Raw genomic sequence first — 72,089 nt, forward strand, 5'->3', positions numbered from 1 at the left:
CGCCTCCTACTCTGCCTTGGATAATGTGGAAACGCTCTTTTTGAATATTCCTTCAGGCCACGGGAGGCGAGGCACTACCGGATGAAAGGAAGAAGGCCTTGCTACTGAGTAACATAGCCTTCTTCGAAGGAGAGTGTTTGTATTACGAACTTGCGTGTTTGTATTAGGAACTTGCGTGTTTCTATTACGAATTACGAGTGACTTCAACCAATGAAGACATCCTGCGTATTTTCGACAACGAGTACAATGAAAGTACCAGCTCTCTGGTATATCGAGTGACCTTCCGTGACCCAAGACCAGGAGAAATCTCCGAGGCCTTGGTCACTGCGCTACAAAGGTTGGTCCCTGCTTGTGTGTTCGGTGCTTGGCATGACTAGTCCCCCCGAGGCCAACTACTACAAGGTGTCGTGGCTACAAGTATCCATGAAAAGCTGTTGTACTGAAGGACATTTATTAACGCCAAACAAGGCCGTAGAAATTGGAAGGATTGTTGAAAAAGTTTACAAAGAACTTAAAGAGTTCGCCCGTATATCGCGCCTCAACATAGCGTCAAGATTACGTCGCTAACCATCCCCTTCATTGCCCGGGTGCTCAAGATTGCAGTCTTCGCCAATCTTCATCCTAAACTAGACGGGATAAAATTGCGTCTAACAACATGGCGAGAAACCGCGATCTTGAGAAGCCTGCAAACAAGGTGTCCAGCAAGAATTTCGCATGGTCAGTCAAGACTCTACTGTCCATTGCTACCAATGCAAATCAAGTAACCCATTAGCATCTGATCCAGTCTAACCGTCTAACTGCGTTACCTGGCACGCGTGCGAAAAAGTGGTACATTACGCTATAGCTTGCAGTTCATGCAAACAAACGCATAGAGTAATCCTTGGCACTACCTCTGCGCGTTTCCTTTTGAGCTGAAGCAGAATCAACAAGTAAAGTTTCTTCCGTGTGAACAATTGAAGCACCAAATTCCCGTCCGCAAATTATTTATAATGAAGTCCTTTTTCCGAACACTTCGCTCTAATTACTCAATCATACCGGAGGTACAGTATCCTTGATGATGTGAGCTATGCACGAAGAACGTTCAGGGGTTTCCCATTCTCTCTTTCGAGCGTCCGCCTAAAGAATTACTCTCAACAAGAAATAATACATTCAACACAATTCTTCTTTGGTCGTCAGCTACCGCTATAAGGCTGCAGTAATGATACTACCCCTCAGGAACCAGGATAGTTTCCTTTGCGACTTTGACGGCATTCAAGCACTGGGCATCGACATTCAAACTGTCAGTAATTCCAGCTCACCTTAGCGTGCAGTCATCGTATCTACCCCACAATGCTCGAACGGAATTATCTCGTCTGTTCTCAACCCAACTGGGATTTTTGAAGGGCTTCACCCATAGCATTCGTCTACGAGGTTCAGGACAACCAGCCTCAGCGAAACTACGTCCTCCAGCTCTGGCTCTCCGTCAGAAAGTCTGCACTGAACAGGAATGAGCTGATATCATCGAATGTGTGTAGACGCCCGAGTGAATTTCCCGCTCGTCTGGGTTCGGAAGAAGGACATTTCCGTTCGACTTTGTGTCGATCTCCGGCAACTGAAGCCACCCCCCCCTCGTGGTCAAAGTTTCTCCGCTATCGAGGACCGATGAACTGCTGCATAGACTGGCTGATGCTACTGTCTTCAGTAAGTTTGACATACAGTCCGCACGTTACCAGATGTTATTTTCTGAGAAAAGCCGTGAGATTTCTACTGTCAGCACACATGACCGTATTTTCATTTCAAGCGTTTGTATTTCGGATGGCCATCTGCGCCTTCCGCTTTGGAGCAGATCGTGTCACCAGTTTTATAGAACTGTGCAGCTACCTTTTCCTACCTTGATGATGTTCTTTTTTGTAGTCGCACTTTGTGACCACCATAGAAATTTGCAAACTATCCTCTCGATAATAAGCAATGCAGGTATGTAGTTGAATCCCAAGTGTGTATTCAGTGTCCCAGAACTAAATAAGAATTTCTGCAAATGGCCTTTCGCCGATGGATAACGAAATCCAAGCAATTGTGGAGGCGCTACAGCCAAATGACAAAAAGGCTCTGAAATCATTTCTAGGTCTAATAGGATAATGCAAAATTTATCCTGCAGCATGCTGACTGGTAGGGTGGTTGCGTGCTCCTTCGAGTTCCCCTACAGGCCCTGATGGGCAGGGCGCCATATTCGCAAGTTTTGCTATGCGGTTACTTGTCCTTCTATCACAATCTTGACGGCTGCAGTAGAGATTCTATCATGCTCATATCATACTTTTTATGGCTGCCTTATAGCCACTAACAATCATCCTTGAACCGTTTGTTTTTCTTATTGCTAGATCAATGTCTGCCTCAGTTGTCCTTGTGTTTTTAACGGTGCATCAAGCGACAGGTGATCTGCTCTAATGACCGCTGCCACAGTGCGTGTAGCCTTACAGGGCAACAGCTGTGTCTTTGCGTCTGACTCCATGAAATATGAGGTGCATGTTCTTGAGCAGCGGAGGAATTTGGATCCTGTCCCTAGTTGGGCTAGGCACGTTATCTGTCCACTTTGAACACGCCGAGGTTGCGAACCCCGGTGGCTCTGCTGATTTTTCTTTCAGTTTTGCTTCTCAAAAATATTTGATGTGGGAAGCTGTCCATGAGCTCATCCAGGTTTTTTGGGAAGCCTCGCCTTCGAAGCTTTACCGTCGACGCTTTCGGCAGAGGACCTAGTGCGGTTTTGATCGCTTTCCTTATTAGGATTTCAAATTTGCTCTGCTCTGATTGGCGCAGTTTGAGATAAGGGGCAAAGTTTAGCAAACGACGTACGACGAAAGTCTGGAGAGATCTCAAAAGATTAGCCTCTTTCATTGTCGCATTCTTCCTTTTTTAAGATAACACGGAAAGAATAATAATTAATAATATTTGGGGTTTTACGTGCCAAAACCACTTTCTGATTATGAGGCACGCCGTAGTGGAGGACTCCGGAAATTTTGACCACCTGGGGTTCTTTAACGTGCACCTAAATCTAAGCACACGGGTGTTTTCGCATTTCGCCCCCATCGAAATGCGGCCGCCGTGGCCGGGATTCGATCCCGCGACCTCGTGCTCAGCAGCCCAACACCATAGCCACTGAGCAACCACGGCGGGTATAACACGGAAAGAGGCCACTGATTTCAACCCAATCGGATCGAGATATTTTCTATAATATCTATAGTCCTTTGAAGCGTGCTTTCAATTGGTCCGTCAATACAGCTGTCCTCCCACAACGTCAAATTGTCTACGTATATCGTGTTTCGCAGGTAAGTGATTCCGTCCAGCTGTCCTGGAAGCCCGATCATCGCTACATTAAACAGGGTCAGAAAGGAGAAAGAAGGACTCTTGCGGCATCCCTCTTTTTCGAAGTTTAACGTTTTCGAGCGACCGCCCGCCCAGGCTAATTGTGGCAGCCCAATAAGAACCAAACATTCATTAATTGTGGAAGCCTGATTTGAGAGAAAGTCTCTTACGTATTTATATGTCTTGACACCTACGTTTAGCGCGCTAAGGTTCTCGGGTATGGCCGCGTGTTTGATATTATCAAAAGCATTGGAGGCCTCAAGTCTCACAGTGACCCTACTACCAATTTTTTGCTGATTACCTAGTGCTTCAGCGGCAGCAGGACATCGAATACCGACAGGATTGATCTCTAGCGTATCATGTTACCAGGGTAAAGGTTTTGATCTTCCATGACTCTAATCAGTCTAGTCTGGAATACTTGCGCAACGAATCTTACTAAACAGGATGTCATGGAGATGGTTCCGAGATGCTGAAAGCTCAGCTTCTTCCATGGCTTCAAAATAAAGACAAGGTTCACAGTTTTCCACGATTGCAGTATCTCTCCACTGTCGTAGCATCCTTGCGTACAGATTCCAAGATTATATGGTCCTATTTTATATGCGACATTATACCACCCGGCAGCCATTTTTGTTTTGAGCCATTTGATTTCAGCCCTCACTTCCCCGATCGTGATGGGTCTGACCAGGACTGGGTCTTCTGACCCCGCGTAATGAGGGAGGCTCAACTCCAGCACGGCTGATATATTGTCCCTAACCTCGTGTAACAGTTCCCATCTCATCTTTACATCTTCACATCACACCACATCGTTAACGCATTTTATTGTAAGTGGTTGTTTCATGCACCTTGCTATTCTTATGTTGACCGGGTGACTTTTGTCCACGTCTTTTTATCACAAGAGTTGTATGTACTATTGACGTGCTCTCTTGACTTGATCGGACAGATCGGCGGGTATCATATGCGCTATAGGCGTGCTCTGTTGACAAGATCGCGCAGATCGGTGGGCATTTAAGCAGGTTGTTCTTCAAAAATAAAACCAGTTCTTAGAAAGCCCTCGCCCTTGTGTTGCTCCTATTCTGCGTGCCTGTTTGTTTGCGCGCAAACGTTTTAACATGAACAGTTCCTTCGTCGCATCTTCATATTTGTGCAAGAGCTTTTGAAGCTGCTGTCGCGCCTCAGACTTTGTTTTCTCTGGATATAATTGATGTCGCAGTAACTGCCATGTTGTGGCACTGCCAATTTTCCTATCCATTTGATCAGAAATATTACTCCAATTTTGCTTGGATAGCATGCTCCTGAGTTTCTTTTGTTGAACGAAGCAAGTTGCTTTTACAGATTCCTGTCAGCTCTTTTCTGGCTGATATTTTGCTCCATACTTCTTTTTATTCCATAAGCCCACGAGTTGTCTATCAACAACTTCCTGTTTTCCTTCAAATGAAATCGTTTAAGCAGCGGTCTGAATAGATTAAATAACGCCGTTGCTCAAATCTTTATTATCACTTATGATGTCCCGTCCCAATCCGAAATTTTTAAAGGCATTCCAATTTGTATGCCCAACTCTTCACTTATTGATAAACAGTGGGCTATTGTCAACTATGATCTCTAAAAACATATGGTCACTACCTAGGTCTTCTCCGGTGTTCCACAATGTGGCAGTGATACCACTACCGACCAAGGTTAGATCTTGTGTCGTATCCTCGGATAAGCTACACCCCTTCCTCGTCAGCCACATCGAGTCCGCTATGAGGATCAGCCCATGTTGTTGAATTTTGTCGCACAGGCCTCTGCTTTTAACCTGCATGTATGTATAACCCCATGCCAGATGGTACGCATTAGCATCGCCCACTATCAAAAGTGGACTTTGTTTTCTAGCCTTTGTTTTCTTGAAAAGATAACCGAAGTTACATTTGCACTGCTTAAGGAAAGTGTAGACGTTCAGTATAGGAAAAGATTCCTGTCTTTATGTTTAAGAGGGATGACTTCGACCATAACATGATCGATCTGCGCATTCCCAGTCTCGCGCTCCAGCGTTGAAATGTTTCTCTTTGCAGAGTGAGACACTTGTGTACTGTTACCCGACCGGGGAAAAATTTTGTATCTCGCTAATTTTGCATTTTACCGCACTCCTGCGCCGCAGTAACCACCGGTAGAACACTATTGGTTAAGAAAGACTGCAAAACCACCCTTTTACACAAGAAATACCTGCAGTTCAGTTGCCAAACCGTGATATTACAATGGTGCAAAGTCACCTCGCTGGAGTTGTTGCACTTTTCGCAGAGCCATTGCATCTACCGTGCCGACTGCAAATTCAACCTTTATTTGCTCGATAACGGTGACTACTTGTCTCATCTGCTCAAGTACCGTTTGAAGCCTTCCACGGAAATACTTTGTTTCAACCTCAAGCGCTACGATTTTGCTCCGTAATTATCCTCGACTTTTGTTTGCTTAGCCCTCTTCTATAAGGGTGGATGATTAGTAAGCAATGGTGTTTTAGGTTCCGGCTCATGTTTACCGGCTAGTTGTTTCTTAATCACATCAAGTTGTTTGCGTATTTCCTCATTTTGCTCTTGTGAAATCCTGTTTTGCCCTTTAATAGCAATAATCTTTCCTGCATCATGGGAGACCTTAGCAACCCAGTCCACCTTTGGTTAGTGGACTTTGGCTTCATTGGGCGCCACCACCACTGCCCTGGGGTTCTTTTCGGGGAGGTCCTTGCTGCTCCAGCGATAGCAGGCTTTCGAAGGATTCCGAACACCCTGTCGACTTGCGACGATTCTTGGATTAACTCGGCGATCGATCTGGAAACCAGTCTTTCGAAATAAGAAAATCGGAAAACGAAATTCGAAGTCCGAAAACCATTTCGAAATTCGAAATCCGAAAACCAGTGCTACACCGCTGGTTTTCCGCGTCGACGTTACGTCGCCATTCTTGCTCTCGCGCTTTCTCTACCAGATTCATTTCCTACTATCGCTTCTTGAAAATGTAAGGTGTTCGCAAAAGTGCCTTGCACCTCTTGTTTCCGGTTATATTATCCTTACTATCGCCACCTCTGGTCACGCACGGGGTCTTTTGTCATCGGAAAGTCGCTCCAGATCCTCTGTACTTTGCATGCCGACTGTCGCACACGTCGGATGCAGGTCCCAGCTCAGCACACCTGTTACACACTTCATATCTTTTTTCTTTAGACAAAGCACTACACAGGCGCCCCGAAACAGATCATAGACCTCGGCACATAGTCCCCAGCAAAAGCGATGATCACCGCGTTGGAGTTGCAGATCCTCCGCAAACCAAGAATGGGATGATTCTTTCGGTATGAGAAAGCCATTTCCAGTTCCTTCTCAGGGAGCCTAAGATCGATGCCACAGCTTCCGCGCCGCCTTTTGTGTCGACATTCCGCCCGCGTTTCCGTCCAGCTTTATGAACTTCAGCCCCAACATTTTCTTCTCATCGTCCCCGTTGCGTGTGTCACATGCTTGTCGCTCAGAACCATCTTATCCTCCTCCGGACATTTTAGTCACGCAATGGCCTCCACCATCATGACTGCTCCCCCAACTGCTGGCGCCGACAGCTTGGTTACGGTCAATCCTTCGTTGCGCGTGATAATAATATTGTGATCCGCGTTCGCAAGACTTGGGAAGCGCGACGCCATTAACCGCTCCGTGAGCTTTTTTCCCACCGCTTTATACTAGAATCCTCTACTGACGCCATAGTTGTTGCCGTTATAGCTGGCTGGCGGCACCTTGCTTTCTTCCACGCTTCCGCCGCTGAGGGCCGCGATCTTGGCGTTCGGGTTGTTGGCGCTCCTGAAAGTCCGCGACACGTTTAGATACCTTCGCAACCTCGTCTGATTTTTTTTTAATACAGGCGCATTGACATCCGTACCGTTAACACATATTTCCATCGTCATTGTGCCACCACAGAACCCATACGAGCCGACGCGAGGGGGGGGGGTGCCTCAGCCGCCGCTCCAGGCGCCCCAGCGGTACTCCTAACGTTACAATCGGTGAGGCGCGCGGCCCGGCCTAGCACACTATACACTATAAGATCCTTTAAAATCCAATTATAGTCTTGACAATGGTATCGAATAGAAAACATACACGGCAGCTTATCAGCAGTCCATTATAAAGGTATCCACAGGATCGTTTATCACGTCCGGAACACACACTTCACCACAAAAGGTGTCATTCCAAAGTGCCGACGGAACAGATGTCCGCTCCCTCCAGCCCACTAGCCGATGAATATAGGATCTAGCCGGCAGACACCCGCTGGGATTCCCCGGTCGTTGCTGGCTGCTTCCATGTCGGAATCGGGAAGCCAAGCCTCTTGGCTCTTTCACGGGCCCTCTGGATGGCCGTGGACTGGATATTCAGTTCGGTACTTGATATGGCCTCGTCTCAGTCCTGTTCGCTGGTGAGTCTCGTATCAGGTAAGGAAGGACACTGCCAGACCAAATGAGCTAGAGTGCTAAACAACTCCCTACAATCCGGGCACTGCGGATCAGTTTCTGTGGTGATCCTTCTTAGGAACCTCGCGAGGGATAGGACCTCATCTGAACCATCCTAAGCACGATTGCTTGAGATCTACATAGTTGCGGGTGCTGAGGCGGGAAGCGCCCACGGTCCTTTCTATAGTGACAGACGACCTCATGGGAGGTGAGTAATGGGTCACTGTGGACGATCTCCTCCGGATCTAATGAAGCCTCATCGCCGTCGCGGCGATGGAGTTCTCACGCACGGCGGTGAGCAATCTCATTGTGGTTCGGGCGGACTAGCGCACGTTCACCTGCTACTCGACACAGGGGGAGGGCGAACGGGGACCTAAAATTTTGATGAGCGATGATGATGACATAGAATTGGGATGACCGAACGATAAAACCACTTTCAACATTATCTGTATAAACATTCAGAAATGACATCCACGAAGGCACCACCGGCTTACGCCTCTTATCTGTGGTCACTAGTTGAAACGAAGCCTCAAATAAAGGCGCTAAGACCAAGCTGGTGCGTGGGCTTCGCATATTCCAGCAGGAAAGGGACCAAGCGCAAGCTCCGCAAACTATAAAGAGCTGCGATAAATGGCTCAAGTAGGGCGAACACCTGCAGGGCCCTTTTAGCTGCTGGATTCAGGAGAGCGCAGGGAATCACGTACTTTGACTACACCAGGTGCTTCAGCGTTTTCTGAATGCTTTCCTTCTTATTACACCCCTCTCCACGTTTTCCTGTTGTGTCGCCGTTTTTTGTGGCCCTGTCATTGGCTTCTTAGCCCAGAGGACCACTAACCGCCTGACGTCATGACTGTGGGTCTGCATGACAGAAAAGGTAATTCCGAGTCAATATGAGGCAGCGGAGACGAATATTGAATTCACTGTACGTGTGGGTACAGTGCTCGATGCAAGAAAAGGCAGAGGTTTTCGTGGAGACTGCACTCCTCTATGCAGTTCTTCTGAAGTGGCTTGGAGGCGCTACTTTCGCGAGCATTCTTCAGTTTTGTTAACAGATTGAGCAGTCGCTCTACGGCAAGATTTGTGTCATGCGATTTTTCGAACAATACGTACTTCTTGTTGCAACTTAGAGCGTTCCTTGCAGATGACTATGCGAGAGCCGGGAACGCTGGGGTATTCATATGAAGACGGATTACAGTCGGCGGTATCATGTTTTACGCCTCATCGCGGGGACGTCGCCTTAGTTCTTTACACAGCGTCACGTGGCACATCTTAAGACACTTTGGGCACGGAAGAGGCGTTGGAACGAGTAGTCGTACACAGCCTACCACGTAGCCCACTTTTACAGATGCTGTTAATGTTGAAAAAGAACATATTAACTTGATCCACCGGGAGTTCCGCACGCGATGAATCTCAGCAAAATGAAGCGAACAGCGTTTACCGTATTTATAATCACTCATACAACATAGCGAACAGCTTATGTTACCATAAACAACAAAACTCAAAACAAGCGCCCGAATCACATAACTAATTATAACGCACTCCTGCGCCTACATGCATTACGAAGCACGCAGTGCTGCCCGCAAGCTTTCCCCGGAAAATATTGCGTTGCGCAAGATTCTACGGTGACGACAGCAGCAGCCTGTAGCGTACAATGCAGGAAGTGACGTAAGTACACTTTCGTATGTAAGAGAAGAACCCACCAAGCAACTGATTTGTTTTATGTAAGGGCTATGGGAAGGCCATATCTAGTAAGTACTGCTGACGAGCAGCGTGAATACGAGGCGCGGCAAATCTCGCTTCTCCCTAGTACACGCTTTGTAGGTGTGCGATGTTGAGGGGCAAACTGAGTCGCAGGCCGTCGAAATGCCTTAGGTTAATAAATAGGTAAAGTACTTGTGAACGTTGGCAGGTAAATTGGTACTTGTACTATATATCGTTTACAGCTTCGCTGTCGAACGAACATCAGGGGAAGGAGCGGAGACATTTTTTTTTATTTAGCGGCGGTAACGCATGATATAGGAAGATGGGAAAACAATAGTGTGCGTGCGCTTATTCTTTTTTTAGCGTTTCTTCACTCATATTCTTTCGCATATTTTCGTCATTGAGTACGTCATTGAGACACTGAGTTAAGCAAAATATGCACATGAATGTCTATTTTTTATTGTAAAAACCCCAGGTGCACTCCCAGTTAGGGCTCCATCGTGGAGGTAGAGCACCAGCACAAAGGTCATAACGCTCATTCACGAATGCACGAAAAAAAAGTACATGCATGCATTCAAGCGAAGTTACCCGTACAGATCAGTTATATTGTTGTTAAGTAGGCTGTTAGGCAGGCAGGCAAGCACAGAAAACTAAAAAAAAAAGAAATACTGAATGACTTTTATGACGAAACAAAAATAAAAGGAAAGTCACAGTTTCGCCCAAAAGGCGCAGCATCGATTGCGATAGCAAATTAGAAGACCGCTATACGAAGTCATGATAGTACCAATATCGGCCGTATGAGCCGCCAAATATTCCCTTACCAAGTAAATTAGCCTAGGTGGGGGTCACACCCGCAAAAGTAAACATGAACACATCTTACTCGACGACCTCAGAAACTCTCTGTCGAAACTCTGAAGGAGTCGCTACAGCATCTGCCAACGAATTCAACTTCTGGCGGCCTTTCACCTCAGCAGAACTGAGCGGCGAAAACATCGCAGAAAGAGCTATGAGCACTTGCCGTGCAGTCTGACCCCATCGTCGACCACCTTCAAGTTAGGGCCCAGGCGGCCGCGCCATACAAACCAGCTTCTAGTGTAGAACGCCCCATCCCCCCTCCTTTCTTTCCTTCGGTGCCTTGGGCCCAACCGAAAGCACCACGCTTCCTTCCCACTATCCTACCTTGCGCACGCGAAACTGAGCCGCCATCTTGGGCTCATTCTCGCACGCTTTCATTGGTAAATAGAGCACACGGCGCGCGACGATGATGATGTCGTCCTCAGATTTTATACGGAACATCACAGTGACGCAGATGGTGAAGGCGTCGACAACGGCCGAAAAGCACCTGGAGTGTACATGTAATTCTTATCGCAACCAAAAAAGGAAACGAATCACCTTCTCAAACAGGTTCGAACTATGGCTCTACATAATGTACGACTCACTCATGACGCAAGCGGAGTGATACGTTTGATTTGCGGTGGACCGTTTCCATACTTTTCACGGCCTTGCACGCTATCGATGAAACGTTGTTTCGATGACGCAGCGGGTCCAAAAAAGAAGCTCGCGCGGCAGCTGCTGCATGAAGCGTTTCGCCACGTTTGCGCGCACCGGCACGGCGTGCACCTTTTGAGACCACGCGGCGGCGTGGCGCAGCGACATGGGACTGATTGGTTTCATAGAAGTATGAAATATAAGTCATTCTAGGGCACATGCCTCAAGCATAACGGTTTTTGATGGTGGCAATGTATGTTGCCGATGTACGTCGATGTTGAATGCTATACGCAATAACGGCCACAGTAACCACGTGTTGTTCCGCGAGAATTTCTTTCTTAACAATGAGATATTGGCATAACAGACCTTGATGGAGCGTATTTTTTAATGGTATTTTTTGCTTTGCAGCCTGCGGGTGCAAATCCAGCCAGGCACTTGGACAATTGATGCAAGGCTGGTATCATTACAATAATGAGAAAGGCCGATGTGAGCCAGTTGCATGGAATCAAAACTGCAACGGATTTAGAACAGCATGGGAGTGCAAGACCTTTTGTGAAGAATGAAGCGGAAGCATTGCGTATGTATGGAGTATGCATCCCCTAACTATCCATCTAACGAAGCATGGCTGCAGTGGGCGTATTATTTCCGGTTTCGCAATATATTTTGGCGAACGGCCACCAAATAAATTGTTAGAGGAGCTTTTCTCTGACTATCGATATATTGACAAAGCCAAGATGACCGTTGATGAATCATGCGCAGTGCCTCTGTGACGGTAATCCTCGGTCATTCTCTAAAGTGCCTCAAAAATCTCCGACCTCCTTCGCTGCATTGTCTCTAACTATGCAGAATTGTGATGGGGAAGTATGGTTTACGTAACATTTTGTGCAAAATGTAGAGAGATGGCCGCATATATTTCGAAACACTGTCGAAAGGCATGGTCAATTATATTGCATTACTAAAACATTTTAAACTACCGGGTTACACAATAAGGGATGTTAAGAAAGGCCTGAGCAGACTCGCTCTATGGATGAACACGACAAGCATGACAGGAACCGACGTGGTCGTAGTGGTAGTCACGGGAGTTACAAGTAAGGTCGGGGCACGCTATCGCTAAAGTGTCACTTGTGTCATCCGCCATGGTACGAGTAAGCTTTGACTGTGTATTTGTAGGTGTAATAAGGATAGACACCTCCAATAAATGTCAAAAGTTTCATCACAGTATACACGGCGGAGGGGCGCAGGTCACAGACTTCAGTGGCAGAACGCAAGCTGTTTTCAGGCTAGTGACGCCAACGACCGTCTGTTGCCAGGTGGCTGGTTCAGGGAAGGGAGGAGGCGCAGCCAGGCTTATTAGGAGAGCGTTGAGGTAAACGAAGGCAATGGATAAGAGTCTATTCAGACAACGTGTGGTACAGTTGCCTAGGGCGCAGACCAAAAGGCAAGTGGTTGCCTGACAAGGAGTCTGCGCCCTTGCTCCCATTCGAGAGCACAAGACATTCAGCGCATAAAATAAACACTAAACGAGATGGAAATACAGAGTGGTTGGTAACATTGAAACGAGAGTTATTTCATATTGAATATTTATGCACAGCAAAGGGTAAAAGATACATGCGCGGAGCATTTATGGAAAAGAACACGTTGAAAGGAAAAAAGACCTGGCTTGGAGTATCTAACTTATGGACAGGTAGTGGTAGCAGGCATAAAGATAACGAATATATAAATTACATTAGAAGCAATGATAATGAGTTCAAAAAATCTGGCCGGGTAGCTTTAGAAGATGCAAATGCGAAAAAAGCATCATTTAGGCGGATATGGGGATTACAACGGTTCTCTAGTGCTGGATCTGTGCGATGAATGAACAGAATGGCATACTAGTTAACAGGGAGAGTAAGTGGCATGGTCAGGTAACGTGGAAGTATGGAAATAGACGGTTTTGTATCGATTTACATTAGTCTCAAAAACCATCTACGAGGACAAGACCAAGTGATGACAGATGAACAAGGAAAAATAAATGAAACGTAAGTAACAAACATCGCAAAAGCATAGACCAGAAATTTGAGGTCTCTTATACAGCATCATGGGAATATGGAAAACTGGTAAACGTTATAGAGCAGCAGATCCGACACAAGTCATAGAAAGTGCTGGATTGCAAAGATGAAACGAAGCAAGGCCGCTATAACCTGAAGCTATTCCAAACTTTTTCTATTCCAATTCTGCAATCAGCACTCCACGAATAGCCAAAAAATTTTCGGGCCGCCCCACTTCTCCTGTCTGTCCCGCAACTTCACTAAAACAGCTATAGTACCCCATTTCATAAAACATGTACACTCTGATTATGTAAGAATAGACCGAGGAAAATAAAAATATTTATTTCTGATTGGACCCTTTTCGACATTATGTTGCTGCTATTGGTCAAGAATTCTTGGCTACGCCAACTTTCCCTGTGTGTCACGTGGATTTACAAAAGCGCGAGAACTCACCACGTCAAAGTGAAGTGTGCGTTTTAAAGGCGCTTTATTGATTATTTTACTGAATATTTTGAGAATACCGCGTTCCGAAAGGAATCGAAGATGGCTGCCAGCCAATCACTCGGGTACTGGCTACTCGTTGCTGCCGGAGCGCAGGCGTTTATATGCGTATACTAAAATTTTTGTGAGGCAGTATAACCTTATCGAGGCCTGTCCGCACGTATACGACATGGTTCTGCCGAGTATTCTTTGCTGAGGATCCGTTTTATCGGCATTCATAGGTTTGCATTGCAACTCGCTGCGATTTTCCTACATGCCGGAAAGATAGTAAGAGCAAACAGACTCATCGTAGACTCCGTCACCACCCTGCTCATCCGGTTATCATTTTCACTGCACTGGCTCGGCCCAATCGAATCCCTCTGCACTTCTGCGTTCTATTCGTCTCTTGTCAGCCAATTGCATAAGAGAAACCATTCCACGTAGGCAACGTTATTTGTTTTGAAAGCCCCCCCCCCCCCCCCACAAAAAAAAGCCATTCAACTCCTAAAACGAGAAGAGCGTTTGATTGGACTGTTCAGACAACGATGCTGGTTACCACCGAATGCTTGCGTCGCCGATTAGGTAAAGTTGATGCCAGCAGATGAAAATAAAACATATTGGAATAGATTTATGCTATAGGACTTGCTGTGGTGGAAACATAAAATAAAGCAAGCTATGGAAGGGCGTAAGCAGGCGAAAGAAAGGTAATCAAGAAGCTTTAATTTTCGCATTGACATGAACATGAAAAAGAAAAACATTATGCAGATCCCGCGCACTGTGCTAAGCGATGTGAGGGTAGCCTTCCGTGCAGGATGCTTTGATTGACGATAATTATCGGAGATGTTGACATCTAAAGCTTACTCTCTTCAAAGTTTAGCCTAACAAGAGTGTTAGAGTGATGTTAAACGATCCCTTGCGGGCACCACTGGTCTTTGTCTGCGTAGTACGCAGAACACAGAGGGAGTGGCGTTTACTTTAGCCGTTCTTGCGCGCCATATTTCACAACCTCTGAGAAGGTAGAGCATAGTCATTCCCTCACATGGCAGGTCGCATTGTGGCAGAAGTATTAAACTTGAATTGGATAATTGGGCTGCATGTGCTAAGAGCACAATCGGATTAGGAGGCACGCCCAATTTCGGAGTCCGTTACAATTCTGACACCGTGATGTTCTCTATCGTGTCCCAAAATGTAAGTGCATGTGATTTTTCTGAAAGGCCCCTAGCAGTGTCATAGCCGCAAAGCTAACGCGACGGGCACAGAAGTGTCGATTTGATGGCTGATGAAGTTTACCTTGAGCTTAAGTTTACCCAGTTTCCCCGAAACCACCATCGTATAGTAGTAGGGTTTGCTAGCTTTCACAGCTCAACTTCCCCCTCCCTGGCATGGGAACTGCCTCTTCTCCACCCTCCCCCCTGTAGCTCTATCTGCCTCCCCTCTAGACTCGCACCGTAGTAGAAAGAAAGCGCTGCAGTTTCTGCAATGCTTATGAGGGGAGTCACGGATCATTACAGCTGACGACAGATTAACGGTCGACAGGTGACAGGTCGTTACAGGTGGCGATGGTGAGGGAACTCCAGTGGGCATTGTGCATATTTGATGCGGTTGGATGAAAACGAGTTCCTAGCGTCGCTTTTCCTCTCTGACTCGCTCTTATCATGTATGCGCTCACTGCTTCCCCCTCCCCGTCCGATCGATGTGGTGTGTATGACAGCAGCATTGGGAAAGACGAAGAAGAGTCAAAGAAAGGTTGCTTTAAAACTGCATATAAGCGGCCACGTCCACTTGCTGGAATGCATTACAGCAGTTGGCTGCAAGCACATTGTACGCCAGCGCACATCTTTGGCACACACCCCGTAAGACACACCAACGCTGCAAAGACATGAGGGTTTTTCTACGAAACTTCTAGGGTCGTACGATAAACACAGAAGGCACGGACGGCAGGTGCGCAACTCGTGTACAATAAACACACTGAAACGAAAGCCATGTACGGACGATACGGGATTAACTTGCAACAGACGAGCAAATTTGATGTTTTCCAATTGACACAGTCACAACGTAAACCGAAACATCACGCAAGGCACATGTGTATCACGGTCTCGTATCAAAAATTTTTGATGCTGCGGGTAATGTTAATAACACAAGGAAGTTATTTAAATTAAGCCACGCCGCAGGTAACACCGCCACAGCGCTGAAAGTAAGGGGCTTTTAGAGTAGTGACGCGAGTCCAAATTGTTTAGATAACGCCATAGCGAAGGCTTTACAAAAACCACGCAACACTATCTCGAAGGCCATGCTTTTGCTGGCTGCAAACAGCAGAAGCGATCGAAAATGAAAACACGTCAAACAATTTCTTTCTACCCTATATTAGCGCGCACAATATATACTGTTCTGTGATTTTTTTTATCGCCGCATCCACACGTTGTTGGGTGCAACGCGGCACAATATTTAGTGTGCTGGAGGTACTGGTTAATATTTTTTGCTTTACCGAGGCCACAGTACTACCCTATTTCAACTGCGACGGTCATCGTATCTATCATGTTCTTGCTGCGCTTTTAATCTGCGGGTCGGTTTGGCGACCTACTACGAAGTGCCTGTCTCATATCATATCTCTCATATGTGACTCCGTTCGCGTGAAAGTAGGTGCCAGAACATAGCTTGCGCCTCCCTGCAGTTTTGCCGTGTGTGTGACATCCCGGAAAAATGTGGACCAACGATGTTCACGCCATGCAGAGCGTTCACTTTGTCCCTGGTTGTCGGGAAAAGTTGTATGAAAGTCGCAAAGAAATAACGCGCATTATTAGTGTGCCACAGCTGGTGCTATACGCAACGCCACGAATGCTGAGAGCAATATCGCAGCACCGGCAACTTGGACGGTGCTTTTTTACCGCGTCATAGCAATTAAAATATTAGTATATGTGCTTGCTAAGTACACGCCTGTTGTGCGTGTTGCTCGTGTAGGCATAGAGTGCTTTGCGAACGTAGGAATGTGAACTCCCACGACAGCAGTGAAACCTGTGTTATTGCTTGCTGAGCACTGGGTGTTAGAATTTAGTTTAAAGAAGTTTATTGCCTTAATGGTAAATTAAAATTCTTGATAAGCGTGTTCTTCCGATGAGAAAGATTATGCTCGGGAGTAGTCGTGGTCATCGTGCGTACCTGTGCGTGAGTTGCCGTTTTTCTCCTGAGGTTGACTAATAACTGCTTATCTGCGTCTTTGCAGATTGCTACTGCAATGACAGAAACATGGAGGCTTACGAAAAGGGTTCTGCTTAAATTAAGCACGGCGCAACGAGCTATGCAAAGAAGAATGATGGGCGTAACGCTAAGGGATAAGAAAAGAGCAGATTGGGTGACGCAACAAACGCGAGTTAATGACATCTTAGTTGAAATCAAGAAAAGGAAATGGGGGGCATGGGAAGGACATGTAATGAGGAGGGAAGATAACCGATGGTCATTAAGGGTTACGGGCTGGATTCCAAGGGAAGGGAAGCGTAGCAGGGGGCGGCAGAAACTTAGGTGAGCGGATGAGATTAAGAAGTTTGCAGGAACAACATGGCCACAATTAGTAAATGACCTGGGTAGCTGGAGAAGTATGGGAGAGGCCTTTGCCCTGCAGTGGGCGTTACCAGGATGATGATGATGACTGCAATGACGCTTCCTTTCTTATACATACTTCGACGTTCTAATTATTTTCTGCGTAGGAGGTTTTTCGGTTAACAAGTTCTATTAGGAAAAATGTAAGTAATCGCAGCTTCTGTGACGGCTGAACGGGTGCCTATTACGATGACATTCATCAAAAATTAGTGTTTGTGCTCTTTTGGCAACCTGTAATAGTGGAGGCTTTGTTATTTTGACTCTTTTACATGCTCATTGCATATGTTCAGAATATGACAGCCTTATTGTGCAAATGTTACATGTTAAGGCAGAATTATTTTGGAGTGTTCATGCCGTGACTTAACACAGCGTCCACATGATAGAGCCACTGAATATGCATTATATAATACCACTGCATATGCGTTATGTTGTGCAGACGTTAATTTTGCAAGGAAGGCACAAGCTGTAATACAAAGGCATAAAATTTATAACATTTGATAAACGGTGTTTGCCTAAAAAGGTGAATTCCCACTGAATAATTTCTAACCCTTATCATCTAGAAAGGACGCTTTTTCTCGTGTATTGATAGTGGGAGCTGGCTCACACATCTTGTTATATATGTGGGATGCCTGACTGATTTTTGCTTTTCAATTTTCATGCATGGGTGAAAAGACATGAACAATCCTAATCGGCTTGAAGCCCCATCATGACAGTGCACTGCCAAGTCGGACGAGCGAACTGGTCTATGGAGTGAGCAATGGTGATCTCATAGGCACATATTTGGGCACCGGCCAGTCGTTGATGTGTACATTTGATCACATGTAAAAAGAATGCAGCACACTGCCTGTGACACAAAGTGGACAAATTTGATGGTAGCTTTCCACAAACAAGCCTTGCTTGCATCGTTGCCTTTCTCGATTCAGTTTTGAACTGTCGTGCATATGATGTCTACAACAGGTTTTGCTGGAAATACATGCGGATAACGGACCAAAAACAAATTGATAAAGGCAGCCAGGCAGCGAAGGCTTCCTTAGTTGAAGATACCCCCAAATTTGTCTTGTGTCGGTCAGGGATTGTGTAGTCTATTGCTCTGTTCATGGGTATGTATGGTCAAATGTACGTTGGGCAGACTGGCTGGTGTATCAGCGCGCTCGCGGCTTATAGAGCAGCAAAGTTCACTCAAGGGACCAATATGTTCATCCCAACTGACTATGTAAAGGCAGGACGAGCTGTCTGCCGGATTTAAGTCGTTCCACATGTTATGTTCACCTACGGCAACCGATTTTCCAACATGTTCAGTGAGGTATGCGACATAAAAAAAAGTGGGGCAACATGTGTAAGCCAGTGCTACTTATGTCACCTGAAAAAGCTGAGTGCCCTGTAAATGGCATGGAATCGCAATAACCGTGCTTATTCAATTTTAGGCAAATACTGTTTACTATGCGTTCATACAATTGTATTACAACTTGTGCCCTCGTTTTGAAAGAATTTCTGTACAAGTGCTCATGCACCGTACATAATTTCATCATTCCTTAAGTCAAAATAAAGGCTAAATTGATAGCTTTTGTGTCCTATAATCTTCCTTTGCCACTTGTTGTCTTGCACATAAACGTTAAGTATGTCAACGCACCAGCTTTCACAGTTACTTGTTACTCATCGTTTATCAACTCGGAACGTCGTTTTGAGCCGGAACAATCTCACAATTTTTCTCACTTCCAGTCAGTGCAGTACTACTTATCTGGCTTCTCATAAAGCATACTAATATGTACTTCATTTTTTGCATTTATGCTTTGTGTAATAATAGCCTCGTTGTACAAGCGATCGGTTGTAGAGATAAAGGCTGCATTTTGGCTGTGGCTAGTTTCTCAGGAGGTGATCAGAGGCAAATACTGGTATATCTCTTCTTCTGGATAACTGGCACAATCTGTACCTCTCTCTGCACGGCACAAAATGTAGGCTCACTGAATCTGCTTATCTGTTCTGTGTACAGTGGTTTGAATGTTACTTTCAGACAAACATAACCCATAAAATTTCGCGTGAAGCCTCCGCACTTATGTCACTGCGCCTACGTGCACTTTCATTCAGACTTCCTTCACTAACAGTACTTGATCACAAAATTAGTTATGGGGTAACCTTGTTGTATAAAAACATCTTTTTTTATGTCACCGTGCTTTTAGGTGAAGTCAAATGTTATTATTTTCTTTCAGGCTGTGCTGTATCTCTGGCGGCCACTAGACTATGCGACTGGTTGTAACGTGGTTGTGGCTTCCACAAGATTACCAAGTTTCATTAAAAGGTTCTTCTATGCATAAGGCTGAGTTGTCATTCTGTCAAAAATAGAACATGGAGCAGTTCATACTTACAACTTTGCCTTGAGAAATAACTTGCTTTCTAGCGAAGCAGAGTCTGTATAAGGAAATTTGGTGCACTTATATTTCTCTCATATCTTCATAGAAAGCCCAACTTTTATTTAAAATTTTGAATAAGCAAGTGTTTGCACTGCTCTTTTGCTTCAAGTATTGCACATGAAATTGTGATCAACCGAATAAACGTAAAGAAATCGTTCACCATTGTAAATATGTGTAGAGCAGTATGAGTCTGGGGCAATCTGATTCACGCATTTTTAATATATAGATATTTGGTTTACCCCCTAAGGCGCCCCCATGGTCCCAGGAATACACCACACCGTGATACAGTTAGCACCATGCGAGCACACCAAACACGCGACATTCAACACGCCAAGGATACCATCGCAGGTAAACTAAACACACCAGACTGGGTTCAAGGTGAATACCAGACCGGGTGCAACAAGCTGGCGACAAGTGTGCAGGCATTCAACAGGGTTATTACAGTACTGCCTTAGGATATCAATGAACTACAAATATATTTTTTTGACCTGGGTACCGCGAACATGCCCTTGCATGACATGCAATGCAGAAGTCAGCATTGCAGCCTTCAGCGTTGTTTGCCAATTTGTTATAGACTCCACCTTAGGGAATGCATCACAAACATATTACAGGGGCGTGAGCCACTCATACAATTGGGACGCATATAGCAATCAAATTCTCCGTTGAAAGACAATAAATTTTTTTCATAAGGGTGGGCTTGCTTTGTGCGCAGCACGTTCGAGAGCATCTGCAGTAAGCCTTTGCCGAACAGGTGACATGTCGTCAGGTTGGATTCGCGGTTCTCATACCACATCTTCAAAGAAGTAGACATGCCGCAGCTTGCCGTCGGAATACCAGTTATTGAATGCAGCGACCCCTTCTTATGCTTCCGGCCAGTTTTACGGGTGTTTAAGAGATGATCCGCGGAAGTAGCGTTCCTCCCTGAGTTGTTGCGGCCCGATTGGGTTTGCTGGCACTGTCATTGTGGTTGTTAAGTTGACCACAATCTTCTTGGTCGTCTCGTATAGAAGTCAATGCTCCGACGGCAGCTTTCGCCGCCCGCGGCTCATTCGAAGGCCCGGGGAAAACGTGGTCCGTTTTTTCGGGCTGCGGGCTTGGACGGCGGCTGTGTGGGGTCGTTCGGTAGATAAATGCGCAGACACCTCTACCTCTATTATTGACGCTTAAGAAAGCAGCTAAATACTGAACTGCAAAATACTGTGAACTATAAATTGCAGAACGCTCCCCATGCATGCAAAATTCATTTTAGGCGTTCTGGAAGCAATCTGATACGTCTGGGACGTCGCTCGAGCGCAGCGTCCCAGTCCTACAAGGTTATCTGTAACTTTTGTCGTAGAACAGTCACTCCATGTGTTTGTTATAGATGCTCATTTCAGCAGACCCACACAAGCAATTCGTGTTTACGCGTCCCTTATACAAAATCAAGACATCAGCGTATTTATATGTGATAGGTTGAGGTCAATCTCACGTGCTGAAGTTTTACCCTGCTTCGCGAAACAGCAGAGCACCGAACACAGAACATTTGGTCGAACTCACCATGAATGCTTCGCAATAAATTTGACGCCTGTCTGGGCAATATATCACATGGCCGAAATCATATGCGTTACATTTTGTAACTGTAAGAGTAACTAGCGGCCTTATGTTGTCGTTAAGTGAAGCAAGTTTGCAATTCAATTGAAAGAGACAAAAGCCTTGGTATGAGGTGAACATCTTATCCTGTTTAAAATTTTGTCACAATATATCTGTTTAGGCAGCGCACATGCTAGAGCCTCACTGGCCATAAGTGTTGAGCGTGCGTTTCCAAATTGAAGAAGCTATGCGGGTTATCACATAAACACTGGCATTTTAATTTTTGGCATTCACACCTTGACATGCAACGATGGCATATGCCATTCTCACTACTCGGAATCAATTTGTGCTATCAGACACATTGTGTCGGTCAGCTGGTGCAATCTTGCTAATACTAGAATGTTATCGTTGGGTTACTGGTCAAGCTACCGTGTGTCTTGCAACAATGCAACGCATTTTTTTTCTTATCTCAATGAAGGTCACCAATACCAGAGTGTTATTAATACTCGCCAATACCAATAATTTCAATTCAGATAACGAACGTCGTATTAATGTATGGGACCTAAATCATTGTAGTGGTTTATGCTACTGAAAATTAGCAGCGCATTGATTTTGAGGTCAATAATTTGAATCGGTGTATTTCGAAGCCTGGTAGACAGCTGCTAGCAAAAGAATAGGACTACTGGTTGATTTCCCTGCTGTCCACATATCAAGACTTACAAGGTCAATGATTAAAGGTTTACTTTATTAAAGGAAAATCGGAACATATTTTATTATCAGGGAAATTCTTGAATAAGCTGCTGCTTGTAGTATTCGATAGGCATTTTGGGTGGATGATTCATGAACTGAATGGAAAATTAGGGGAAATACAGGACGTGAGAAATGTCCAGACAACAGGGTTGTGTTTTCTCACATGTTTCTCGTCCGTTTATGACCCCTTGTCCTTTCGCAGTGTCAGCGCTGAAAAAAAGTCAGTTTGTCTTACATCTCGTTTATTATAACCTATCTTAAGCAATATTCGTGAGAATATTAAAAATATGCAGAGGCTATCCTGCAAGTAACTAATGTTTTCTATCGGTATTTCTTTCTTTCTTTCTTTCTTTCTTTCTTTCTTTCTTTACAGAAGGAAATAAATGCTAATAACGGATTGGAAGCAACTAAAGCGGCCTTTAAAGCGCTTTTGAGGCTACTAGTGTATAATAACGAAACATTTTTGAAGGTACAGACGTCTTTTTAAACGCTCAGCGTCATCGCCAAATGTCGCCGCCCTCATTGCAACACTTTTCCGAAGATTTCATGAAAGAGACATAGCGTGAGGACCTAGTGATTGGTGCGCGACAAAAACAAAAAAACTACACAAAAATATAGATAAATCAACCATACAAATTCCCAGCGTCCGCCGCCTTTCGCCCCCAAATATGTACAACAGAAATGTTTGCATGGTCATTCTTTCTATCGCCCAATTTTCCCAAAATATATTGCTGCGTCTAGAGAACGATCTCATTTTTGTTTTCGGCGCAATTTAATACAACACCGGAGCCACTTCATTCCAGCTGCTGCTCCGAGAGATACAAGTTTTGATAGGCAGATTGGCATTCGAGAAGAGCTTCCCAAAGAAGCTATGAGGTATGCTACAAAATGTTGTAACATCAATCTCAAATGTATTCGTACGTAGGCATATATCCTCGTTCCACTGCTGCCATTGTGGTGGTAAACACGCTAAACGCCATGGTAATCATACAGACAAAACCAAAGTTTAGGAAGGCCGAACAAAGGCACCGACCTTCTGACATGGAATGAGAAGGTCTGTTTTGAAAAATGTTACACATGTTAGTTCATTCAAAGTTTGATAAGAAGGAGGTTCTGCATGTATCTTTCGAACATAGATGAAAATTTTATACCACTTACTGCAGCGACATGAAAAGCTACTGAGAAAGAAAACTGGTTCCTTCTAATATCAGTGCCATAATTATCATAACTAATTATTACTAACGAAAATCGGGTCCCTCGCCTAACAGCCCTTCTTGTCGTTTATTACATAACGAGAGTTCACCCGAAAAGATCACGTTCTCGTGACGCCTGCGGCAAAAATACGTTCCACATCCACCGCCAAAGTCCGTGAGTGGTGGCGCTGGCTAACACTCCCAGGATTCTGCTAGAAAAGATAAATACTCAAGAAAGAGGATGGGAAAACGGCGCCGCGGTAGCTCACTCGGTAGAGCATGGCACGCGTAATGCGAAGGTTGTCGGTGAGTTCCCCAGCTGCGGCAAGTTGTTTCTTCACCTACTTTCATTTCCATTAATTTATCGTTTCTTTATTTCATTTATTGCACAAGTAATGTCCCCTGTGTTGTCCTTGGTGTCAGTGTTTGTTGGCTTCGTATGATATAACTAATAAAAATCGGGCCACTCAGTTAACAACCTCCTTCTTATTTACCGTTTGCTTCAGGTGCTTTGTTTTGAGTAATAGTTTGTCGCTCACTAAAGAGGGCTTTGTGGATCTGCCGACATATATCGTCATAATGAAAAACGCAGCCTGTTTAGTTCTTTGCAGTAAGCACTGAAGACCGTGAATGCTTGAGGTGAACTTATGTGTATAAATATGACTAATTTGAGCTCGAAGAGGATGTAGCTAGCTAAATCGCAAATGTAATTATTAGTGATATTCATGTATTCCGTAGGTGTACTTCGCCTAAAAATATTGCAACAAAAAAACGAAAATTAGAAGAATGATTACTGGATTTAACAGAGGATTTAACACCATACCTCAGTTGTCCAAACAATAGCGATAACCTATTCGCTTTATGGTGTCCTGCAACACATTGTAGTATATATAAATATAAACGTAACTGTTGAGTTCGCGTCATGTTCGTTTCCGGTTATTGTATATGAAACGCCTTACAGCCTAATAAACACGTTCCCCAGCTATTGCCGGGATATTCTGTGGCGGGTCTTCGAGGTGCCACCTTGCAGTAACTACACCTACAAGTTACGCTGTAATGACAATATACTATGTCGAATAACAAAAATGACTAACATTTGCGTCGTGATTTCTTCAGAGAGCTATAAGAAATAGGAACTGTTCAAACAAGTTTTAATGCAGCTTCACCGTGCTTTATTAAATATTTTCAGAATGCTGAAAGCTATATATTCTGAATTCACTTTGATATTTACGTTTTATGTTTGTACGTACCATACATAGCTTCTTTACATCTCTTGCTCATGAGCGCTAGCAGGTGGGAGTCGCTGTTGACGAATGCCTAGCAGATATATTTTAATAAACAGCATCTTGCATTCATAAATTTATGACGCCTGCTACTTTCAAATATCCTACCAGCGCAACCGAATCATGTGATCAGTGTTATGAGACTTGCTAAGAAACGTCACATCATCAAATAGACAATGTAACTATTTCAGCAGCAACTCTAAAGGGTGGTGATATTGATATCTTCATAAATTGCACATGCCCTACAAATATTGCCCCAAAATACAACAGCAAGAAGTAAGATACTTTGTTGATCATTTGTCGAAACAATAGTGGTCTACTGTTTCTTTAAGGCGTGGTGAAATACATTGTAGTGGATATGTCAACCTAACTGCTTAGTTCGAGTTATGTTCCTGCATGTTTATCAAATACGAAACCTCTTACTTCCTAATAAAGACATTCTCCAGCTATTTCCAGCGCATTATGCGGTAGGGATTACAGCTAGCAGCACCCAATGACAATAAGACTTGGAAATTACACGGTTGTGCCGATTGAATGAAAAGAGTGCCATTACCCAAGCACAAGATCGCTCCCTAGAGTTGGTGTTGCGCGTCGCAAAACAAATTATTTCCATAGCTCACAGGGAAACTAACGTGATATAATTAAAAAAAATTCCGATTGTAGAAAAAACATCGTCTTTTGGCTTCTTATACCATAGCTTGTAACACTCTGACATGTCCTCTCAAGTTAAACGCTTCAGCATAATTTTCCTTTCGTTGAATATTGTTGGCACAGCCCCGAAATGCGAAACGAGTTAGAGATTTGTGACCAAAAGAGTATATTGGAGGAGTGATTGCTGCTACTGGAGAGGGCGTTCCATACATGAAAAGTGCGTGCCAAGAGCTTTCGCACTATTCATAAAGAGTGGGCAGAGGAATTATGTTAATGCAAGAAATCCCTACCTCTGTTTCGATAAATTTTTCACACGCTGCGACTAAATTGTGCTTTGACATTTGCTGTGGTGCCAATTTCATGCAGGCACTTTCTCGCCAGGTGGGTGTACGTCTCAAGCGCTGATGTCCTCGTGAAATGGCTGAACAATCTACTTATGTGCAGGGCCCTGAATTCTAGAACGACCCGCAATACCACAGCCAATGCTCTAAACGAGGCAGCATAATGCGCTACCAATGTCCGAGTCAAGGTCGACAAAAACTGAGTCGCCATGACTTATTTTTACTTTAACTTTACATTCATTTTGAAGGGTTACTTGCTTAAACGCTTAATTTTCACTGTCTTCCTTACCTTTCATCTTGATACAGTATTTGTAAGTTGAAGTTTCATCGCAGCTGATCACCCTAGCTAGCATTTATCGGTCTCGTCAGAAGTATTACAATCAATGCAATGTTGTTTTATCGCAAAGTAAGCAGTTCTGTCCCCACTTTCGAGCATTCATTTCTAAATAGTAATTTCAGTCAGTATCCGCTCAATGGATTCCATTCGAAAACAAAATGTTCTATGAAATAATTTAAGCTACCCGGCTGTCTCAGTGGACCAGATAATGCATAAAAGCAATCTTTTGTTCGTTTTCGGAGGACAAGGAGCATCCAGACTTTTCATCGTGCTTTGGGCGTTCACAATTATCCTGAATACACAGGACCTACTTGAATAGAGCTTTTCTCTTTATGTTGTTCTTTTCATTGAGGTTTCGATGCCTTCGAGGAACTTCAGCATTATTTTTGCTCTTTGTTATAAGAACTTTCATAATGATTTTTCGTTCCATCCACTGGTTGGCCTTTCTAACGACAAGCACAGAATTGCAGGCATAAAGTTTTTGCTTGCCATACACCTATCTAGATTGTTATATATCTCACCTAAAAGTTTTTAAGCTGAGAAAGTGGCATGGTGGTGCAGTTGCACCCTCTTCGAGTTCTTTGCTTACTGACTAAGTAAAGCTCTGTCAGAAACCTCCTGTGATTAGCAAACGCTTCCTTTTCTGCGCAATACTCTTTCGAAGGTTATTCAATGAGCTCTTTGAAGGCAAAGTGGAGCGTTCCTTGGCATTGATACATAATAGCTAAACAGAGAACAAGAAAGCGAGTAGGCAGCATGTCGCGAAGAGAAGCGCTTTCGAGCATGTTGCAACCGGTAGGTAACGACCCAGTGTAAGAGGTACTAAGAAACATTTATAGCGAGCATATTCGTCAACGTTGTGTTGACGCGTTCAGCGAAGCCGTTCATTTTCGGAGTGAGAGAGAGAAAACATAAGCAGTGTGTTCAGTGGTGCTTGTTTGTTCATCTTTAGATTAAAAACAGAAACAGCGAAACACTGGACAAGAGTAAAGAGCACAGCCCTGTGCTCTTTAGTCACTCCTCCTGTGCTGCCCTGTTCTTTTCTATTCTAGATCTATTCTATCTTTTCTATTCTAGTTTTTATTCTAGAGAAAATATTTATTCTTAATGCGGTGAGGTGAATTCCTCATAGGTTGCATTCCTTAGTTGAGGGCCGCACTGCTTCTGCAACCCTTTCCGTGCCTTCTGGATAAGCCGTCGATGCTATTATGGCTACAAGCTGGTCAGTGCAGTCTCTGAGGAGGAAGGTGAAGGAACAGGGGAGCAGTCCAGTGAGTGTGGGCATTGCCAGGCGCAGACATATACAGTGGGCTTTTCTTCATAGTGAAGACAGCATGAGTGATAATGTGTGGGGTGGACCAGGTGAAGATAAAACGTAAAGATGAATTAGTATGTAGCAGTCGCCACCCGATGACTACACGTCGGAGAAGGTCCTGCTACTTGTCGTCATAAGAGCTGCACGTACGCTTGCTGGGGCAGTCTCAGAGTTGATTTATTGCCACACGGAAGAGGGCGTGTTCTCGCTCGTCTCGCTCTGCGTCAGATTATGGTAGGGAAGGTGGCCGAATAATCTGCCAATTGTTAGGAATCGCACGATTAGCAGTACATCGTAGATCATATGTGCGTCGTGTCTAACATGCAGTTCCTATAAAACCGACATCGGTTACCAAAGGAGTCCCAGCGCGGCATTGTGTGCCGTGCGGAGAAGGTTGGTAATTGGGGAGAGCAGGTGTATTCTGCAGGTGTCCACCTTGTGGACATGTCCGGTTGGTCACCTAACGAAGTTCTGATTGGCTGGCCTGGGGCATGCGTCCGAAGGAGAAAGGTGCTTTCAGCCAATTATCACTTCAGCAGAAGAAGAAATTGGCATGTCTACTCGGTGGACACTTACGAAATAGCGCCCCTAATTCGTCTCGGTCTTAGTCAGGTTATGGTAGCGGAGGTGGTAGGTGACTGCAAATTACGAGGGCTTACGCGATTACCAGTAAGAATAACACATTTTCTAGGCGAACGTACGTTGTATCGAACATGCAGTTCGTATAGGGCGGGCATCGACTACATTCGAAAAGAAAACGTGCATGTGGTAAATGAATAGCAGATGAGAAATACCGAAAGAAATTGGTTTGTTGAGCATAAAACAGGATACACCAGTAACACAAGTAGCATAAAAGGCTGGCCGAAGCGCACGATGTTGCTTAGTCGAAAGCAGCTCTAACTTATTGGCTTCCTTAGCGTGGCTGGAGGTAACAGATCAAAGGCTCAGTACTAATATGGGGAGATATTTAGGCTGGAATGCAAAGCGGCTGAAATCTACCACACCAGAGCTGATACGTGGCGCTGCTGTTAGAGGTTGCAAGAGAATATGTACGGCGGAGGAGAACGATATAGACCAAGCCCCCCCCCCTAAAAAAAGACAGTAAAATATCCTAGTCGATAAGCACGACACCCCAAAATATGGGATCACAAGTGTCATATGAAGAATAAAGTTTAGTTATACTTTGTCACAGGGTTAGAGTGGGTGTCGAAAAAAGCAGTCACCGTCCGGGTGAGGGCATTAATTTAAGCGAAACTAAAAGCGTGCATGCTGGTGTGTATTAGTGATGAAGTGCTCGATATGCAGGTACGCTTCATTTGCATTACAGCCTGCAAGGGCACAAAATCAATTTTCAATTCAAAACGAACCAAGAAGTAGCCGCCACGAAAATGCTATGTAGCAAGAAACAAGGATACATGTTTTCTCAAATGCACTGCATAAGAAATAGAGTGACACAAACTTCGTCGGTATGCATATGAGAAAGGGGCCTTTAAGGAATAAACTTTTAAGGATGCATAAGCTAGGCCTTTTTGAGTGGAACGCGATAGCAGTCTAAGATCCATGAATGCTTGTAATGCTTGCCAGCAACTGCAGCTAATGTAACCATAATGTTTACAGCGATCGATGACTTCACGAGCGTACTCAGTTGCAACAGGTGACACACAAGGGAGGAAGGTGTCAAACAGTAATGTGGGTCGCGACCATACAAATGATAAAAGGGTGAATATTCTGTGGTGTCATGTCGGGAGGAGTTATATGCGGACGTCACGTATACGCCAGCGTGGCGTCCCAGTCGCCGTCATCGTTGAAGGCGTACATCGACAGGATCTATGTGATTGTACGGATGAGACGTTCGATAAGACCGTTCGTTTGAGGGTGGTATGTAGTGGACAGCTTGTGCTCAGTAGCACAAGAGCAGAGGAGGTCATCGACAACTCGAGACAAGAACGAACGCAGCGGTCTGTAACTAACTGTCGAGGTGCACCGTGGTGGAGAATCGTGTCGTGGAGGAGAAAATCGGCGACGTCGGTTGCGCAAAAAGTCGGCAACGCCTTTTTTATCATGTAGCGCGTCATCAAGTTGTGAGAAAAGAGCCTAGCTGGTCAAGGCCTACGCGCAAGGACGGTTCAGAGGGAACTTCAATTGGACGGAGTCGTCCGCAGGTGGCAGGGCAGATTTCTTACGGCGCTGACACAATTCGCGATTTGCGACATAACGACACACAGAGCGGTAGAGACCCGGCCAAAAGAATCGGCGTCGTACGTGGTCGTATGTACGCAAAACTCTGAGTTGTCCCGCTGTCGGTGCATTGTGAAGATCTTCGAGAACGACGGGTCGCAGGTGACGAGGAAGGACAAGGAACAACTCAGGGGCGTCAGGCTTGATATTCGGCGCTAGAGGAGGCCGTCGTGCAGCACGAACATGCGGCATGCATCGGCAAGCATGCGTCGCGTTGTTGTTCAGCGCGCATGTCGGCCATGTCAGTCGGAACCATCACGCAGGTCCCCGGATCATGCGCAACAGGATCGGTAGGATCCACGGGGTGACTTGAGAGGCAGTCAGCGTCCTTGTGGAGGCGTCCAGTCTTGTAATGGACACTAAATAAAAATTCCTGAAGCCGCAAAGCCTAGCGAAGAAGCCGTCCAGTCGGATCCCGTAGAGAAGACAGCCAGCAGAGTGCGTGCTGAAGCACTTGGGCAGCGGCTGGGGTAAGGACCTTCTTTAAACGTCTTCGTAGACTAGCGTTCATCACAGAAACGTGGGCTCCAGTGTGGACGAGTGCTTGGACATGTACGCCGTCTTTTTCAAAGTCAATTAAACTTCTCCTTGTGGGCACAGACAGTGGATTTGCTGCTGTAACGGCAATGTAGCACCACCGCCGAGGTGTGCTTTTCCTAGTTTTTCGAAATGATGCGGCCAAAACCCACAGGGGACGAAAGGCGACGTGGCTGCCGTGAACGGGAAGATGGTCGACGTGTTTGAGTTCAACGAGACAAGCATTTTAATCGAAACGACTCAGGTTGGTCGGCGTGTGAGGTGTTGAGGGCCACGAGTTGCGACAGTATCAGGCGACATGTCCAATGCGGAGACAAGTGAAACATATGGGCTGGTCATGGCGACGCATGCTGCTGTGCTTGTTGATCATCTCATGTCGACGTTGCGGCAGTATTGGGAAGTCTGGTGAATGGCTGCAAGACGCGTCGGCTTTTGGCCTGCTCGAATTTTCAGCACTCTTTAATGATTGCATGAACTGTGGAGCAGCTTCTGCACATGAGCAGATTAAACGCGTCGTCAGCAATACCCTTAAGCACATGCCCGACCTTATCAGCTTCTGTCATGTCGCGATCAACCTTACGACAAAGAGCCAGTACGTCCTCGAAGAACGAGGCTCTGGAATCCAGGGGAGATTTGGCACAGGATTCCAGTTCCTGCGTTGCGGCAATTTTACGGCCGGCTGGTTTTCCAAACCAACCCGTCAATTTCTCTTTGCATTGGTCCCAGCTGGTTAGCTCCTCTTCTTAGTTTTTGTAACACACCTTTCTCGTGCCGCTTAGGTAGAACAACAGGTTAGCTAGCATAAGCGTAGGGTCCCATCTGTTTATTCCAGTCTCGCGTTCGTACATGGACACCCACCCTTCAATGTCGGCGCCATCGATCCCGCGGAAAGTTCCACGATCCTTGGTTGGCACAACGACATCCGAAGGTGACGCACAAGGCGACAACGATGTGGATCCCTAATGTTCACTGTCATTCATGTTGCAGACGGTGATGCAACGTCCACTGCGGAGCTCCGTTGCCAGCCGCGGTGCGCGGCACCTTCACCAACATGTTACGGGGATGGAGGGAGTATATATATATATATATATATATATATATATATATATATATATATATATATATATATATATATATATATATATATATATATATATATATATATATATATATATATATATAGTTAAGAAGGCTGACCACAAACAACCCGTCAGCGTCTCGCAATCTTCTTCTTCCTCTCTTCCTTCATCCTTCCGTAACAATATGTACTGTAGAAATTTTTTTCGCCATTTCGAATAAAAGTTGATGCCAGAAAAGGCCACACGTAGGGGAGAAACTTTCTTTCCTCCTTTCTTTCTTTCTGTCTTTCTTTATTAAAACGTAAAAGATAAAGTCAAATATTTTGTCAGCCCACGAAAGCAATGATGCTGTTGAAGGGGACTGGGCAGGGCTCTGGCTCAAATCTCGTCTCGTGCTCTAAGAACAGAGGAAAGAAAAGGAAGAGAGAAAAATAAAAAGTACAAAAACAAAATTGCATTTCTTGTGTGCCCCACAAGGAACAACCTGTAATCCGCATAGCAACGATGCATTTATGCGGAACACCGTGTATTTGCCTTCAACAAGGCCTAATACAAGAACACAATTTCGATCCCTCCTCCCTTCAATTCCCCACCATTTTCCTCCATCGCTCGTCTAATTTCTTGTATTTCTTCCTGTACGAGCCATAGTTTAAGCAAAGACATATTAAAGCAGCAAAATTTATGTACAGCACATCCCTCTATATAATCATATACAGTCTTCAATGTGTTGCAAAAGTGGCAGTCATCAGTCACTTCGTACTGTAGAAGGCGCTAGCTGCGAAGGGGTTAATGTTCCTATTTGCACCTGTTACATTCCTTAAACATATTTTTGTCATTTACGGTAAAAAAGAAACCTTCACATTAGGTGATTTCTTTGTTGAATTTCTTCCAGCTTGCAGGTGTAACCTTTATTCAGGCTTGTGAGAAAGGAGAGAAGATTTGTATTACTATGAGCAAGACAGGAATACATGTATCCCAAATGGGGCTATTGCAACTGCAACGCATTTTCTGTGCAGTGGGAGTGTGAGCGACACTGTGTAGATCAACCCGGCCGTGGTTAGTCGCATATGTTTTTACCATTCCATAAAACAGATGCCCCAATAAAGTTCTGGACAACACAATTATGAAGACGGTGTGTGCTTTTTATGGGTTTCCCGAAGCACTGATGGGATCTGTGCAACTTCTTGGGCTTTCTAACCTATTATGTAATAGTGCTCAACTGTTCAATGTAAAACATATTTTTTATGCACTACTTACAGATACAGCGAGGAATATCATAGATGAATTAGGCGTAATTTCTCTCCAACAGCCACCTCATCAATTCCGACAATTCCAAATTTCAGGTCCGACATGCAGCGGGTGTGGGCGGTTAATAATGGTTTCAGCCGAGACAAGTGCGCAATGTGACAAACAGACTGGATAAAATTTCCAGCAAGGTCTTGGGGGACTCGATCGGACAAGTGATCGTAACTTTATGTGCCAATCATAAGCTCGTCGGAAACATTTAAATGATGGGATTGTGTCTAGAGACAAATAGAAGAGAATCCAACTTGCTGGTCGATTCAACGCTTTAGTTTAGCTATGAGTAATAAAGGCATGCCAGGGCTATGTCGCGTGTTAAAATAGCCAGAGCAGAAGCGTCACGGTCGTAAACGTGGTTCAAAGTTGCGCGTTGGAGCCCATGAAAACATAAAGCATCATGGAACTAGGTCAGTAGGTGGAATATCTAGCGACTCACTGCTTGTTAGTTTGTGGCGTAAATGTCAGCAACTCGCAGCGTAAACGTCAGTTCATCGTAACTTATGAAGGGCAAGGTAATGTTCTAGTCAGGAAGAATGCAGGTGCAACTCTTCGCTAGCATATGACTAGGATTCAGTGTTCTTATTTTGAAAAAGAAAGAAACAACTTTGTTATGCTATTCTGGACTTTTCAGTAAGTTTATTAGGTCCATAAAGATAGATTTACAAAAGCCTTATGAGTGACATCAGCGATGATTTTCCTACGTACTTGCTTTCCAGTAAAGAGAGTCTGACTAGGTAAAGCTGAGGCAACATTCTACAATCCAGGCTCCACGGAAGTGTTTTCTCTCTTGGAAATTCCAAAACCTCCTGGACACCATTGAGAGTGGCCGTTATCATTGCTAGAAAACGTACGTTCTTTCTGATTGTTTGTGCCGTGGTAGATACATACTCTGCTAAACAGAATACGTTGGCGTTTAGTATAAACACCTTTGTATGCCTGTCATCCGCTGCTGGTCTATGTCTGCCACGCTGAACTACCATTCGTGACATAAAGCAAACTAGAGAAATCATTTGTCCTGGTGATGGGAAAGTTTGGTCAGGTACGTCAAACATGCTTCTACAACAAGATGACAAAGCCTATTCTAGAGTGTAATTAACGTAGCACAACTTCGCCAACAGTACCTATAGTAGTTGTTGGTACTATTGAATCCTGCTTCTCAGCAACTACGATCTAAGCGTTTGCAGCGCATTATCCTTTTGAGATGATAGCAACGGTAATGCGAATAGCAATTGCTCATATAATGGGTACGCTACTTCTCATGACATATTTTAGATGATGTGGTCATTACTAGAATCGTTTTTCATTCCTTTCGCTGCGCTGTATATCGCTACATTGCTTTAATGACTACCGCAATGGCATTTAAATTCATGCTGATGCGGGTGCTGCCAGATGTGTTTGTTTTTCCTCAAAGAATGGCTCATAGCGAGAGGAACGTAATCAGCGTTTCAAGCTGTAGTGAAATCTTAAATGAAGAGGGGCGCATAGCCATGGAATAATAGCTACTGACTTCAATTGATGAGAATCAATGTTGATAAAGAAAAACCAAGCGCAACGTAGAACAGGCTGCGCATTAATTCTAGTAGCAATAAAAATATACGCTCAAAGTTTTATATTGCAGTTCTTGCCTACGCAATTACCAAAGAAATAGTAAAACGAAATGGACTGTTTCTTCTTCCAGCTCATGAAAGAATGTAACGAATCCTTGCGACAGCGAACTTTCCTTTAGTGCAAAGGAGGCACTCGCCCAAGAAAACTGAGTTTTCTGTGGCACCTCCAGGGCTCATGAGGTGCACACCAGTTAAATCAATGAACACGCTTTTCGCGCCGCTGAAGATACGTAGCAAGATTGTATGATCCTTCCTACCCGCTACATCCCGCTGACGCAAAACCTCCAGGACGTTGCCGAGATGTATTAATTTCTACAAGAACAGCAATGTCAAAGACCAACGAGCGATTAAGCAATAAAGAACTAGTAGGCAGAAAACATGACAGCGTTTCTATAAACTTGCCCTGAATCGTTAATTACCTCAAGCATAGGTATATCGATGTGTTTGAAATTTTAGGTGAGAAGCATAGAGTTTGACATGACGCGGAACACATTTCATTTTTTTTAACTGAACGTCGTAATATCGTTGAGGTGTTCCTATGCAGTCAGCCCAGCAACAGTATGTGTGCCTTACAAGCAAGCGTTGCGGTCATTTGATATTACATCGCTACACAGTCAGCTGAAAGCAGGTTTGAGCAAAGAGTTTTCTGTAGAAAGAAGTTGATGGCTAATGAAAGAATGCTTCTTGAAGTTAAATTAGCGCGCTGACAGGATATATTTATGTATCTGCGGGGGACATGCAATTTAGAACATATGCTCTTGTGGTGTCCCTCGTTACGACAGGATAAGCATATCACTGAAACGAAGTGGAACTTGGCCCTGAAGAGCTCGGAATACAACCGTGACCTTTGGACTGTCCAGAGAGCCTGCGATGCGGCGGTTAAGTTAGGCCTGACTGTTCCCACGTGGGAGCGGCCTGCGGTGTCGCCCTAATGGGCGCCACTTCTCTGTATTGTTTTAATAAATTTCTTCGTATCCGTATCGAGCCTATTATTGTGTTCAGTAACTCACAGAGGAAGGAGACGAATTTCTCATAGTGCGATCGACATCGTTTTTTATTGTGAAGCTGTATATGGGCCAAGACAAAACGCTTGTGGTCCGACCTCACAAATCCTCCTGCAGGAGTTATAACCATTGTTTATGGGGGATATGGGTGCAGTGGCCCATATATTAATAGCGAAGCTATATATGCCTTGGAGAAATACTCTCGGTCTGACCAGACAAGCCCTCCTGGGGAAGGTGTGGCGCGCCTTTGGCCGACACATAGGTTTTATTTCTTTGAACAATTGGCTCCATGCTTCAGGATCAGCTGGAATGTTTGCAGGATTCGAAAATAATTTCTATACTGGTTTTTCTACCACTGCTGTGCTTTACATGTGTACAACCACTCTGAGTTTTTGCCGTTGCTGTGCAATGATAAAGTGGGTGCGTATAGGAAAACTCGTGAAATAGAGGTTGTTTTCTGGATGCTTATCCTAATATGTTTTTAATACTTAAACTCTGCATCAACAGAGAAGTTCAAATTATTCTTCGCAGTCATCACTCGAATTGTAATGAACAATGTAGGCATTGTGTAAGTCCCTAGTGTATTATTGCCCTCGACCCCTCACCCCCAAAGGAAACGCTTGAAAGAAATACTCGTTCACACTTGTGTCCCAATATTTTTCGACAGCTTATGTGATATATAACGTACACAAATTTCGATAGAGCTGTTATAGGCTAAATAGAAGCCGCTGATTTCCATGGGCACGAGGTGTTGAGATTAAACCACGTCATTTATTCCTGGCTGCATACGTACCATAGTAAGCTATTATCTCTGCCACGAATTCACCAGCATGAGAGTCAGCATTGAATGGGTTGTTCATGTATTTTAATAGCAAACACGTTCCGACAATATTAGGTCTTATGATAGTACACCACCCTCCAGTGTATTGGCACTGCTTTCTTCATTCTCCAAAATATAAATATTTATAAAATATAAAATATATAAAAATTTCTTGTCGAAGTACTCATCGGCCATTGGTAGTTCAAATTTGGTAATTCAGCAACCTGTTGTCTTCTTTCCTGCATTAGCATTGACGCCTGTGTCAACTTTTTCCTTGTTAGATATGCTCATTCTGCTCGCTTCGCACTGGGATTGTGGGAATTTGCAGAGCCGGACATACCTATTGTCGCAGGGTATGCGCCCCTACACTACATACATGTGCACCTCTTTATGTATGTACATGTGAAAAGACAGACCGATAGTAATAAACACGACCCCATAGAAATAACCGTTTGCTTCAGAACACTTCTAAGATTTATTTTCCTCAACTGCAAGTATGCGTCGCAAAACTTAGATGTCAAAACGTGAATTTTAAAAGCGTATGTGTAACTACCCACTTTCCATGTTATTCTTTCCTTGCTAATGTAAGAAACAAGTAATTTCCCACTATTCACTACACTATACTATGCATGAGTTATTGGCTACGAAATGAAGGGTGCATTACTTAAACGTACTTGTGCCATCAGTGCTATTAGTAGTCCCGCCTCTTTCTTGTATACATGTGCAAAATAATAACATATTAGTTTGCAACGCAATACATTATATAAAATTCACTATTCTGTGTCATATATCTTATATTCATTGTTTGCCCTTTCGAGTTCTCGCACGCGCTTGACAGTCGCACGTTTTACGCATTCTTCAAAGGCGAAGTGGCGTCCGAGTTAGCTGATGAGTGTTCGTCGCCTCCTGTCTCGTCTGGTGGCAAGGCTTAGAGACAGATCATCACCCTCGGCAGAAAATACCTGACGAAGCACAAAAAATGAGTGTATACGACATCTACGCAGAAACAGGGCAAACTGAAAGAGAAATCGTAACCGTCGGCGGGTACAAATGTGCGAGCAAGCCGACTTATGCACCGCAAAACCAATGCGAGGATCAGCGGCGCACTCTTACTGATGCCGCAGAGATACCAAATCTCGCAGCATTTTTACTGGTGCTGTGCCTAACATGGAATACCGACTACGAAGCCAAAACCAAATTTCACTCTTAAAATAAAAGTGAAACTCGAACCAAAGTGAACCTGAGTACTCTGTGCAGGAAGAAACATGCTAACCTTGCTTCTTCACGTGCCACATTTAGGCTACATAGATGTCGCCACAATGCTGTGGAGCCTTATGAACCTAAATACGTTCAAAGAAAATCACCCCACAATCTTTCTGCTCCCATCCTCCTTCCATCTTCCTCATACCTAGACTATCCCTAATCATCCCAAGGTGCCAAAATTTTAAACGTCTGTGTGAAACCATGTAGGTTTTTTATTCGTCTTAATAAATTTAGCACCATTGCTTGTTTTTAAACTGTATTCCTTGTGGTAAATCTTTATTTATGCAAATGTTGGCGCAATACATGATCAGTGAAAATAATTTGGAACCATTTGAATGCGCTATTTACAAGTGCACGTGAAGCTGTCATGTGGCTCCACTATGTCAACTGTTCACATGCAATAGCGGCAGCGCGTGAGCACTTCGGCTTAAAGAAAGAATAGAGCCTACTTGAGGCTTCTTTCTCTGGGACCTCGATGGCTTCACACTCCATAGCATATTGAATGCATTCCAAGCCATAAATATGCAGCTGTCGAAGTGGACGGAGACAAGTAACTATATGCAAAGCTACATAAGGGTTTAGACCATGTAGATACTCATATTATCTTTGTAGTGACTGAGTACAAACATATTTCGAAAGATCATAATGTTCCTTATGAACAACATTTGGAGATATTAGGGGGGCACTTGAACACGTAGGCTGGTAATTGCAATGCGGTATGCTAAAACACGAGCGCATATATGAATCTATGTTGCATGCAGCCAAAGAGGTGATGATATTGTCCTTGTAGTAACTAACTACAAACATATTTCAAAAAGTCATATTTGACTTTATGAGTATCATTGGGAAAAATTAAGGGAGCCCTCGAAGATGTAGGCAAGAAAATGTTATGTGGTATTCTAAAAGCACCAGCGCATATATGAATGTTTGTTCATGCTGTCAAAGAGACGATGAGACTATCTTTGTAGCAACTCAATAGACAGATATTTAAAAAACTCATAATATACCTAATAATATCATTTGGAGATATTAAGGGAGCTGTCGAACACGTAGGCAGGGAATTGGTATGTGGTATCCCAAAACACGAGCGCACAGTTGAATGTTTGGCGCATGTTGCGAGACAGATGTACAGTGTGTTTCACCTAACTTTAGCCAAACTGGAAAAATCTGTAAATAACACGTATCTGAATAGAACAAAGGTACTGTTGTTTTGTGTCTCTTGCAGATACTCTGATTATGTATATCTTTCCTGCTTATTTGGATAATTAGTCTTAATTATTCCTACTCCAATATTATTAATAAATGAAAATGGTGAAAGAGATAACTTTAGAACAGCATGGTAAACTCCCGATAGCGGTTACTGTTACTCAATACTTGCTACATAAAGTTTTTTTTTCTTAGCGTGAAATAGGTGTGCGATTACATGCAAAGCGCCTTGAGAGGAATGTCGCGTGTCAATGTTGCGTGTACTCGCAGGCTTCGTTCACGCTGGTAAAAAATACTTTTATCTAGCATCTATTGCGCAACAGAAAGTAGTATCCGGAGTTTGTTAGGTTGCCTCATAATTATCTCGTTCACACTTTTTCTGTAGTTATAAGTCAGAAACGGCGTAATCAAGGTTAATGATCCAAGTAGACGGCATGCGAAAAATATATTGCCTTTGCAATATATATATATATATATTGTACTTTCGACTATACCGGGCTTTTTAAAACATAATTTCCAGTGTTTGCCTGTAAGTGTGCTATTACACGCCTGCCCTAGCTCTGTTTCATGTTTCAGCAATGTCTTGCATATGGGGGATAACCACTCATGTGAAAGGAGTAATGCTGTGCTCGACCAGAGGATTTCATCGCCATTGAGCCATCATAGCGGGTACTCCTAATATAACTGAAAATTTTGCCAAGACAATAGCTTAGGATGTGTAAAACTCAATGACTAGCACATTGTTTAAGCACAACCTCAAATCCAATAGCCTATCTGGCAGTCTATTTTTCTTTTAACGTGTCTTGCGCCTGTAGATTCTAGACACTATATCATATCAGCGCGCAGATAGAAACTACATCATTCAACGCGTACGCACCAGACTGAAATATACTTCTAAATCTGAAAAATCGGAATCGCAATGTTCTCTTCTACATGATCATGTAGCCAGAGCGGTTGGCGCTGAATAATACTTTGCCATCGTCTCCAGTCAGTCTATTTTTCTTTTAACGTGTGTTGCGCCTGTAGATTCTAGACACTATATCATATCAGCGCGCAGATAGAAACTACATCATTCAACGCGTACGCACCAGACTGAAATGTACTTCTAAATCTGAAAAATCGGAATCGCAATGTTCTACATGATCATGTAGCCAGAGCGGTTGGCGCTGAATAATACTTTGCCATCGTCTCCAGTATACTTCCTTTGATATATGACCTTATTTTCGTCCCATCTTTAAGGCTCGCTTGCTCCAGCTAATGCGCTCATCTGATACGACTATGAAATAATATGTATTCTATAGCGTCACAGTAAGGACCGACCTTTATTCATACTGAGAGACGCGGCGAAGGACCCTGGGCGCATTCCACTATGATGATGCGACTACACACACGATGAAGAAGGGCATACACATGATGATGATAATATATAGATGATGAAGAAGTGCACAATAAATACCCACATTAATTTCTGCGCGTGAGAGCGGCCATCTTGGTGTCAGCCTAAAGGTACGTGGAATGCCGCGTGAAGGGCTGCATACGAGAAACGTGGACCACTTTGGTAGAGCGGCCACGGCGGTGTGTTGAGGGAACAGAAGGTCTCACACGATAACTAAAGCGAGAAGTCCTTTCCAGAACCATGTATGGACCTATAAAGCAGGGCTGAAACTTCTCACACATAACGGGAATGCGAACTGGTGTACATAGCAGCACCTTTCATCGCCGAGCGCGTAGAAAACTACGCAATAAGATGCGTCATAATGATCCTTGCGATCCTGTTGTCTAGTTTCGGTGTTGAAGCGGGCACGCTGGCGACAATGGTCAAGACGGGAACCATACTCTTCGCAGATGGAGTGACAGGGACAAAAAAGAAAGAAAATTCTAGAAAGGATAAAGCTTTATGATAAAGATAAAGATATTTAAGATATGATTTAAGATAAAGCTTTATGGAGGACTACGGTGGCTGTGGTGCCGCTATTGATATCTTTTAGTATTTTTACATAAGGCTTTTCTACACCCTGATTCCGTAATGCCTGCATGACAGCTAAGGCTTCTACTCAATGGAACACTTTCTGGTAATCAATGAAAGCTATATATAAGGATTGCTTATATTCCGCAGATTTCTCTATGACTTAAATTATAGTATAAATAGGGTATATTGCTGAGCAGCCTTTAGGGAATCCTGCGTGGCCCTTTGCAGAAGTCTAAGGCAGAAATCTAAGGTGTTCCTGATTCTATATGCGATTATGTTACTAAATACTTTGTAGTCAATGGACTATGAAATGCCGGTGCCTATGAGTAAGGAATATACAGCAGCTACGTAGGGGAAAGTGTAAACAGAAACCGAAATGTCAAAGCAAACTTATGATATACGTATTTTAGCCATAAAAATACATTCAATAGGACGCGATGAAGCCGAATTAAAATTCGTTTGAGCAGTTCGTACATATTAGAGCTCTCGAATTGAATAACAAGCCAAACGTTAATCCTTTCGAATTTTGACGTTTGTTATTCGATATAATGAATGAGCAACTTCCCAGAATGTTCTTTTACGTCATTGGTCGCACTTGAAGAGAAAAACACCGAGGGCTCTGAGCAATTGATTTGTATTTTGAAAGGAATTGAATGTGTCAGAAGAAGTTACGGCAGAATCGAGCGTAAATGGCCAATTCACAGATGTTCTTACGTATTCGTACACTTCCTTGTACTCTAGCAATCGCGATTCATGGCGGTGTTGAACAAACCGCGCGGTTCTCAAAGGAAAACTTTTTGGAAGCCTTCTGTATTTTATAGTTTATGCAAATGCCAGGCACCATCTATCCCAAAAACTGTTTGAGGAGGAGTATGGTTTCCGTTTCACTAATTGTAGAGTTACCATTGCAAGGTTCATTAGACAAATAGTGTCTTTTTGGAGCTTCCTAGCAGATAACAGGGTAATAATGTAATATGCTCGCTCATCGAGATTTTTTCCGCTTGTTTATTAGGGCGATGGCAAATGAAAAATATACTGGTCGTGTTATTGATGTTGAATTGGTATTACCATAGCTTCCAGTGCAAGAAAGACAACGTGTTCAGTAGTAGAGGTAGGCAGCGCAGGCTTTCAAAAACACACGTATTGAGAGTTGATGATATCTCAGTCCAGTTGGTCTCATCATGTGCTGTATCTTTAGCGAATATTCAGCAAAAAAATCCACAGTTCCACCCGCACGCCGCATTTCTTGATGAGCCTTCACCTTCAGAAACAGTACCAAATTATCTCACTTTGCTGCTGTAATTTTTAATGGGAATACCTAAGTTAATATGAAACTCAGAGACACATATAAAGAGATGGAGGTTAATATAGGTCTTAAATGGCAATATAAGTTGATATTGAGTTAATCGCCATGTTATTAGCTAAATTCCTATTATCTCTACATGAATCAGGAGTACGTAGAATGCAGATGTGATTTTAAATAACGAGACACATAAATGAACAATGCTCCAATATATCTACATGTAGGATCAGTGTTCACCTCCGTAAAAACACAATTGTGTTTTGATGTAATGTAATTATTAGGATACCAACAAGTAAATAGTTTATTGATATTGTTCGAACTATTTATGTATGACAGCTGTTTCACCGTCTTAAAGGGACCCTGAAACGCTTTTGACGATTTTCTACAAACGTACTGAGTCGTTAGAGTAAGTAGGTCCTTCTGATCATTAATTGACACATCTAAGTGCTCTGCGTAAAGCATGTAATTTATTATAAGGTTTTAAAAATGTACATCGCTTCCGATCGCAGCGCACTGCTCGGCGGAATTTTAAGCCGCCCCTACCCATATGACCAAAATCACCCATATGACGTCAGTGGGGCGAGCTATCCGATTGGCTGACCAGGGCGCGTGATCGATAATTTTTCCAACTTTATGGTAAACAAATGATCTTCGTAATAGTTGGAATGTTAGTTAACTTGTTTTTATGAAAAGAAAGTAGCATAAAGAGAATGCAGAAGAACAATTTTTCAGTACACTTAAGCACATCCGGCACACAACAAGTGTCGTCTGCTTGTGTTACAACGTACTCTATTTTGACGAGAGCTCCGCGGTCACAGTTGGTCTGTCTTTTCGCGAGCACTATGATGCGACTTTGTTGCCTTGTGGAATGCAAACGTAGCGACTGGCAATATGTCAAGCTGCGACATCGTGTCCCTCTGCAAGGCAGCGTAGGAGCGAACTAGCTGCTGCGCAGCGGACTACCGCTATCCGATCGGCGCCAGCATTTGCGCGTTTGTGGCCGTCACTTTACACCGGAAGATTACTAAAGCAACAGCGTTTCGCGAGCCCCGTATTAGGGCAAACGTAAGCGCAAGGGGACAGGGTCTGGCCGCTTGACTGTGCCCTAACGAGATGAGCCGAGATGAGCAGAAGGGCAAATGCAATTGGTCTGCACGGTGCAGCCACCTGGTGGCATAGAGCGCAACCATACACAGTAGCAGCAACGAAGCGTATTCTTCTTTGCTGCTGGTGCGTATTTTTCGCAGGAGTGTAATCATCGACACGTTGTTTTTATAAATGTTTAGAATGTTTTACACTTGGTTAGAGCAATATTAGCGCTTTCTTTGGCTGGTTAAGCGCTGCGCCAACAAGTGTCTGGACCGTGTAGACCGATCAGGCCGCTCACGTACGTCTACGCCAAAGTTCCTTCATCAGCTTGAGTTTGTGCCTACATTGATTTGCCGAAATGACCAGCTTGCCTGTGGTTAACGGAATACCAGGCACGTTCGGCGCTACGACAGAATGCTCGCAACGCACGCTGCTTCGATAGCTCTCGCTTGGGGTCGACAGCCAAGCGGCTCGCGGAGAGGTCTCGCGCGGGCGGGGGCGGGCTCCAAAACAACCGGAAGTGGACGATGTGACGTCGCATCGTGACGCAGGACCAGTGAAGGCGGAGCGTAGCCCCGCTCGCTCGGCAAACGAGTTGAGGAGGAAAAGCGTGGATGATTAGGAGGGTAACTTCTAATCTTTTGTAGCTCCATTAATACGTAACGCTTCACTTAAATTTAGGTGCGGATGTTCTACTTAAGCTGCACCCTATGCGTCTACACAATTTGACCGAACCGTTTCAGGGGCCCTTTAAATCCAGTAAACAACCATATTTCTTAGCGCTTAGTTCTTGTGCAATATTTTTAAGGGAAGTAGATATATGAAAAATATCAATATGAATACTCTTCGCTGTTTAGCTAGCTACATTCTATTCGAGCTCAAAAAGGTCGTATTTAGACACAGAAGTACACCTTAAGCATTCCTGTCATTCAGTGATTACTCTAAACAACTATGCAGCCAGTGTTACTCTCCCAGAATATATATGTCGGCAGATCCACAGCCCTCCTTAGTGAGGGAGAAACTATTTCTCATTAGCAGACATCTCAAGCAAATGGTGCAAGTTATGATGAAAGCCGCTCATAGAGCGATGAAAGAGAATAACCCCTTAATGGACTGGCCGGTGCAACTACTTAGCGACCTATCTTTTTATCACTCTCTTAAATCTGATCAAGCGATTATGAGGTGCTGCTAAGAGATGTTTAAGAACAGGCGACATCATTTAACAAATGCAAGATGCTGTTTACTAAAACATATGTGCTACGTATTCGTTAATGACCATCGTCATCGTCATCATCATCATCATTATTCTGGCTACACCCCCTGCACGGCAAAGGCCTCTCCCATACTTCTCCAACTACTCCGGTCATGTAGTCCGCTCGGACAGCTCTTGAAGACACACAGGAAGAGGCCATACCACTTTCACGGTCCGACGCAGCCAGAAGCCTTCAAGTGCTTGCACGTGAGATCACGCTCTCTCTATGGTGCACACCAAGCAGCCAGACCAACCGCAGCAATCATCAACACGACCTGCCCTCATTGATGCATCTGTATATGCCAACTGGATTCCGCCGAAGTGAGGCCACCCTGCTTTATCGCTTAAGGCTAGGGGTGGCCTTCACGAAATCATACTCGTTTCGCAATGGAATGGCCGACAACGCTCTCTGCAGTGCCTGTCTTTGCGAGGAGACGCTGGAACACATTCTGTGCGACTGTCCTGCATATAATGTTCAGAGACAATCCATGGCGTCCGTTCTAGCGCACCTGGACAATTGATCATTGTCAGTTGCAACCATTTTCACATATCGCCGACAGAAGAGATCGCAGCTGAAGGCGACGCAGGGAATACTTCGGTTTATGAAGGATACGGGCTTGGACAAGCGGCTGTGACAGTGATGTCGCGTACCGCGCAAGAGTGACGGACTGTAACTGACGATGTGTTTGCTGTGTTATGTGCTCTCTCTCTCCTCCTCCCATCTTTCATCCCCCCATCCCGCTCCCATGTGTAGGGTAGCAAACCGGTTACGCTACACTGGTTAACCTCCCTGCCTTCCTTCTCCACTTTTTCCTTCCTTCCGGTGATGTAGTAATTGTGGCCATGTTGTCCCTGCAAACTTCTTAATCTCATATGCCCACCTAACTTTCTGCCGCCCACTGCTACGCTTCTCTTGCCTTGGAATCCGGTCCGTTAATGACCCTTAATGACCATCGGTTATTATCCCTCCTCATCACATGTCCTGCCCTTGTCCATTTCTTTTTCTTGATTTTGACTAAAATATCATGAACTCGCATTTGTTCCCTTACCCAACCTGCTCTTTTCTTATCCGTTAACGTTACACCCATCATTCTTCATTCCATAGCTCGTTGCGTCGTACACAATTTAAGCAGAACACTCTTAGTAAGCCTCCAGGTTTCTGCCCCGAACGTGAGTACTGGTAGGACACAGCAGTTATACACTTTTCTCTTGAGTGATAATGGCAACCTGCTGTTCATGATCTGAGAATGCCTGCCAAACGCACTCCAGCCCATTCTTATTCTTCTGATTATTTCAGTCTCATGATCCGGATCCGCGGTGAATACCTGACCTAAGTAGATGTATTCCCTTACCACCTCCAGTGCCTCGCTACCTATCGTAAACTGCTGTTCTCTTCCGTGACTGTTAAACATTACTTTCGTTTTCTGCAGATTAATTTTTAGACCCACTCATCTGCTTTGCCTCTCCAGGTCAGTGAGCATGCGTTGCAATTGGTACCCTGAGTTACTAAGCAAGATAATATCATCAGAGACTCGTAAGTTACTAAGGTATTCTCTATTAACTCTTATCCCCAATTCTTCCTAATACAGGTCTCTGAATACCTCCTGTAAACACGCTGTGAATAGCAATGGCGAGATCGCATCTCCCTGCCTGACGCCATTCTTTACAGGGATTTTTTGTTTCTTTATGAAGGACTACGGTGGCTGTCGTGCCGCTATAGATATCTTTCAGAAATTTTATATACAGCTCTTCTACACCCTGATTTCGTAATGCCTGCATGACTATTGAGGGTTCGACTCAGTGAAACGCTTTCTCATAATCAATGAAAGCTATATATAAGGATTGCTTATACTCCGCAGATATTTTTATCACCTCTTTGATAGTGTAAATAAGGTCCCTTGAGCAGGCTCTACATAATTCTGCCTTGCCCTTTGGTAGATAGAAGATGAAGGTGTTCCTGATTTTATTTGCGATTACCTTAGTAAATGATTTGTAGGCAATGGACAGTAATACCGACTTTGAAATGCCGGTGCCTATGAGTAAGGGATTTAAAGCAGCTACATAAGTGTACGTGTAAACAAAAAATCTGAATGTCAAAGCAAACTCACGATATATAAAGTTTAGCATTAAAATATACATTCAATAGGACAAAATAAAGCCGCATTAAAATTCATTTGAGCACATCGTACATGTTAGAGCTCTCGAAAGGAATAACAAGCCAAACGTGAGTCCTTTCTTACTTTGACGTCGGTTATTCGACATAATATTTGAGCAATGCCACACAATCTTCTTTTACGTCATTGGTCACACTTGAACGGAAAAACACCGGGGGCTCTGAGCAATTCATTTGCATTCTGAAAGGCGATAAGTGTGCTAGAAGAAGAGACGGCAGAAGCGATCGTAAACATCAAATTTACAGATGTTCTTACGTATGCGTACACTTCCTTGCACTCTAGCAATACACATTCATGGTGGAGGGGAACAAACCGCGTGCTACTCAAAGGAAAACTTTTTGGAAACCTTGTGTATTTTATAGCTTCCGCCAATACCAGGCACCAGCTATCCTGAAAAGCGTTCAAGGACGAGTATTGTTTCCGTGTTGCTAATTGTAGAGTTACCAATGCAAGGCTCAGCAGATAATGAGTGCCTGTTTTGAGCTTCCTAGCCGATCACAGTGTAATGATGTAGCGCGCTCGCTCATCGAGACGTTTTTCCCATTCTTTATTAAGGCGAAGGCAAATGAAAAAATACTGATCGCATTATTGTAGTTGAATATGTGTGACCATTGCTTCCAGCGCGAGAAAGACAACGTGTGCAGTAATAGATGTAGGCAGCGCAGGCTTTGAAAAACACATGTATTGAGAGTTGTCATTGTTGATATATCAGTCCAGTACGCCTCATCTTGCGCTGTATCTCTAGGGAATATTCAGCAAAAAAATGCGCAGTTCCACCCGTACGAGCATTTCTTGATGAGCCTTAACCTTCAATAACACTGTATTAACCCTCACAAATTATCTAGCATCGCTGCTCTAATTTTTAATGGCAATACCTAGGTTATTATGAAAAGCAGAGACACGCATAAAGAGATGGCGAATAATATAGGTCTTAAATGGCTATATAAGTTGATGTTGAGGTAATCACTAAGTTATTATCTCAATTTCTATGGCCTAGACATGCATCAGCGGTAAGTGAAATACAGAAGTAATTTTAAATAACCAGACCGATAAATGAACAGTGATGCAAAATGTGTTCATGTGGCGACAGGGTTCACCTCCGCAAAAGCATTATTCGGTTTTCATGGTTTCGCGGTTCCCACCTGCGGCAAGTTGTTTTTTCATCCACTTTAATTACACTTAACTTATCGTTTCTTTATTTCATTTATTAAGAACAAGTAATTTCCCCTATGTTGTCTTTTGTGTAAGTGTTTGTTGGCTGCTTATGATGTGACGAAGAAAAATGGAGCCCCTCGGTTAACCCCCTTTCTTCTCGTATATATATATATATATATATATATATATATATATATATATATATATATATATATATATATATATACAGCGAAATAATTAGAAATGGACAAACGATGAAGCCATCGCACGGAGGAAATTTCGTGTCGTTCTCAATTGAAGTACGGAACGCATTAAAAAGATTGAAATTAAAGTGGATCAAGAACTGGCTGCAGTTGGGATAAGAACCGAAGTATTCGCATCAAGTATGCGATCTTTCTTTTATTTCATCTACCGCGGTACACAATTTGGAGCTTCTGCAGACTTTGTGGCTAGTAATTTTTATCTACGAGAAGTAAGCCTGGCAGTGTTAGCCAGCGCCGCCACTCGCGGTGTTGCTGGCGGATGTGTGCGGCATAGAAATCGTAAGAGCGTAGCAAGCGCAAAGAGAAGACGGGAGTTCGTATCCCATTTGCAGCGAGGTGTGTGTCTATGTAATTGTATTCATTAGTGCAAGTAATTTTCCTGTACTACCTTTAGCGGTTATGTTAATGGACTTTAACATATATATATATATATATATATATATATCTATATATATATATATATATATATATATATATATATATATATATATATATATATATATATATCACGGTCGTTTCAGAAGTGTGTAAATGCAAGTGAAGAGAAGATACCGCATTAGCGGAATACCATATTTCATTTTTCAACATATTCCCCTTTCAGCGGTGTTCCAATTTTTTTCGCCCATTCACAAAACAAGGGTATGGTTCGAGGCCCTTGAAGTAGCGATTTACCACTAAGATGACCTCTTTATATGAAGAAAATTTATTTCCAGTAAGCCAGTTCTTCAGGTTTGGAAATATAAAAAAGTCGCATGGGCCCAAATCTGGAGAATTGGGTGAATTTGCACAATCCAAGCTAAACTCAGCTTCAGTTTGTTTCAGGTTATTATTCTTCAAATACAATGCATTGATGTGATACAATATACAGACGAGGGTCCCAAAGTCAAAGACTGCAACGGGACCCTCGGTTATAATAACAATAGAGGCATGTTATTATTAATTTATTAATAATAACGTGCAATTTCATCATTGCAACAAGCGATTTGACGCGTGGATAATTATCTTCGAGAAAGAGCAATTTTTCCGTGCTCTTCTTTTTTTTCAAAAGATGAAGGAGTGTTGCATAATATGTACGACGGCGATAGCTAGCAATCAACTTCATTGCTTTCACGTGAAAACATAAGAGTGCAACATGACGCGAGTGAGCAGGAAAAACGTGTGGAACCAATAAATTTACCCACGGAGCAGCGGTGATCCATCGGTGCCATCGCTCACGCTCGTTAAGCATCGCAGAAAATCAGTAAACCTTTTCACACCACAAAATAACTTTTCAACATAACTTGCAACTTCGACTATCCCACACATCGAACAACTATTGCTCATTTCTTATTTCACTAAGAAAACATGAACAGAGACACAAGATGAGCGACACGGAAATCTACTCAGGACTTCTGCCTCTTTTCGTAACAGGCTTAGCAATTCCGCCACCGGTGGTGCATCTGTTTGCGCGCTCTAGACCTATAACATGTTTACCTCTGTTTTTTCACACCGAAAGTAGCGGTTTTTTTCTTAGAGTTTTCCTCGCTTGTACAGTTGACATGTGTGTCGAGTGGGTCTGAATGAAACCCGCCCCGTTTCGAGGCCCATATTGAGCAGTGACCCCCTACCCTTATGAAAAGGAACAATGAGTTTCTGTAGAGAACGTCAAGTGTTCCCCATGTGACACCAGGGATTCATAAGAAATACACCGTCTAATGTTTTCTGGCATCGCAAATACATCAAAGACTCAAATGACAATGCACCTTAAGATTTCTGAGGAGAAGAGTATACAGCTGTCTTGTGTTATTGCTAATGTCAAAGTACATAATATATGAACGTGTACGATGCCAAGTCGTGAAAAATTTGTTCTGATCCGACAGCATCCGGTACTGTCCGGCATTGTCGGCGTGAGCACACGATGTACAAAGAGGTTACAAACTCTCAACCTTTCATGGGAGTCGAACCCACTACCTACGGTGGTAATTAAGCCTACGAACAGACGACCTTTGGTGTTGATTTAGGCACAGTTAATTAGGATAGAGTTAATAAAGGCACTCGAACACGCGACCATTGGTGGGAGTCGAGCCCACGACCTATGGTGTTAATGAAGGCGATGTTAATTAAGGCGCAGTTATTAATTATATAATTAAGGTACTCGAACCAACGATATTCTGTGGTAATGAAGACTATGTTAATTAAGGCAGAGTTAAGATAATTGTTCTAGTCACTCTAACCAACGACATGTTGTAATGAAGGTAATGCTAATTAAGGTACTTATTATTAAGATATAGTAATTAAGGTACTCTAACCCATGACCATGGGTGGGATTTGAACCCACGACCTTTGTTGTTAAAGATGATATTAATTAAGATACAGTTAATTAACATATAAAAAATTAAAACACTTGATCCCATGATATCGTCTGGGAGTCGTGCCCAGGCACATTGGTGTTAATGAAGGCGATGTTAATTAAGGCGCAGTAAATTATATAATTAATTAAGGCACACGAATTCACGACTGCCTGCGGTAATGAAGGCGATGTTAATTAAGGCACAATTAAGATAGTTATTGAAGCCAATCCAACCAACGACATATCTTAATGAATTCAGTGCTAATTAAGTCACATTTATTTAGAATATAGTAATTAAGATACTCGCATCATTGACCTTGGGAGGGGATCGAACCCACAAACTTTGTTGGGAATGAAGGCGAAGTTAATTAACATAGGCTTAATTCAGATATAGTGAATTTAGGCGCTCGAACCCACGATATTTATTGTTAAAGGTGATGTTAATCAAGGAACATTTAATTAATATATAGTTTATTAAAGCACTCGAACCCATGATATCGTGTGGGTGTCGTGCCCACGAACATTGGTGTTAATGAAGGCGATGTTAATTAATGTGCAGCTAATTCAGATATAGGTAATTAAGCTACATTTTATTAACATATAGTTAATAAAGCACTCTATCCCATGTCCTTGGGTTGGAGTTGGACCCACGAACATTGGTTTTTAATGAGAGCGATGTTAATTGATGCACCGTTAATTAAGATATAGTTAAAGCTCTCGGACCATGACTATTGGCGGGAGTCATATTGACCATTGGTGTTAATGAAGACTATGTTAAATAAGGTAGCGTTAATTAGTGTATATTTAATTAGGGCACTCGGTCTCATGACCTTGGGTGGGAATCGAACCCTTGGCCTTTGGTGGGAGTGGTTTAGAACGTTTGGGGCAGTCTAAGAGAGCAAAATGAAGAAAACGATATAACATAGCGTGAGCGCCGAGTACTCTGGAAACGATTCCTATTTATCACGGCTAGGCACAATACAGCGACGTCATTTTCTTTTCTTTTTAAAGAGCACTGTGAGTTCGTGTTTCCCCTTTATCACTTTTGGTAAACAGTGCAAGCCTATAGCGTATGTCCTATTCAGCGTAGTCTGGTTTCTCGGCTGTGTTACATTTCTTTAAGTGGCAACCGACAATTGGGCAGATTGACATGAGCATGACAAAGAAATCTGCGCGTAAGCGGCAGAGTCTATTTGCTGGAACGCACTGTAGTACTTGGTTGCAAGTACACCTTACACCAGCCCACATTTCTGGCACATACCACATAGGACAAATGAACACTGCTAGACATGTGGGTATTTAGAAGAATCTGCGTGGGTCGCACGATCAACAAAGAAGGCACGGACGACAGGAGTGCAACCCGCGCACATTCAACACACGAACACGAAAGCAAGATACGGACGACAGGGGTTTAGGCTGCGCCACACGAGCAGATTTGATGCTTTCCGCCTGACACTGCTGCAATGGGCACTAAAGCATCGCACACTGCACGTGCGTCCCTCAGAGATCGCGTCGACGATGTCTGAGGGTATACAGTCGACGTTAATGACAGCAGGAAGGTATTTAAAATGAAGTGACGCGAAGGTAGCACGGGGAGGAGCGAAATGCGTAATTCACGGGCTTTAAGATACGTGACCACCGTGCAAATCGTTCGAATAGCGCCACAGCGACGGCTTTCTATAGGAATAACGTTTTGCGATCTGGAAGGGCTTGCTTTTGCTTGTTGCAAATAGCAGAAGAGTCTGAAAATTGAAAATACGTCCTAGAATTTCTTTCTATCGAAAGCTATAGATTACAATATAGACTTATCTGTAGTTAAGTTTGTCTTGCCACTGTTATGCGCAGTTAGGCAGCAGCACAAGTCCTCAGATGACGCTGGCCGAGGCATCGGCTGGCTCCATGCGACCATTTGGTGGCGCCATCCAGCGCCCCGTTTCAAAAGGGACGCTCATGGCATCCATCTAATTAACCCGTCGCTCTGTTTAGAACGAGGTGGTCGGGTGTGCGAACAAAAAATTTAGTGTAATGTGACTAAGTTCGCGTGCGCGTAAGTGCCACAGACAGCTTGTGTCTCGCTCCCGAAGTGATCCTGTTGCTGAGTGTTGTTCTCCGTCACCAGTATTTTGTGGTAATTCTCGCTTTCTTCCGGGGAACACTGTTCCCTGCTCGACGGGAACGAAAGTGGAGCCACCCGCTCTCCCACCTCATGTTGCGGCGCCTGCGTCGCCAGCCTCAAGGAAGCGGAACAGCCTCTCGAGCGACAGTGAGGCTAGCCTGCTAGACTCGACCGAGAGCGACGACAGCTGCGACGACGACTACGTGACTGTCCTGAGTAAGAAAGCAAAGCGGCGGATGCTTAGGACCTCTGCGGACACATCTACTTTGAGGACTCCGCAGAGTTCGCCGAAATACAGCATCCATTTTTACTTGTGCTACCCTCCGACAACATGAGGTTCCTCAGCGGGCAAGTTGCATCGGTTGAACTCGAGAGATTGTTGCCAAATAGCATTGAGGGCGTAAGAGTCAAACCTCGGAAGAAAGTTGTGGTAGACGTCGTCCATTCGTCGGCGTTAGATTCTCTGCGAGCTGCCACTGTTCTCGGTTGCATGAACGTCCGTACCATCATCCCGATGGGAAAAGAGCCTACTACAGGCGTCACATATGACATTGATGTGGCCATCTCAGGCGAAGATTTACCGATTTTGATACAGCCTGCCAATCATGGGACCCACATACTGCAGGTGGCCTGTCTCGGAACTTCCAGATGCGTGAAAATTGTCTTTAAAGGTGACTGCCTTCCATCGCATGTGAAGGTAGGTCATTTCCGACATGCTGTCCGGCCCTTTATTCCCAAGCCGCTTCAGTACAGAAACTGCCAGAAATTCGGTCACGTGAGCGCCGTCTGTGGAAAGTCTCCTATATGTTCCCGCTGTGCAGCACAACAGTCTGCAGGCAGCTGCCAGGCAAAAACTTATAAGTGTCCGAACTGTCAAGGGCCCCACGATGCCTCACCAAAGAATGTCCTAGAGTTAAGTGAGAACTCTCCATCTCGAAGAAAATGGTGATGGACCGGTCGACTCATCGTGAAGCAGCTGGTGACGTCAGGCGACGTCGTTCTCGTCGCAGACGCTCATCAAGGAATTCTGCTCTCCGCACAAAGAATACGCATGCCGCAAAGCCTCTTGCTGTTGAATCTGCTCCAACCCCAGTGTAGAATGTGTCCAAACCGCGTATAGATAACACAGCAGCTGAAAAGAATGCCATGGATGAAGAATGGCCACCATTGCCAAGGATACGCCCTGTGGAAAAACCCCAACAAGGAGAGGCACCACAATGCTCCACCCCTCACCCAGATGAGCTGGCAGATCATGACCGGCCAATTGTGACAATGCTGAAGTCTTTGATAAATGTGATTCGCACGCTGGTGGGCAATTCGAATACGCCAACAGCTCGAAGCGCAGAGCCAGTGTTGGATGCCCTGAGCCCAGCGCTTGCCAATCTTGCATAAGCTCAATGGCTCTTCCACTGCCTTCACTCCGTGATGAAGTGCGTAGCGCGACGATCTTCCAATGGAATGCCAGAGGACTTAAATCACGGATTACATGTATCCGCCAATACGTTTTTACGAACCGATTTCCTGTAGTGGTAATATGTGAACAGAATGTGTCAAAAGCGCTAAGACCCTCTGGATACGAAGCTTTTATGGCGTCGACGTGCGGGCAATCCTGTAAAGTAATTGTTTACTTCCGTACAGAACTGACTTATATTCACCACTTGGTGCAGCCTCATGATGGAAACCAACACGTGTGTCGCCACATTACAAAGAATAAAGTGGCCTTCACCCTTATCAGCGCCTACATCTCCCCATATAGTCCGTTCGACGGCGAGCGACTGCGAGACATCCTGACGGCGACTTCTGGACCCTGGATTATCACAGGAGACATTAAAGCCCATCACTTGGCTTGAGGACGCCCCAGAATAGATTCCAGGGGCCGGAAACTTGTGGAATTTGCTTCCAACCATGAACTCGGCGTTATGAACGATGGCAGTCCGACTTACTTGCGTGGTTCGAACTGTAGCAGTCGCTTAGATTTAACTTCGGTGTCGCGGCAACTTGGTCAAAATGTTCGATGTTTCTCTGACATCGAGACTCACGGCAGTGACCATATTACCACCTACTTAAGCATCACTGGATTTGGAAGCTTCTCTTTTTCTACTTCCCTACAAGTATATAAAAGGTATTCAACATATAAGACAAAGGTGGAAGAGACATGCACAGAAGGATTTATCGGCACCACTGAGAACCCTGTTACAAGTGTACTGGAATCGTCTAAGTACACATTTACATCCGCTAAAAAACGTACGGATTTCGACATGGAACTTGAGCGACTTCGAATGATTTGCAGAAGGGCCGAGAGGCGATACAGGCGCACGAAGTCAATTCATGACCTTAGAGTCGCTCGACATATAAAGAAGAAAATCCAACGTCGTATGGACAGGCTGGAGGAACAACGGTGGAAGACGTTCTGCGAATCACGTGACCCCCGCAAGCCACTGTCGATCACATGGAGGACGGTGCGCGGCCTTGGCTCGTCTCCACAGCAACGACACCAGTTCTCAGCCTTAGCCCTCCATCAAGGCCGCTCACTGGTCGATATAGCCGAAGATTTCAGTGTGAAGTTTGCGGGCAGTGTGGTCACTATCAATAGCAAAATTCTGGGTGAGGTTCCTGCGACAAGCATCCCAGAATTGAATGTGTCTTTCTCACTTGAGGAATTGGACGCTGCTCTGGCCACATGCAGGCGCTCATCGTCGCCAGGACCAGACGGCATCACCTACGCTGCTTTATGCCATCTAGGTCAAGATGGCCGAAGCAGACTTCTGGAATGTTATAACCAGTCATGGAATAATGGCGTCGTTCCTGAGCGGTGGAAGTCCAGCCGCTTGATACCAATCCTGAAGCCGGGAAGGGGTCGCCACTTGACCTAGCGTCCTACCGACCCATTGCGCTGTCCCGCTGTGTTGGGAAGGTCATGGAAAGAATGATTCTCACCCGTCTAGATTGGTATTTTGAGCGCCACAATGTATACCCCGAGGCCATGGCTGGTTTTAGAAGAGGCCGTTCCTCTATTGACAACGTCATCGACCTCGTAACGTCTGTAAAACAAGAAAAACACCACAAGCGTATATCGGTTGCACTATTCCTCGATGTGAAAAGCACCTATGATAATGTAACATATGAAGCCATCATGGATGCCCTGGAAAGTAATGAAATTGGTGGACGCATGTTTCGGTGGATTCGCAGCTATCTATTCCAAAGATCCTTCTTTGTGCACAGTGCAGATAGTTGAACCGCTGACCATTACACTTGCCGTGGCGCACTCAGGTTGGGGTTCTTAGCCCCACTTTGTTCAACCTTGCAATCCTTGGACTTGCCGACGTTCTACCACATACAGTAAACTGTTATATATATGATGGCGCCATATGCCTATGGGCCTCGTCAGTTACGCGTCTCCAGGTGCGTGCACGGCTCCAAAAAGCAGTGACCCTAACATCATCGTACCTGCGTGCATAAGGCCTCAGCATTTCGACCAAGAAGTGCGCTTTAGTCGCTTTTACCCACAAGCCGTGACCTGGTACCCCCTTTCTATTGACTAACAACCAATTTCCTACGCAAAAACTCACCCATTACTAGGCGTTATTATAGACAGAGACCTTTCATGGAGCGCCCACATCTCATACTTGAAGAAAAGGCTTACTTCTATCTCCCATACATTAAGGTTTCTTGCCGGTAAAACGTGGGGCACATCCGGGGCATCTATGCTTCAACTATACAGGACGCTCTTCCTAGGATACTTGCTATACAGCACACCTGTGCTGTCCAATGCTAACAAAACTAACATCCATGTCCTACAGAGCTACAGAGCCCTTCGAACATGTCTGGGGCTACCTCGAAATGCTTCAACTATGGCAACAACAACAGACCACCCAATATTGACCTATACAGCTATCGACGCACTCCGGGCGCATGTTCGCCATATATCCAGAGTGCCTGAGAAAAGACCCAAGGCAGCGTTCTCCAGATCAACTGCGGCTTATCGGCACTCTTTGTCTTTGAGGCACTCACCCGCAACAAGAACGCCATCCCCTATGTGGTGCTAGAGAAAGCCTGATGTGTACCTTGCTCTTCCAGGTGTGCTGCACAGCACAGGTGTATGAACGATGTTCATGCCGTGGAGTTTCTTTGTTTCTGGTTGTCGTGGTAGTTGTGTCTCTGGTGTCGTGTTGGGTGGACGTTGCAAAGAAATAACACGTCTTGTTACCGTGTCACTGCTGGTCCACTATGCACCGGCATGTATACCGGAAGTAACATCGTAGCATCGGCAACTTGGAGGGCGCTTTTCGACCGCGTCGTACCATTCAAAAGGTGAGTAACCGTGCTTGCTAATTACACACGTGTTGTGCGTGCTTCTCGTGTGGGCATATAGTGCCTTGCGAGCGGAGGAAACAGAGCTCCCACGACAACAGTGAAACCTCTGCCAATGCTTGCCGCGTGTCAGAGTTTAGTTGCGCAAATTTGTTACCATAACGTGAAATTTAAGATCCTAACAAACGTTTTCTTCCGAGGAGAATGGTTACGTTGCGAAATGATCTTGTTCATTGTGCTCGCTTGTGCGCGAACTTCCGCTTATCTGCTGAAGTCACTTGATGACCGCTCGTCTGCATCTTGACATATTCTTACTGCAATGACGTTTCCTCGCTTATAAATGATTCGACGTTGTAACTAATCTCTGCTTACAATGCTTTAGGTTTATGAGCAGTCTTAGAGAAAAAGTATAAGCAATCGCAGCGTGCTACTGGTAAAGGTTTCTTTTCAAGGGGTGTTGCCATAACACTGACGCAACTAAACATTTCAGGAAAAAGCTGCGTAATGTCTTGAAAGAAACTGTAGAATTGCTATGTAAACAAGCATTTATGTAATGTGCTGCTGCTGCTGCGTGCGTGTTCAAAATTTTGCTTTGTTGAACGGGTTCCTGTTATGACATTCTTCAATGACATCGACTTTGTGCTTTGTTGCGACCCTGCACCAGTACACGCATTGCTTTCGCGACTGTTTTTACATGCTCCTTGCATGTGCTAACGTTGTGAGAGCCTTATTGTGCCACAGCTATAAGTTAACACAGCCTTCTCTTTGTAGTGGTGAAGCCGTGACCCACAACAGTGTCCACATAACCCATGGCCACGGCTGCAGGAGCACGGCGTGTAATCTGGATGGACATGTCAGGTATGCATAAAGTGTACGCCTTCACAAAATTAGGATCTCGGTATGATTAGTGGATGAGTTTATCGACATATTACATAATGCAGCTTGCTAAATAGGCTAAACATTTATGAAACTTGCTGCTTATTTGTGTTTGTAGACATTATGCACACATTATCTTGTTTCGTATAAAGCTACATCTCACAAGTCCGGACGTTTAATATTTTTGTCGCATCAATCGCTTGCCTGCAAGTTCAATTTTATTTTTGCACATTACGCAGTATATTTCTTTTTCATTTCTTTTGTACTGTTTCCTGTGCTGTAGCATACATTTCCATATTTTACGTTCTATTTGTGCTACGCACGTGCAGTTTTTCTTCATGTAAGCATTCAAAGTGTAGTGTGCCATATATGTCACAGGTCAAACAAGCACGCAGTGTGCATACAAGTGTTTGACATTGATAGTTACAATTATGTTTATCTTGCTCGCAGAATATCTCCCACAGGCAAATACACACTTGATGAGCTCGAATTTCTTGAAATGAACTAGGAAGGCCATTATTCATTGTGCTGCAGTCACTCAAGTAGTGAGGTGTTTTCTGGCAAGCTTGCTGTATTTTCTCTCACTTTCTTCATAATCTTTCCTTTGCAAGCAGCCCCCATTCATGCTGGTAGGCATTGTAGCAGTTGTGAGTGTGTCTGCAGCAGCAATGTCGCAGCTTGTTTGCATGCATTACAGGATGCCAACAGATACCCATCACTGTTTCTGTGCATTTATGAGCACCAGCCGTGTCCACTCGGCAAAACTTGTAGTACCCATTTGAATTTACCCGTCAGTTCATGCAGCTTTTCGGGACCAAATTTACGCACCGAGGAAAGGAGACCATGCAACATGACCTCGGTTAAGAACTGACTGTTTAAGTTGATGGAAGCATTAACAAACATAACACTGGTTAATTTGAGAGGGAAGGCAGAAGTTGTCATACAAAGGCATAAAATTACAATAAACGGTGTTTGCATAAAAAATAAGCAAATAGGCACAGACTAATTTCTATCCCTTGTAATCTAGATAGGACGCATTCCTTCATGCAATGATAATGGGGGCTGGCTCACACTTGTTATTTATGTTGTGTACCTGACTGATTTCTCTGGCCAATTTTAGTCATGGATGAAAACTGATAAACATTCGTAATCCAGTCTGAAGGCCCACTGCGGATATGTGTGGCTGAGTCGGATGAGCATAGTGGTTTTTTGGCGAAATATGGTGATCTCTAAGGTACATGTTTAGGCACCAGCCAGTCTTCCCTGCGTGCATTTGACCACATGTGAAAGGAATACAGGAGAGCACCATAATTCGCTGAAAGTAGCAGAGTGCTTGTCCCACCTAACCACATTGACATGACGAGCTGGGAATACAACATCCAAAAATGGGACGTGTGTCAGTCAACACTCATTATGATTGCGTGACGAAGACGAACACTCTCTCACGACACGGAATCGCAATCGCCATGCTTATTTATAAAGTTTTTATGCAAGTTTGTTTAGCATGTTTTTATACATTTGCTTTTCAACTTGTGCCCTCCCTCTGAATGAAGCGCTCGGGTGTATATGATAAGTAACATCAGACATTGTGTGGTGTATTTCTTGATTAGGATATATGCCATCATACTAGAGGTCAACACGTGGATGACACAGTAGGCTTGAAATGTACGAGAACTATGCTGGTAGATGATGTAAATATTCGATAACGACTGGCACTTGGATATCTCAAGGATCCATTGGGTTGCCCGTACATGAGCACTCCTATGTTTATTTCCATGCCAAGTAATCCGATAGGGAGAAGATTTTCCAATTCACTCTAAGAATCTGCAGTCACTGCTGTCCTTTGTCAAGTAGAAACGGAGACCGCCAAGTAGTTCATAACAGGTATACACGCCACAGCTGATCCACGTTGCCAAGAGCAATTTCTACTTACTGCAGTCACCGCTGCACCCGAAGGCCACAAAATGCTTCCTCAACAACTTTGTGTGCACCGACATCACATAGTTTTTTCACAGAACTAGCTTTAACATCTCGAAATCGCTCTGCAACAAGGTTGATTGCCAAGTTTTGTTAATTTTCTGCCCTTTCTACCATGCAGGGTACATGTGCACTCACTTCAAGACGACCCTTCACCTCAAGAACAGGCTCTCCTCAGTGATAAGTAGTGACAATAAATGAAAGGAAAATATCGCATTTCTAACCAGTGGGAAAATATTATTTTCTCTTTTCATTTAATCTCCTTCAGCAATCAAGCAAGCATTGATATGCCCAATACATATTCTTGCTTACTTTCTTTCGTTGAGTAATGTTTAACATGCAGCATATGTATGGGCCCTAGTACAAGTTGTAAAAAGTGATGCATCTTCGCTGGACATACATACATACAGGCTGCATATATCAAGCTGCAAAGATGGTCAGGTACAGGTAACATATTTAAATAAGATCTGACTGCCATTGGGACAGATCAGAAAACGTTACCACACATCGTGGCTAATTTCGTTACAGGAGTGCTATGAACTATCTAATGTACAAGCTCATCAGAAATTCATTGGAAAGGCATGAGAAAGTGTAGAAAACTGCTCTTGTGTGCATATTAGGAAGACATTTCATGCTCACAAGAAAAACACTCATCTAGAATTGAACACAAAGAGGGTGGCCAGTATGTATAGAATAGCATTAGCAATCCATAACAAAATTCCAAAGAAGCTCAACAGAAAGTCTAAAGGCTGTGATGTCAAAACTCATGAGACTTTCATGTGAAGCTGATCTTATATTTTCTGAAGTGTAGCGCCGACGCGGTTGCTACGTGGAACAGCTCCTAGCGTCACCGTTTGCGTTCGCCATCGGCTCGTCGGCATTGGACATCTCACCCTATTCTCACCCCTCGCCGCTTCAAATCAAGCACGGCGCAGCTCTCCTACAAAGATTTGTGGGGCCGCAACAAACATTCATACTGCGAAAGTTTACTAGCCTAGCTCATTAGTCAGCATACAAGTTATCGGATTTTGGGTGGTCCCGCTGTCGGTGTTTGTATTGACATTTTTGCTGTAGATGGTCTTTTCACTCGTTCCTCTGGCGTGCTTCACCACACCACTGTCTCTGCCCCTCCCACGCATCTGTCTGAACCGCTACAGAAGCCACGCTAGCACTTCCCATGCGCTTGAATTCATAACCACAGAAGCGCAGGCCTCGTGCAAACGAGCCTCAATCCCCTCCCCCCTACCCTGATCCTTGGCAGCAGCACTGTTGCTACACTCTTTCCGCCTTACCCTCACGCTTCTGCATTGCTAGAGAACTGTCACCATGCTCTTCCCCAGTCTCTCCTACTCACCTCTATTCCAGTCCACGCGCCCTGTGACCGATTCCGACATAAATTGCCCAAGGCACTTCCCCTGGAAAAACTTTCGGGGGATGCCCACGGGGGCCAGAATTTAAGAGCTTGGCTGCAAGAAATACCTCTGTGACTCCTTGAAGTTAAATCCTAAATAAAAGTGGGAAACTTTAATGGAAAAATTGAACGAAGGTAAACACGTTTGATGTAGATACATTCTTTGCTTAACATTTATGGAAGTGTTCCAAAGCATTCTGCCATTATGAGCTGGCTTTCCAGTAATCTGAGATAATTATTTGAGAGTTTTTAGTGGAAATGGTGATAATGTTCAGAGCACTCAGGGAAAAACTGACTGCCTGGCTTAATTAGAAGCGGTGTAAAATATTTTTATGCGCATTTCATATTTGATATGAATTTAGATACACGTTTTATGCAATTTCTAAACAAAGTTCAAAGTGTGCGGATAAACAACACTGTAAAAAGAAATTTTCCTAGTTTTACGGCAAATCTGCTGGTAATGTGGGACGGAATTCTGTTCCGTAAATAAAGAACGGTCATTTCCGTTGAACGGACAGCCCTAAAAGAGAGACCGCAATGGAACTTACGAGTGCTATCGTATCAAGAAAACGGAAGTCGATGTATGCTGAATCTGTGCTATAACCGTTAAAGTACAGGTGCTTCTCGTATAAAGAAAACAGAACACACTGTATGCTTAATCTGTTCTGTAACTCTTAAAATACAGCTGCTTCTCGTATTAAGGAAACGAAAGACTGTCTATGCTGAATCTGTACCATATTTGTTAAAGTACTGGTGCTTCCCGTATTTCGTCTTGCAGAGCATATCCATTGTTTGGAGAATTTACCATCGGGGACAAAATTGCCCAGGACGCGCGAGAGTCGGTCGAAATTTATTGGTGCGCTATTCGCTGGGTCAGCCGCACTAACATCTGCGTTCGGAATGTGCATATGTGACCCACTGTTTCCAGCGGCTTTGAATGCAGAGATGTAATTACGGTGACTCACGCGCTTCCAGGGTATTTTTGTCCATGAAAGTACATCTCTTTTATTGCAAATGTCATGAAGGGAGCTCTTAGCCGATGTAGCAGGTCATCATTCAGAAAATGGTCTTGCCAACACACTGACATATCTGAAAAGATAAATCACTTTGCACTTTGGTATAGGAATGCATTGCATGGCGTACAAACAAAAAGGTGCCAAATTTTAGTAATCAAGTTCTTTACATTATAGAAGCAACATTACTTTTTTCAATCACTCGTCCTGCACGGTATCCCGAGAAAGTTTCCCTTGTACCCAAAAACCTTGCAAGGACACATTTGCTGCTGTTAGGAGCAAAAATAGTATCTGTGAATTTCGACCCTAACGAAAGCGGAAATATGGATAATCACACAGCACAACAAAGCCATAACTTCTGTGTTAGAAAAATAAGTACGTAGATCAACGTTGTCGGAACAATGAATGTTGCTGCAGCGGACGTTTCAACGAAGGTGCTTGTCATCAGGCCAGCAAATGTTTTCCTTAGCAGCATTGTTTTGCGGATAGCTCATTGGCCCCTACCCTCATCGGAGGAGGAGAATCTGGTGCATATAATAGGTCAACAGAAGCCAGTGTCGAAATAAAGGCAGAAAGGGTGTGCTTAGACGGGGTGATCGTGATGAAGCGGATATGGGCACTGCTGTTAGTTCTTGCAAAGAGTAGGGGTGACCAAAACACGAAACGTTCTACACATGTAACCAATCAATAATCCAGTAGAGCTGACCTTCCCAGAAGTCTAAATAGAAATTGTATGTATATATATATATATATATATATATATATATATATATATATATATATATATATATATATATATATATATATATATACATGTATATTACCTTACGCCTGCTGCTCCTGTTTAGGTGTCAACAGCAACAAATGTTGTATACACAAAGCGTAAGTGAACCACATGGTGGGACAATTCGAATATTGGTTTTACCTTGAACACACTAAACATATGAATTTCGCTTTGCTATATTACCAAACGCGGTAGTTCAGTGGCTATGACGTTGGTCTCGGAGATGGAAGTCACCAGCTCGTAGCCGCAGCGACGGCAATCCGAGGTGGGCTAATTGAAAACCTGAGCGGAGAATTTACTTAAATGTGCCGCACTGCTGCGCTCCTCATAATCGGAGCGGACTTGTAGCACTTAATGCTAAAATTGCTCTAGTGATAAAATGCATAATTTGAATAGATCACTTCTCGAACGTCGCTGTTCTGTAAGTAGTTCTCAAGTGGATCACCACCGTGAGTGAACTCATCATCATCATCATCATCATCTTATTTATGTCCACTGCAGGATGAAGGCCTCTCCCTGCGATCTCCAATTACCTCTTTTCTGCGCCAACCGATTCCCCTTAGCACCCATGAATGCCCTAATTTCGTCACACTACCCAGTCCTCTGCCTTCCCCTACTTCGCTTCCCTTCTCTTGGTACCCATTCTGTCACCAGAATGGTCCAACGGTTATATAATCTGCGCATTACACGACCTGCCCAGCGCCATATTTATCTCTTGATATATATTAGAATATCGTCTATGCGTATTTGCTCTCTGATCCAAACCGCTCTCTTTCTGTCTCCTAATGTTATGTCTAGCATTCTTCGTTCCATCGCTATTTGTGCGGTCCTTAACTTGTTCTCCAAGTCTCTGCGCCGTATGTCAGCACCGGTTTAGTGCACTGATTGTATACTTTCCTTTTCAATGATAGCGGTAAGCTCCCAGTAGGTAGCTTACGACGTCTAGCGTAAGCGATCCAACCCTTTTTTATTCTTGTGTGAAGTTCCTTCAGATGATAAGTATTATCTATGGTTAATTGACCTCATTAAACGTACTCCTTCACAGATTCTGGAGGCTTACTTGTGATCTTCAGGTCTGTTTCCCACGCCCGGTGATTTATTATTATCTTTGTATTCTGCTCATTAATCTGCAGCTGCACTTTTACACTCTCTCTGTTAAGGTTCTCAATCGTTTGTTATAACTCATCCTCAGTGTTGCTGATTAGAACAAAGTCATCAGCCAAACCAAAGGTTGCTAATATATTTGCCATCGATGCTTACTCCTAAACCTTACCAGTTAAACAGCTTGAACACTTCTTCAAAGCACGCAGTGAATAGCATTGGAGAGATTGTGTATCCTTGTCTGACCCCTTTCTTTATAGGTATCTTCCTACATTTCTTGTGTAGAAATAAGGTTGCTGTGGAATCTCTGTACACATTTTCCATGGTATTCACGTAAGTGGTCTGTACTCATTGATTACGCAATGCTTCTATGACTGTTGATATCTCTAGTGAAATAAATAGTTTTCCGTAATCTATGAGAGCCACACAGAGATACCTATTCTACTCTGCGGATTTCTCGATAACCTGATTAATGACATGGATGTGATTCATTGAAGAGTATTCTTTCCTGAAGCCAGCCTGTTTTCTTGGTTGGCTAAAGTCCCAGTATTGTTCTTATTCTATTGAATATAATGTTCGTAAATATTTTTTATAATACTGGGAGTAAGCTAGTGGGACTATAACTGTTCAGTCTTTTAACGTCTCCCTTTTTTGGATTAGTGTAATGTTTGCGTTCTTGCAGCTTTCTGGGACCCTTGGAGTCGATAGACACTTCGTATAGAGAGCCGCCAGTTGTCCCAGGAGTATGTTTCCTCCATCTTTGATTAAATCGACTGTTATTAAATGCTCTGCTACCGTTTTTACCCGTTTCGTGTCTTGCAAGGCCCTTCTGACCTTATCTCTAGGTACAGGAGCAATTTCTATACACTGTTCATTATTGTTTCGAATTTAGTACTCCTGAGTCCTCTGGGTACTGTACAGGTCAGTATAGAATTCTTCCGCTGCTGTTATTATACCTTCGAGATTGCTAATGATATTATCCTGCTTATCTTTCAGAGCATCCATCTTAGCTTGTCCTATGCCAAATTTCGTTTTTACTTATTTCAGGCTGTGTTCATTTTTTGCGGCTTCTTCAGTCTTTCTCACGTTATAATTTGTAATATAACTTATTTTCGCTTTGTTGATCAGTTTTCCTTGACAAAAATAATTGACAAGGCATTGAAATATTATTGGTCGATATTGAGTTTTGTACTGGGGAATCATGGAGAGTTTGGTGTTTGTCAGAGAGTTGTTGGGGTTGAGCGTAGAGGGCTCTTGAATATTGGCACTGATATTTAATTGCAACAACATTGGGCTTCTGGATGTTGAATAATTATTAAGTTGCCATTGAAACTGCATTGCGCTTAGGCGGCTCGTTGTGTTCGTTTTGTTGAATGGTTGTTGGGTTTCCCTTGATGCTGCATGGAACTGACATTGTGATAGTTTTGTTGGCCAGTTGTTGGCATTATTGCCACAGCATGGAAAAGTACTTTGTGGCCTAGGTGAGATAGCATTGAGATTTCAGCAGTCGCCGTTGAAATATGAATAATATTTGGTTGCGCTATTGGATTTTTATTCATATATTGAAATTGCTTTGCTGTTCACACTTTCATGTCCTGGTGCCTGCTCATAACATTACCAAACACAATCAAAAGAAAAGAAGAGAGAGATCAATTCGAAGTACCTTTATTTATACTGAAGATGCATTCACATGAAACATTACAACACATAAGGCACCGATACATGGCACCTGGAGACATAGAATAGGACTTATAGCACTCTTAACAGTGTACATACATTTAAAAGAGACCTATACCTTAGAATTCAACCAAAACAATCATTATGATCTTCACTTGTGACTTAAGTTTATGTCTAGAAGGCAAAGCGATTCAAAAGGCCAGGCTTAAGCATACCCTTGTAAAACCAACTTTGTACATATGAACACTTGAAGCTGCTTGCATGTGTGAATACACAAAAGACATCGTAATATGCGTCAATAAATGTTTCGTACACCAACACATCACAGGAAAAGTTACGGCTGACTGTGAGACGGTGAAATAAAAAATAAACTTAAGATTGACTTCACTTAAATACATAAAATCATTACCACACGTCTTTTACCAGGATTAAAATTCAATGAAGTACCAAAGTAGACTTGCCTGAGCTTTTTGTCTTCGAGATGTATATATTTTGATGTTGCCCAAATATTATATAACATCACTCACCTTAGCTAATAAATGAAGAGAGATCATTCAGAAAGTTGTCGGGCATGGTGAACACCTTAATAACGTTTATAACGAGCCAGGTTAAAGCTTTTGTTATTGTGTTAGGTTTAAGCTTTTGTGTTAAAGCTTTTGTGTACGGAACGCAGCTTATCCCCCTCTCAAGAGTCAACAAGCACTACACCTTTTAAATATGTTAATTTGGGGTACAGAATAATTTGTTGGTGGCATTTCTTCAATTTAATGCGCTCATTTTCAGTATATTTTTCTTGACATGCACATAGCTAACGAGAGCATCTTTTGGGGTCTTTTTCACTATACCCAGCAACTTGCACTATCAAGTATCCCAGAAATAGTCATAAAGGTTGAAAAAAGGTTCCAGTGACTCGACAGTCAGATTGATGAGAGTGGAAAATGCAAACAAATGCGTACACGAAATACCAATGACCTCAATTGCGCAGGTAAAATTTTATTGAAATGCTACCAGAGTTTTATTGCATGAAATGCATAAAAGTTTCATGAAAATTGGGCCAAAGCAGTAACAAAGACAGAGGCAGATACAGCATTCGTGTTGAGAAAAGATTACAAGGACAGTGATATACATGCATATTTAAGCTCACGACAAGTTACTCTTTAATGTATACAAAAAGAAGACATGCACTTACAGTATCAAAAAGGTTCCTGCGCCTGCAGAATGCAGCACAGTACAAAGCAGCGTGATGAGAAGCGAACAGTAGAGCTTAGTATTTCAAAAACTACGAATGCTTGTGTACCTACAAACAAGCATGTGACATGTCATGCCCTGAATGGATGAAATTCATAAATCTTGCGCACAATAGACGTTACCATCACGCTTATTCGCTTCCTCAGGGGACTCCTTGAAGTTGAACTAGAAGAATGTACATCAGTGTTAAAAAGAAAGAAAAGACCCTATAGCATTCTTCCTGAAATATACAGCGCAAATAAGTTCATGCATCAATTATATGGACACTTCGGCAATTTGGTGTAAATATATATTTGACAGCCACCCAAACAGTGACGAGAAGGATGAATTAAGGTAGGAACACATATCAACGCTGACTCAACTAGAAGTTTATTAGTGAAGACAAAGATTTCAAACACACTGGCCAAATTCACAAAGAAAAAGCAATGGATGCACAGCAGAGATAGTCCGGTACAACAAAAAAGGACCGAATGACATGTCCTGTAGCATAAGCATGTGCGTAAAGAACTAACAAAAAACACATGAAAACTTAAATGTTTGTCCTGCAAGCGACATTAACGAGAAATACTGCAGCAACTCTTTCCAACTAACGGTCGCAGAAATCTTGTTTAGGAGTTTTTCTTCATGATCAATAAATAACGCTTCCGCAAGTGCTCTTTCTTCTGGTCTTTGTGATGAAACAATCGTTCTGTCGGCACTATACCACAGCACCGCGTGTGTTATATGTGCGTGCGTATGCATGTGAGTGAGAGAGACATGTGTCTATCTGTATGTATTTGGGTTTGAGCGAGCGAGCATTTCCTTGCTTGCACCTAATCTAGGAAACACACGTGATATAGACTTTAAAATTATGGGGCTTTTACATTTCAAAACCACAATTTGTTAATGAGGCACAGCATAGTAGCAGACGCCAGAGTAATATCGACAACCTGGGGTTCATCAACGTGCACCTAAATCTAGGTATACAACTGTTTTCGCATTCCGCCCAGATCGAAATGCGGCCGCTGAGGTCGGGAATGTATCCCGCGATCTCATGCTGAGCACTGCAACAGCACAGCAGCTAAGCCACCACAGCGGCTCCCATGAGGGGCCGAGCAACGTTCTCGTAACACATATTAGGTGCCCGATACCTAGGATGGCAAGAAACTGGTAGTTAAATTATATTTATCAAAAGAATGATTATAGAATATTATGAAGCGTGTGAGAAGCTTTCATTCAATGTAAATTTTTTACAGTTTGTACTTGTCGAAGATGATGCTTATGTGGGCTCAGCCGTGGTCATCTCTATGTGGAGCTAGCCAGTGACGGAATATATTATGTGCAAATTTCAACTGAATATCACTTCGTGAGCACGGCACCACTCTGCAACCTTTGGCAGAACTGGCTCGATTATATATGTACTAAAATGTTCAAGATATTTGCATACTATACGGACATCGGACTGATGTGCAACATGCAGTAGATGTTCGCCAAATGTTGTGTTTGCGGGTGCAGGCACGCCGGCAAGCGCATCTTTTCCTCAGCAAAACATTTCTTATGTCGCACGCACACACGCGTATATGTGTCTGAAGAGTTGGTGTTGCTGTCCCCTAATGAATTAGATATTTGCTTTCTCGTTCTTTATGTCAATACATTTCAAGGCTGAATTTAGAGCTGGCCTTTCTGTTGTCATTGTTGTGTCGCGTTTGCGATTTGTTTGTGCCTGAACAACCGTATCTTGTGATAGCTCTTCGCAACGTTATGCCACGTGCGATGCATTGTTGTTGGGCTCTTGAGATACTTCAGCGCACAAAACACCAGATTTCACTGAATTATATATCTATGTACACAATTGCTCACTGCAGTTATGTGGTCCTAGTTATTTTGTGATTTTGATTTAAAGACAAAACATAATAAAATCTCTATGCCAAATTCGGAAGACAGGAGCACTGAGGCTGTCAAGATGCGCGTCTTTCTTTTTCCTTGAGAATATTGATATTTCCGGTGAAGTTACAGCAATGAGCTCCCCATAGAACGTCACAGGTGTGACATGAAAGTAAGAATTGTAGTGAGAGTAAATGATGACAAAAGTCACGATGCCCTCGTGAATTGCCTATTCGCATAGAAACATTACTGCGTATTTAGCTGTCACAAATAGAAGGCACTATTAGCGCAGTTGAGGGCGTTTAATTTGAATAAAAATTGAATTGAACGACACACCTCCTCACGTGCGTCTATAATTCAACGTGTTCCATTCGTGCAGTTGTTATTAGACCCTTTCTGATATATTATGTTAAGTGCAATTTTTATGGCATGTCGATTTTTGAAATGTTCAAAATGTCATGTGCTATTTATTCACTTCGAACAAAGGGGCAAGAAAGGGTAAGGCATGGCAAAGTCAAGTTTTCGCTCGACAGCACAGCTTCACGCGTACCGCTGCTTTCGCCCTTGCTTTATCGTAATCCAGTGCGCTTAAATATATATGTGAAGCATAGCTTTGCTTACCGAGGGGCGACGCAGTGTGGCCAACTGCCTCCCCACTGGCACAAGTGTAGGGGGAAAGTATTTCGTTTGTTACCAATTCCACAATTCTTAATGCGGTTTCATTTGGCTGCATGCTGGGAAAATAAACAAAACAGCTGGCGCCACATTTTCTTTCTGCATGCATTGGCCACAAAGTAATGCTTTTGTTTATTACATATCCTCGGTTTGGGCAGTCAGGATTGTCGTTCGTCCCTCGCCGCGTAGGGATGTAGCAGACGAAGGAGGAGGTGCGCCACACCCGCTGTCATTGCAGAGAAGGCTGGCGCTGGGCAGTTTCCGTGATGACAAATTGCACGTTTGACTTGGGGAATCATGCAAAGTTTTCTGATGCCAACTAATCATATTTCGAAACCCCATATTATCTTGCTGTAGTTGCCCTGACGACGACCGTACAATTCCAATACCAATGAGGGCACGATAAAGGTAATTTGTAGGTAACGTTAAAGATAATGGGGTTAATGTGCCTGTTTACAAAAGAGTACGTATGCAAATTGCCCAGAGTGTTATCAGTCAGTTTACGTAATTTACGGCATGAAATGGTAGGTTTCTTAAAGACCAACTGAAATATCAAATACACGACGAAAGGTTCGCGAATTACATTGTGTAATCACCACGCATCCTAGATACATCGTTGAAAACAACCTTCAGGAATCTCAACAGTGGGTCGAGGTGGTGACCAGTCATTTTGGCAGCAGTTGCCCAGTGCTCTGTTTCTCCTTTTTGTTTGGTGTTTTTGACACTTGCGTCAGAGGGTAAGCAAAAAAAATCATAATTTCGGATTTTCAGACCCATTACAATATCATCACAACGATGCTAGATTTTTTTTCTTCCGGCATACGTCACTTGTAACCTGGTCTGTTCATTTTTCATTTTAGGTTGTTTCTGCACAAGGGTTACGCTAGCTCATGTTTGAGGGCAAAAGCAAAAGATTTCATCTTTTGAAGAAATTAGAGCCAGTTTCTGGGTGGCTTTTGGGGGGTGTCAACAGTGTAGGTTGCTTACGTGCTTTGAAAATATTCACTAAATGCATGCTCTTTCCCTACTTTTATACTGGCCACAACCCATTTAGTTGCTTTTCCCGGTTTCCTGCTTAAACTATACCCAGGCACGGTGTTTATAGTTAGTAGAAGTAGGAACTGTGTCCTGATTGCCAAGCTATAATTGTTTGGGCTATCGCCGCCTTTGCAGAAAGTTAGTTATTCAAGTGTACGAATGTGGTGTACTGCGGATATTCATAATGTTTACAAGACTCTTAGAACGATGCACAAATTACGGACATCATTTTCGCTGCAAATAGGGATATTTTTTACTGCAAAGCGTTGCAAACTAATCATGTTCTTCCTGGAAATACAACCTTGTAAGTAATCGCTGAACAGTATTGGTTTCCGCTGTCTGCGGTGAACTAAACAGAACCGTGTTGATATTGGCAAAAATGTGGACACGGCAAAGGTAATATGCCGGTAACGTTCATAATAGGTGGGAAAGTGTGCCTGTTTAAAATAGAATAAGTATGCAGAGTTTTGTTCGTGAGTTTCGTGGCAGGTGTAAAACTTTCTTTAGTAAGCCATGCGAACGGGCTGGTTGGTGTTGATCGATGACGTTTAACAGAGCAAACTTGTACAAACAACGGCGAAAGAGACATACGTAGATACCCAGTGCTTTTCTGCGTCCGTCTCTTCCGCAATCGTTTGTCCAAGTTCCCGGTGTTAAACGTCGTGAAATTTATACCACGACCGTGGCATAATTGCAATCACAACAGAGGTTGGCGCTGGGGTGTTCCCTCCATAAAAAATTTCATGTTTGCGCTTCCGGCATTATGAACAGCTTTCGCCGAGTGCCTAATCATAAATTAAATATGTAAATTACCTTGCTCTATTTAACTAAGGAAGGCGGGAGGAATTCAATATAAATTATTGTGTCATTTGCGACCAACCATGACGTACCATATGGCATGTTTGGATTATGAAATACCAATTCAGCGGCGTTAAATATCTCCAGAAACTCGCCAATTTTATTGTGTAAGCACCACTTATACAACGCACATTTCCTATGACAAACTTCAGCATTCTCGTGAGTTGGGCGAGCTGGTTACGAGTAAGTTGGCAGCGGTTTTACGTAGTGCGGTCTGCTTGCTTTTTTGCGTCGTCGTTTTGTTATTTGTCTCAAATGGTAAGCGAAAAAAAAAGGCCTTGTCGGATGTGCAGAGCCATTACAATATCATCACAATAGTGCTTAAAATTTTTTTTCTATCTCGATGTGTTCCCCCTGACGTTGCATGTTAATATTATCTTTAAACTGTTTCCACAGATGTGTTACAGTAGCCCACGTTCCCTAGCAGAAAAAAAGTATAATTTCATGTTTTGAAGTATAGACGCCACATTTTTGGGTAGAAGATAGAGAAACATTGAACAGCGTATGTTTCTTATGTGCTTTGAACATATTTAATACATACGTGCTTTTCCCAACATGTATATGTTACACAAGACATTTAGTTGCTTTCTCTGTTTCTTTCGTAAACAACGCAAAGCACGGTGTTTATATTTACTTGATGTAGGAACCCTGCCCTGATTGACGAGCGATATATGTTGAATATTTAAGGGTCCATTCCAGCCTTTTACAAAGGTTCCAGCAAACCAAAGTGTTATACTTCCATTATTTAAAATGTGCCCCAGAGTCCTAAAAACAACTGTATAGTGCAGGAAATTGAAGTTCCAATATAACGGGAATCTTCAGTGTAACGCGCGGCGAGACCATCATGTACATGCTGTAAATCCAACATTGCAAATTATTACCGAAGCGTCGTTATTATTGCATTTTGTTTGTAATATTACAATGCGCGCAGTTTGTTTCTATGGTGTTTGACGTGAATTATGCAAGGAACCGTGTTTACAGTTTAGGATAATTAGTGGCACTGTATGGGTAGTATGTAGGCCTCACTACAAGTAGGTGGGCTAAATGGGCCTGTTAACAAATTTATTATGTATGCAAGTGGTCCATAATGTTATCAGTGAGTTTTAAGACCTGCATGAAATTTACACCGCTATCGTGGCATAATTACAACTACAACCGAGGTCCCCGCAAGCGCACCTTCATTATCAAGGTGATGATGCTTGGCGCCACCACGGACCCTTAGCCCCCATTGCAAAGCTGTAACCCGCACCATGGCTAAAGGGTTTGTGCTGAATGGTAGAAACCATGAACGGTGGTGATTGGGGCCATGGTGAAGCTAAGGCTGACGGGCTAATTGTGTTTTTACCATTCGAAGAGCCCCTGTACATTCCTGTGAATAAGATGGTCAAACACAGGTCACATTCTAGGACCCGTCGGTAAACCAATATTGCACGACTACATTTTCTTCCTAAAAAGCCAATCGGTCCCTGAAAAGGGGCCACACCGAAGAAAACTTTTTGACAGATCTACAGCTGATTGTGATTCGATTGCATGTTTCCTGATCATCCACTCTCTTGTAGCCAATGACTCAGCTATCGCTAAGACCCTTGAGAAAATGACAAGGAAAATCTACAAAACCAAAGAACTCTCATCAGCTG

The sequence above is a fragment of the Dermacentor variabilis genome, chromosome 7 (genome assembly GCF_050947875.1).
Source record: "Dermacentor variabilis isolate Ectoservices chromosome 7, ASM5094787v1, whole genome shotgun sequence".
Classification (NCBI taxonomy): Eukaryota; Metazoa; Arthropoda; class Arachnida; order Ixodida; family Ixodidae; genus Dermacentor; species Dermacentor variabilis.